The 72,089-nt window shown below is 36.6% G+C and overlaps 1 protein-coding gene across 1 annotated transcript; it reads left to right on the top strand.

The window, feature by feature from the left end:
- The first annotated feature begins 30,353 nt into the window (after positions 1-30,353).
- LOC100344688 (actin-related protein T1-like) lies at positions 30,354-31,493 on the top strand. The gene has a single exon (XM_002720278.5). The coding sequence runs from the start codon at positions 30,354-30,356 to the stop codon at positions 31,491-31,493; it is 1,140 nt and encodes a 379-aa protein (XP_002720324.1).
- The last annotated feature ends 40,596 nt before the right edge of the window (positions 31,494-72,089 follow it).

Genomic DNA, 72,089 nt, shown 5'->3' with positions numbered 1-72,089 from the left:
AATAAAAAGTTCAATAAGGCAAAAGTAAAAAGACCATAATTCACCAGGAATAAAGGTAAGGGTTATAAGTAACAATTAAATGAAAAATTGTCATTTTAACTACTTATACAGTAAACTTCAAAATAATCGCAGATCATTAAAACTATAGTTCTATATAAGTCTTAATAATTTCTTTGACAAAAATATAAAACATAGTAAACAAAATATTTGTAGCAATACTGATACATGCAGTCTTTTATTTCTTTTTCATTCATTCTTTCTTTCTAAATTTTAGATCCTATATATATATAAAGTAAAATATGTGGTATTTGTCTTTCTGTGTCTGACTGATTTCAATCAACACGATATCATCCAGTCGCATGCATTTTGATACAAATGATAGAATTTCATTTGTTTTTGTAGCTGAATGTATTCCAATGTGTATATATCATATTTTCTATATCCATTCATCTGATGATAAGTACCTTTTTTATTCCATGTCTCGAGTATTGTGAACAGTGTCGCTATAAACATGGTGGTTTAGGTATCTCTTTGATATTATGTGTTCATGTCTTTGGGTATATACCCAATCATGGGATTGCTTCATCATATGGAAATTCTATTTCTACTTTAAAAGAGATCTCCATGCTGTTTTCAAAGTGGCCGTACTTAACTTGCATTGCTAAGAACGATTTATAATAGTTTCCCTTTCTCCACATCCCTTCCAGCATTGGTTACTTTCTGTTTTTTGGATACCAGTCATTCTGATAGGGATGAGTTGGTATCTCATTGTGGTTTTGAGTTGTATTTTCTTGATGGCTAGTGATGTTGAGCATTTTTTCATATAGTTGTTGTCCTTTTGTATTTCTTGTTTTGAGAACAATTTATTGAGGTTCTTTGCTCATTTTGTAACTGGATGGGATATTAATTGTTGACTTTTTGAGTTGATATAGTGTGAATATTAATCCTTTTTCAGATAAGTAGATTGCAAATATTTTTCCCATTCTGCTGGATGTTTCTTACTGTATTGAATGTTTCCTTTGTTGTACAGAAGCTTCTGAGTTTGATGTAATCCTATCTGTATAGGTTTGCTTTTATTGCTTGTGTTTTGGGAGTCTTATCCAACAAGCCATCACCCATACTAATGTATTGAAGTGTTTCCCCTATATTTTCTTTCATAAACTTTATATTTCCTAAATTGAGATCTTTGATCCATCTTGAGTTGAATTTTGTTCATGCTGAGAAATAGGGACCTAATTTCATTCTTCTACATATGTACATACAAGTTTTTCCAGTACCATTTATTGAAATGATTAGATTTTCTCCAAGGTCTGGGTACTTTCGCCAAATATCAGTAGGCTATATGTATGTGAATTAATTTCTGAGCTCTCTATTCTGTTCCAGTGATCTGTCAATTCTTATGCCTGTACCAGGCTGTCTTAATTGCTTTAGCTTTGTAGTGTGCTTTGAAGTCAGTTATTGTGATGCCTCCAGCCTGACTTCTTTTGCTGAAGATTGCTTTGTCTATTCTGGGACATTTGTGATTCTATATGAATTTTAGAGTACTTTTTTTTTCTAATTCTGCAAAAATATCTTGGTATTTTTATAGGCATTACATTGAATCTATAGGTTGCTTTAGGTAGTGTAAGCATCTTAATGGTAGTAATTCTTAAAGTCTATGAGCAAGGGAATCTTTTTTGTGTGTCCTTGATGATTTCTTTCATCAGTGATTTATAATTTTCATTGTAGACTTCTTTCACTTCTGTGGTTAAGTTTAATCCTAAATATTTATATGGCTATTATGAATGAGATTTCTCATTTGATTTCTATTTTGATGAGTCTCTCATTAGTGTATAGAAAATCTGCGATATTTAGAGTGTTGTGTGGGGAGCAACTCGGACTAGACTGTTACTGGAATTAAGACTTATTCTATGCATCTGCTCTCCCACAATATGGCGCTGGGAGAGGAGGAAACAGCTTCTACACAGCTGCCTCCAGTTCAACCAATAAACAGCAGGACCTGCTCCTGATTGGAGGAGAGCAGCATACTCGGCATGTGGGTAGCAGAGTTGGGATTGGTGGAAGAGGACTATAAAGGAGGAGAGAGACAACATGCACCAGGAACATCTATCTGAAGGAACACCTGTGCAGCCCCCGAGAGAGCCAGCCGGCGGTGTGCCGCTCCCCCGCGGAAGTGGGGAAAGTGGCAGGGGGAACCGCCCTTCCACGGAGGTGGAAGGGTCGGTAGCCAACCCGGGAAGAACCAGCAGCAAACCCAGGGAGGGCTGAGCAGACAAAAGAACAGCGCAGGCAGGGTCTTGTGTCGTTCCTCCGCGAAGAGGGGGAGCGACATAATGGTGCCGTGACTCGGATATGAAGCCTAGGCAGGGTTTAGTGTCGTTCCTCCATGAAGAGGGGGAGCGACATGTTGGTTTTGTAACTTGGAAATTTATGGCATTGGTTTGTCAGTTCTAATGGCTTTTTTGTGAAGTGTTTAAGTTTTTTTTTCATGTCATCTGAAAACACAGATGTTTTGACTTCCTCCTTTCTAATTTGACATCCTTTATTTCTTTCTCCTCCCTAGTTGTTCTTGCTAAAACTTCCAGTACTATAATGAATTAAGGTTCATGAAAATGGACATCCTTGTGTTGCTCCATTTCTGAGAGGAAATGCTTTCAGATTTTCCCTGTTCAGCTTGACAGTGGTTTTAGTTTGTCATATATAGCCTTTATAATTTTTAGATACATTGCTCCAAAACCTAATTTGTGGAGGGCTTCTATCATGTGATATTGGATTTTATCAACTGCTTTCCCTGCATGATTGAGATGACTATATAGTTTTTGTTCTTCAGTCTGGTAATGTGATTTATTATATTTATTAATTTGCACTTTTTGAGGCACCCTTGCACCAGTGGGATAAATCCCACTTGATCAAGATATATAATCTTTTTGATTTGATGCTGAATTCAGTTTGGTAGTATTTTGTTGAAAATTCTTGCATCCAATTCATTAGTGATACAGGTTTTTAGTTTTCTTTTTGTGTTGTGTCTTTTCTCAGTTTTAGTATCAGAGTGGTGATGGACACATGAAAAAATATGGCAGAATTCCATCGTGTACACTATTTTGCAATAGTTTGAGAAGTATTGGAGATAGTTTGTCTTTAAATGTTTTGTGGAAATTAGTAGTAAAGCCACCAGGTCCTAGGCATTTCCTTGATGGGAGACGTTTAATATCTGCTTCAATTCCATGGCTTCAATCTCATTGCTTAGATTTTCTAAAGCTTCTTGGGTTAATCTTGGTAAACTATATCTATCCAGGAGTTTATTCATTTTTTCGAGTTTTGCCAATTTGTTAGCATATAGTTGTTCATAGTAGTTTCTTATGATCCTTTGTATGTCAATGTTATCAATTGTAATGTCTCATTTTTCCTCTCTAATTTTATTTATTTCAGGTTTTTTCTCTTTTTTATGTTAGTCTGGCTAAGGATTTCTCTATTTATTGTTTCAAATAAAAGCCTTTCTATTGTGTTGATCTTTTATATTTTTTGTATCAATTTCATTTATTTCTGCAGTGAACGTTATTACTTCTTGCTTCCTACTAATTTTGCATTAGATTTCTTCTTAATATTCTAAGTATTCAGGATACATTATTTATTTATTTTGGACCTTTATTTTTACTGTAAGCATATAATGCTATAAACTTCCTCTTAATATCCACATATTTTGATATTTTGTATTTTCATTTACTTCAGGGAAGTTTTTTATTTTCTTTTTAATTTCTTGAATGATACATTGGTCATTGAATAGCATGTTGCTCAACATTCATGGGTTAGTAAATATTCCATTGTTAATTTTTCTAAATTTTATTTAAGGAATACAAATTTCATGTATTTCATATATACAGTTTTAAGAACATAGTGATACAGTACCTATGCTCCCCTCTTCCTCCTACTCCATCTCCCATTTCCACTCTTAATTTTTACAAAGATATATTTTTGGTTTACCTTATATTCATAAGATTAATGCTACACCAAGTAAAGAGTTCAAAAAATAGCATGAAGAAAAAAAAAAAACTGTTCCACAACAGTCAAGACAAGGGCTATAAAGGGTAATCAAATCAAAATGTCAATTTCACTCCTATACATTACAGTTTTTGGTACTCAATTAGTTACCACAGATCAGGGAAAACATATGGTATCTGCCTTTTGGGGGCTGGATTACTTCATTAAATATAATGGTTTCCAGTTGCATTCATTTTGTTGCAAAGGGCAGGATTTCATCTTTTATTGCTGAGTAGTATCCCACAGTGTGTGTGTGTGTGTGTGTGTGTGTGTATATATGTATGTATATATATATATGTATATATATGTATGTACATATACCATAATCTTTTATCCAGTCATCAGTTGATGGACATTGGGTAGCTTCCATTTCTTAGCTATTGTAGATTGAGCTACAATTAACATGAGGGTACAGAAAACTCTCCTATGCTGATTTCATTTCCCTTGGATAAGTTCAAGGAGTAGGATTGCTAAGTTATGTGGTATATTGATTTTTAACTTTCAGAGATATCTCAATACTGTTTTCTACAATCGCTGTACCAGTTTAGATTCCCAACAACAGTGATTAGGGTACCCTTTTCACCATATCCTTGCCAACATTTATTGTTTCTTGATTTCTTTATGAGAACCATTCTATATGGGGTGATGTGAAACTTCATTGTGGTTTTGATTTGCATTTCCCTACAGCAAGTGATCTTGAGTATTTTTTCATTTATCTGTAGGCCATTCTGAATTTTCTCTTTTGAAACATATTTGTTCAAGCCCCTTGCCCATTTCTTAACTGGATTGTTTGTTTTGTTGTTATTAAGTTCCTTGAGCATTTTATAGATGCTGGATATTAATCCCTTATCAGTTGTGCAGTTTGCAAATAATTTCTCCCATTCTCTTGGGTGCCTCTTCGCTTTGCTGATTATTTCCTTTACAGTGCAGAAATTTCTCAACTTGATGTATTCCCACCAGTGTAGCTTTGATGTCCTGTGCTTTTGGAGTTATTTATAAGATGTTTTTGCATATGACACTCTCTTTCAGAGTTTCCCCAATATTCTCTTGTAATTTGATGATATTGGGTCATAGGTTTAAGCTCTTAATCCATTTTGAAAGGGTTTTTTGTAAGGGATAAGATAAGGGTCTTGTTTCATACTTCTGCACATAGTGATCCAGTTTTCTGAACAGTGTTTTTTGAAGAAACTGTCCTCACTCCAGGGACTGACTTTAGTTCCGTTGTCAAAGATTAATTGGGTGTAGATGAGTGAATTGATTTCTACAATTTCTATTCTGTTCCATTTGTCTACATATCAGTTTTTTGCCAATACAAGGCTATTTTGATTACAAATGCCTTTAGTATGTCTTGAAATCTGGTATTGTGATGCCTCCAGCTTTATTTGTGTTGTATAAGATTGCTTTAGTTATTCAGTGTCTCCTGTGTTTCCATATGACCTTAGCATATTTCCTTTTTTCTATATATAAGAACAATATTATTGGTATTTTCATTGGGATTGTATTGAATCTGTAGATTGCTTTTTCATAGTATGGACATTTAGCTGATATTATTTCTTCCAATCCATGAACATTGAAGATTTTTCCATTTTTTATGTCTTCTATTTGTTTCTTTAATGTTTTGTAACTTTCTTCATTGAGATCTTGGGCTTTCTTGCTCAATTTATTCCAAGGTATTAAACTATTTTTGTAGCTATTGTCAATAAGATTGATCTTAAAAGTTCTTTCTCAGCCATGGCATTGTCTGCATATACAAAGGCTATTAACTATTGTGTGTTAATTCCTTAATCCTCTACCAAACTCTTTTAGAAGTTCCAATAGTCTCTTAGTGGAGTCTTTTGGTTCCCTTATATATAAAATCATGTCATCTGCAAGTAGAGATAGTTTGATTTCCTCCTTTGTGATTTGAATCCCTTTGATTTCTTTTTCTTGTATAATCCCTCTTGCTAAATCTTCCAGGACTCTATTGAATAACAATGGTTAGAGTGGGCATTCTTGTCTGGTTCCAGATCTTAGTGGGAATGCTTCCAAGTTTTCCCTAGTCAATAAGATTCTGGCTAAGGGTTTGTCCTAAACTCCCTTAATTGTGTTGAGGAATGTTCCATCTATACTGAGTTTGCTTAAGGTTTTCCTCATGAAAGGATATTTTTTATCAGTGCTTTTGCTGTGTATATTGAAATAATCATACGGTTTTTGTTGTTCAGTTTTTAAAGTGATATATCAGATTTATTGATCTGCATATGTTAAAACAACCCTGCATACCAGGGATAAATCCCACTTGGTTCAGGTGATTGATCTTTCAGATGTGTTGTTAGATTTGATTAGCTAGTATTTTCCTGAGTATTTTTGCATATATTTTCATCTGGGATGCTGGTCTGTAGTTCTCTTTCCCTGGTGTATCTTTTTCTGCTTTAGGATGATTCTGGCTTCATAAGAATTTTGTAGGATTCCCTTCCATTCAATTTTTTAAATAATTAGAGAAGAACTGGAATGAGACGGATATAATTCAGCAGGGAAGCCATGCAGTCCTGGACTTTTCTTTGTTGATAGGAACTTTATTATTATTCAATCTCCCTTTTGTTTATTGGTCTGTTTAGGATTTTTATGTTTTCATGACTGAATTTTGGTAGATGTTATGTGTGCAGTTATCTATCCATTTATTAAATTTTCTGATTTTTGGGGATATGGCTCTTTGCAGCAATTGCTGATGAGTCCTTTACTTGATATCTTGTTTCATTTGCTTTCTCACCTCTGTTTCTATTGATTGGGTCTTATCCCTCTTTCCTTTCTCACACCTGATTCTATTGATTAGGTCAATGGTGTATCAAATTTGTTTTTAAAAACACCAGCTCTACATTTTAGCAATCTTTTGTATTTTTGTTTCAATTTTGTTTATTTATTTTTAAAAAAGATTTATTTTTTTAAAGGGAGAGTTACAAGGACAGAGAGAGGGAGAGACAGAGAGAAAGAGATCTTCCATTCACTGATTCACTCTCCCAAAATGGCCACAATGGCTAAAGCTGGGCAGGTCTGGATCCAGGAGCCAAGAGTTTCTTCTTGGTCTCCCACATGGGTACAGGATCCCAAAAACTTGGGCAATCTTCCACTGCTTTCCCAGACACATTAGCAGGGATCTGGATTGGAAGTGGTGCAGCCGAGACTTGAACTGTCTCTCATATGGGATGTCCAGGTTACAGGCAGCAGCTTTACTTACTATGGAACAGTACCAGCTCCTCTATTTCATTTACTTCTTATCGAATTTTAGTAATTTCTTTCCTGCTACCAATTTTGGGTTTGGTTTGTTGTCCTTCTATGTCCTTGAGATGGATTGATATCTCATTTATTTGGTACCATTACAATTTCTTGATGTAAGCACCAATGGCTATAAACTTCCCTCTTAACACTGCTTTTGTTGATCCCTTAAGTTTTGATATATTATATTATCATCTTCATTCATTTCCAGAAAAGTTTTGATTTCTCTTATTTCTTCTATGATGTACTGTTCATTTGGGTGCATGTTGTTCAGTCTCCATGTGTTTGCATATGATCTAGAGATCTTGAGTTGTTAATTTCTAGCTTCATTCTGTTGTGGTCAAAAAAGATACATGGTATGATTCTGATTTTTTTTTTATTTCGGTGAGCTTTCCTTCATGGCCTGGATGGTGGTCTGTCCAACAAAAGATTCTATGCACTGGTGAAAAGAATGTGTATTCTGTAACTGTAACTGTGGAATGAAAAGTTCTGTAAATATCAATTAGATCCATTTGGTCCACATTGTAGATTAGCTCTGTTGTGTCTTTGTTGATTTTCTGCCTAGCTGATCTATACATTGATGAAAGTGGGGTGGTCAAGTCCCCCATTGCTATTGTATTAGAGTATATGTCTCTCTTTAGATTCATTAATATTTGTTTTAAATCTCCAGGTACCCTTTGATTGGGTGCATATACATTTATTTTAGTCATATCTCTCTTTTGAGTTAATCCCTTAAGCTTTATTAATGCCCTTCTTTGTCTCTTTTAACAGCATTTGTGTTAAAGTCTACTTTGTATGACATTAGGATGGTTACACTTGCTTGTGTTTTTTTTTTTTTCAATTAGAATGGAATATCTTTTTTCCATTATTTCACTTTAAATCTATATGTATCTTTGTTGGTGAGATGTGTTTCTTTTAGAAAGCAAATAAAAGAAAAGGTCTTGTTTTTAATCCATTCAGGCATACTATATCTTTTTATTGGAAATTTTGCATTTACATTAACATTTAAGGTTACTATTATTTTTTTACTTTTATTTATTTTTATTTTTAAAAATTTTTTGACAGGCAGAGTTAGACAGTGAAAGAGAGAGACAGAGAGAAAGGTCTTCCTTCCGTTGGTTCACTCCCCAAATGGCCGCTATGGCCGGCATGCTGCGCAGATCCAAAGCCAGGAGCCAGGTGCTTCCTCCTGGTCTCCCATGCGGGTGCAGGGCCCAAGCACTTGGGCCATCCTCCACTGCCCTCCCGGGCCACAGCAGAGAGCTGGACTGGAAGAGGAGCAACCGGGACAGAATCCAGCGCCCCGACAGGGACTAGAACCTTGGGTGCCGGTGCCGCAGGTGGAGGATTAGCCTAGTGAGCCGCAGCGCCGGCCAGGTTACTATTGTTAAGTAACAACTTTGGCCTTGCCATTTTTTCATAAATATTCCAGTATTTGCTTTGGATTTCCTTTTTACTCTTACTGGGAGATTTTCTGCCTTTACACTCTTTCAAAATGATGATTATTTTTCTGTGCTCCTGTGTGTAGCACATCCTTAAGCATCTTTTGTAAGGCTGGAAGACTGGTGACAAATTCCTTGAATTTTTGTTTGTTATAGAAGGTCCTTATTCACCTTCATTCATAAATAAAAGCTTTGTAGGTTACATTATCCTGGGTTGACCATTTTTTTCTCTTAAGAGATGGAGTATACCTTGTTATTCAATCATAGCCTTTAGGGTTTCTAATGAGAAATCAGCTGTAAGTCAAACTGGAGATCCTTGGAAAGTAATCTGGCATTTCTCTCCTACATGTTTTAGAATGGTGGTTTTTTTATGTTTTACTGTTGAAAGTTTGACTATATGTATCACATTGAAAATCTTTTCTGGGTCATGTCATAAGGAGTTCTATGTATCTCATGCACTTGGACATCTCTTTCTTTCTTCAAATTAGAGAAGTTTTCTGTATTTATTTCACTGAACAGGTCTTCTAATCCATTCTTTCTTCCCACAGCTTCAGCAACTCCTATGACCCATATGTTGGGTTATTTGATAGTATCCCATAACTCTCCATCAACACTTTTTAAAATTTTTCTACTTCTTTTTTGGTCTCACTGAAAAATTCCCAAAGATTTGTGTTATATCTTGTATATTCTTTCTTGTGCCTCACCAAGTGTGTTTTAAGACTTTCCACTGCATTTTTTATTTGACATATTGAATTCTTCATTTCTAATATTTCATTTTGAATTTCTCTGCAAAATTTCAATTTTATGGGAGAATTTTTCATTGATGTCATATATGGATTTCTTTAACTAATGAATTTGGTTTGCACAGCTTCTGGGTAATCCTATGATTAATATTTTGAATTCTGTTTCAAGCATTTCATCAATCACCTCATCCTTACATTCTAATATTTAAGTGTTTGTTCCTTTGTGGGTATCATGTTGTCTTCCTTATTCTTGGGTCTTGAATTTCTGCATTTAATTTTAGACATCTGTGGAGATACTTGTTGATTTTTTCCCTCTGATGACTTTTATCATTGGACTATGCCTCTGTGGTTTAGTGGAGTGTCTGCTCTTTCAGTGAATATGCAGAACTATATGCTGGGTGTCCAGGGAGCTCTGGTCAGTTCTCCAGGGTGGGGCAAGTATCCATGGTGAGACCCAAGTTAGGCATGGTAGATCTCTGCTTTAGCAGAAAGGAGAATATGCTCACCTCTGTTGGTTTTTTCACACCCTTACCTCCTTTCTTTTAAGGTAATCAGTGCCCAGGTATTAGCCCACAGTAGATTTAAAATTCATCCACACTGCCTTAAGAACAGCCCAAAGACTTGTTCGGTCCTCAGTATGAGCACAGATCCTGTTGCAGTGACCCACCCCAGCTGTCAGGGAGCTCGGAATGTGTGGAGCCACTCAGCTTGATTGCCGAGAGAACCAGCAACACACTGCATCCTCTTGTGGAGTCACAGGGTTCCCACAGTCTCAGCACACAGGCTCCCAGTCATGGAATACAGAGGATCTGTCCCACCCTACTAACCTGTCCTGACCACAATGAATCATCTGCCTCTGGGTGCTCCACCTAAGTGGTTTGAGCTCTGGAGCCTGTGATATGTTGAGAGGACGGGGGCACCTGACAGTCTTATGAGGGTGCCCAGCCCCCTGTCACTTCTCCAAGCCAGACAAAATTAATGAGAACCATGATTTTTGCCTCTGCTAGGATTTCTGGATCACACACATGCACAAAAGCTACCAACCAAGTGTTTCCTTCTACCTGCCAGTTGCTGGGTGCATGCATACAAGCAGCTGCCTGTGGTACTGCTGACGAGATGACGTCTTAGCCCACCCAGTTGCTGGGCAAGTGCCTAAGAAACTCTGTAGCTGCTTACGCCCAAAAATGGCTCCTGCCCCCTCTCAGCTGGTTGCCAAGTACCATTGCTGAGGGGACCAGGTGAGAGAAGCATGTCTCCTTTTTACACTGGGTCAGTGATTACCCTGTCTCCCTTAGGACTTCAGGCCAGACTCACAGCATGCTGTCCCTCCAGCTATATCATCGGTGGCACAGGCTGCTGCAGTCTGATCTCACCTCAACATCCAAAGTTGTTGCTTTCTCCGGCTCTCAAACTGTTGTGTTTGTGTGTTGTTTCCGTATTCATGCTGCATGTCCACAGAATCCACACTGATCCACGGAGTTCCTCTAACTTCCATAGAATTTCCACTGTGGTTGTCTAAATTTCCCCTGAGAATATACTTCCTGCACATTTTTTTAAATATTTACCCCTAGCCTAGAGCAGTACACATTTCCCTATTCAGCCATCTTGGAATCCCTTAGGTATTATCTCTATTGTTATTGTTTTTAATTTCTAGTTTTATTCCTTTGTGATTTGAGAAGATATTAATATGATTTAAATCTTTTTAATTTATCAAATTTGCTGAGACTTAGTTTGTGACTCAATATATGATGTATCTTAATGAATGTTCCATATGCTGATGAGAATAATGTGAATGCTGTAGCTGTTAGTTGAAATGTTCTCTAAAATATCTGTTCACTCCATTCACTCAGTTGTATGGTTTAAATCAGATGTATCTTTGTTGATTTTCTCTCTCAATGACTTGTCCATTGATGATAGTGGGGTGTTGGAGTTCCCAACTGTGATTGTATTGGAGTCTATCCCTTTAGTTCTTTTTTTTTAAGATTTATCTTATTTATTTGAAAGTCAGAGTTACAGAGAGACAGAGAGAGAGAGAGAGAGAGAGAGAGAGAGAGAGGTGTTCCATCCACTGGTTCACTCTCCAGATGACTGCAATGGCCAGAACTGCACTGATCCAAAGCCAGGAGCCAGGAGCTTCTTCCAGGTCTCCCACGCAGGTGCAGGGGCCCAAGGACTTGGGTCATCTTCTACTGCTTTCCAAGGCCATAGCAGAGAGCTGGATCGGAAGTGGAGCAGCCAGGACTCGAACCGGCACCCACATGGGATGCCAGCACTGCAGGCAGTGGCTTTACCCACTAGGCCACAGTGCCGGACTCCTCTCTTTATTTCTAATACTATTTGCTGTATATATCTGGGTGGTCTTGTTTTATGTGTGTATATGTTTATGATGTCTTCTTGCTGAATCATTCCTTTTATTGATACATATGTAATGTACATTTTGTCTCTTTTTACAGTTTTAAAATCTCTTTTATCTGATATGAGGACACCTACTCCTCCTTGCTTTTGGTTTCCATTTTCCTGGTATATCATTATCTAGCCTTTCATTTTCAGTCTTTATGTATCATTATTTGTGAAGTAGGTGCCTTGTAGCAGCATATAGTTGGCTATTGTTTTTTTATCCATTTATCCAACATAAATCTTTTAGCTGGATAGTCTATTTACATTCATGATTAGTATTGATAAGAACTAACATCTGTCATTTAGTTGATTGCCTACAGATTATACGTGCTCTGTTAATTAATTTGGTAGTGTAATGTGTTTTCATCATGTTTACTTCTAATGTAGGACCCCCCTCAGAATTTTTTGTATGGATGGTCTGGTGGTGGTGAATTCTCTCAGATTTTTGCTTAACTAAGAAATACCTTATTTCTCTTTTACTTCTAAAGGACAGTTTAACTGAATATATTATTTTTGGTTGGAAGTTTTATTTTTTCCTTTATTTTAACCCTTGAATATAGCATCCCACTCCCTTTTCCTGTACAGTTTCTACTGGTAAGTCGGCTGTTACTCTAATTGGTTTTCCTTTATATGTAACTTGTTACTTTTCTCTTACTGACTTCAGGATTGTCTCATTGCCTGTATCTTTGGACATTTTGACTATTGCATGTTTCAGAGGAGATTTTTGTTGGGTGACTCTGCTTGGGGCCTTTGAGCTTCTTCTATCTGGATGTCCATGTCTCTTTCAAGGTTTGGGATTTTTTTCCAGCTATTATTTTATTTAATAGGTTTTCAATGCCTTTTTTCCTTCTCTTTTCCTTCAGGAATCCCTATAAAATGAGTACTTGTTCACTTAATGGTGTTTCATAGTTCATGTAGGCTTCTTCATTATTTTTAAATTATTTTCTTGTTGTTTGCTTGCTTGTTTGTTTGTTTTGACTGCTTGGGTTTTATCAGAATCCTTGTCCTCCAGATCAGAAATTCTTCCCTGCACTCATTATATTCTGCTGTTGATGGTCTCAATCATATTTTTTATTTCATTGATTGAAAATTTCATCTCCAAAATTTCTGTTTTGTTCTTGTTAATGATTTGGTTGCAGTTATGGAGTTGAGCTCATTATTTTACTGTTGCTATGAAGGCCACCCAGTACCAATTAATGAAAATAGTATTATTTCCTGCACTCTTGTCAAAAGTCATATGACCATAGCTCTATGTACTCATTTCTACATTTTCAATTATATCCCATTGATGTATATCTGTTTTATACCAGTATCACACTGTCATCATTATTTTTTTTTTTTTTTGACAGGCAGAGCGGACAGTGAGAGAGAGAGACAGAAAGGTCTTCCTTTTGCCGTTGGTTCACCCTCCAATGGCCGCTGCAGCCGGCACACTGCGCTGATCCAATAGCAGGAGCCAGGTACTTCTCCTGGTCTCCCATGGGGTGCAGGGCCCAAGTACTTGGGCCATCCTCCACTGCACTCCCTGGCCACAGCAGAGGGCTGGCCTGGAAGAAGGGCAACCGGGACAGAATCCGGCACCCCAACCGGGACTAGAACCCAGTGTGCCGGCACCGCAAAGCGGAGGATTAGCCTAGTGAGCTGTGGCGCCAGCCGTCTCATTATTCTAACATAGTAATTTTCAGAATCAAGGAGCCTCCAAATTTGTTCTTATTCCAGGTAATTTTGACTACTCCAAGTCCCTTGCATTCTAATAAGAATTTATAGATTAGGTTGTTATTTGCTGCAACAAACCAGCTGGGATTTTGATGTCAGTTCTATTGGGTTGTGGGTGTTTGGCCTAGCAATTAAACCCCTTGTGAAGACGTCTGTATCCCACATTGGACTACTTGAGTTTAATACCTGGCTGTGGCTCCTGTCTCCAGCTTCATACCAGTAGAGATTCTGAATTGAAATCCTGGCTCCAGAATTTGACCCCTCTAATGAGGCTGTTGTTGGCATTTGGAGAGTGAAGCAGCAGATGGGAGCTCCCTATCTATATGTCTCTCTGACTCTCAAATAAAAAATTAATTATTTGCTAAAAATATGCTCAATGCTCAATCACTAAATCAATTTGAATTTTATCTTGACAATATTAAATACTCTATGTCATTAATATGGGACAGATTCAAATTTATTAGGTTTTTAAAAATTTCTTTAAATGCGTTATAATTTTCAGTGTATATATTTTCACAAATATTTTGTTAAATTTCTTATTTTAGACTTTATTAATTCATTTGAGAGGTATAGTTGCAGACAGAGGGAGGGAGAGACAGAAAGAAAGTTCTTTCATCTGTTGGTTTGCTACCTAAATGGCTGCAATGGCCAGAGCTGGGCCGATCCAAAGCCAGGAGCCAAGAGCTTTTTTCAGGTCTCCTGTGCAGGGGCCCAAACACTTGGGTCATCTTTCATTGCTTCCTCAGTGCATAGCAAAGAGTTGGATTGGAAGAGGAGCAGCTGGGGCACAAACTCGCACCCATATGGAATGCAGGTGCTACAGACAGAATCTTAACTTACTATACCACAGCACCAGCCCTGTTAAATTTATTCTTAAGTATTTTACCTTTATTGCATTATAAATGAGAATTTAAATTATCCTTTTAAAAGATTTATTTACTATTTGAAAGTCAGAGTTACAGAAAAAGGGAGAGATAGTGAAAGAGAGATCTTCTATCGCTGGTACATTCTCCAGATGGCCACAGGCCAGGGCTGGACCAGATTGAAGCCAGAAGCCTGGAGTTTCTTCCAGGTCTCCCACATGGATATCAGGAGCCCAAATACTTGGGCCATCTTCCATTGCTTTTCCCAGACCATTAGCAAGGAGCTGAACTGGAAGTAGAACAGCTGGGACTCAAATCGGAGCCCATATCTGATGTCAGCTCCACAGGTCAATTTTACCCACTATGCCACAAATCCAGCCCCAAATTATACTTTCATATTGTTTATTGGTACTATGTAGAAGTACAGGGTTTTTTTTGAAAATTGATCCTTGTTTAGCATATGTGAGTGCACATGTTGTATATTTATTAGGGTTTCCCATATGAAAATAATACTTTCTGAAAATACACATAGTTTTACTGCCTTTCCCATCTGAATACCTCGTAACTTATTTGCTTGTCTAATTGCATTTGGTTGGAACGCCAGTGTAATGTTGAATAGAAATCACAGGAAAACCAATATATATTCATGTTGTTCCTGATATTAGAGTTAAGACATTTTATATTTCACTTTTATTATATTAGCTGTGGATTTTCATAGTTGTCTTTAATAGATTTGAAGATAGCTGCTTCTATTACTAGTTTGTGGAGTATTTCTGTCCTGAAAGAGTGTTGGGCTTTACCCGAAGATTTTATTCTATTTCTATTGAGTTTATAATTGTTCAGAGCCTGAAGGTTAGCCAACAGTAGGAGTACAGGGCCATCACAGATATTTTCTGAGCATATTCACATCCTACAGAGTACCACACATAATGTGTGGCCTTGTAGATTTCCATAAATAATTTTTTTTTCAAAGCCTGTTCTGGAACCTGATCCTCAGATTTTCCTTTTAAATTTTGATTACCTTATCACTTGCTGCAACTATTATCCACCATCTCAGGAAGCTAGGTGTTCAACAATTGCCTTTTGATTTTTCAGTAATGCCTTCAGGAAAAAATCTATTCACTCTGGGCAAGCTAAGAGGTCAAATAAAGACAGTATTGTAATCTGGTCTTCTGGGAAACCACCAGACAAAACTAATAAAGACCTTTAATATTTGAAAATAGGATTTTGAGGGAACTCCAAACCAAATCCAACCTAAGTTTTACCAGGCTTCTGATTTTCTCTATGATTATAGCCTTTTGGTTTACAAGGGAACTGTGGATATAGGAGAGGGGAGAATAAGAACAGAGCGAGCTAAATGTGCCGGAACACACTTTTTTACTGAGATTCTGTCATTCTCTTTAATACCTTTCTCAATGTATATAAACTATTTTATGTTGGAGATGCTGGAAAGCCTAGTATCAGTCTTAGATGATGCTCTTTCTCTACTTGGGTAGATATTAACTTAGATTCTACCAAATCAAATAAAGATTTTTTATGGGACCCATCCTTTGGGGGAAGCATTATAATATTATTTTATCTGAAACTAAAAGCCTGCAATGAAGCATTTTAGAGTTCCCTTTTAATGGTGCAATATCTGAGTATCATAGCTGCATGTTTCTTCCATATTATCGAAAAAATGAAGTAAATTACTATCATGAGTCAATACTGTACTCTGAAAGTTTTATGAAATTACATGGAGATACTGTAGACAGCATGGTGAGTTCCTGATATCACGATACATTATTATATATTAAAATATTACTAGTTTTCATTATGAAAGTGAAAGAAAAATCTACTTTATTTGAACTGTGAGGTTTTATCTATCTGAAAGGATAAGGAGGCAATATTTTATAAACAAGGTATCTAGGTACCAGTAGGACAGTATAAAATTGCAGCATAAAATGTCTTAATATGTTTCTATACATGGATGGGCTTAAAGGAAGGGAATCCTTCAAAAGCTTGTAAAAATAAATGTGTGATCCAGCACAATAGGAAGCTAGATATGTTCATCCAGTGAATTTTTCTATGTTTGGTGGCCTACAGCTTTGATTATATATGCTGAGATAAGAGAAAACTAAGGGACACAAATGCAATGAGAATTCAAGTTGAATCCCATACATAAAACTGAGAACTCTGAAGCAAGAGATTCATACAGTGAATAAAATCGAGAAAAAGTGTCTATTGTGGATTATTAAACATGGCCCACATTTTGAAAACAAATTTTATATGTACATATTACTTATAAAATACAGACCCAAACTTTTAGTTTAATGCTCCAAATCTGCAGTATCAAACAAAAGCAAGTCCTGTCTACTGGAAGTCACTTTAAACACAGACCACAATGAATTTCTACAAATGAGTGATACCTCATTCTATTCAGATAGCCATACAAAATACCTTAGATTGAGTAATGTATAATTCATATATACTTTGTGTTTCTGTGTGGGTGCAAACTGTTGAAATCTTTACTTAATATATACTAAATTGATCTTCTGTATATAAAGATAATTGAAAATGAATCTTGATGTGAATGGGATGGGAGAGGGAGTGGGAGAAGGGAGGATTGCTTGTGGGTGGGAGGTTATGGGGGGAAAAGCTGCTATAATCCAAAAGTTGTATTTTGGAAATTTATATTTATTAAATAAAAGTTTAAAAATAATAGAAAATCATTCCTCATAGTTCTGAATACTGGTAAGTTCAAAATCAAAGCTGCAGGACATTCAATGGAGAAGATTTTCCCTCTGCTTCACAAAACCACTATTGCTGTGTCCTCCCATGGCAGAAGGGTGGAAGGGAAAAAGAAGCTAAGAGATCCCATCAAGTCCTTTTTATAAGGTAATAATCACATTCAAGAGGGCTCACGTAGTCACCTCCTATAGCCTCTAGCACCTGGCAATTACACTGGAGTCTAAGTAATTTGAAGGAATATAAAGATTTAAAACATAGCAAGAGGCTAAAACTTTATTTTATCAGAAAAATTTCACCAAAATCTTAAGAATATAATTTGTATTAGCTAGAGTCAGAAGGCAGAACAAATTCAAGAATTAAGTCTAAAAACACTACATACTTTACAATTTTATGTTACAGTATGTGAAATAACATTATAGTATTTTTAAGTAAAATAAATTAATGTGATATGAAAAAGAAACATGTGACCATTAAACATGATGAAGCAGATTTTGAAATAAATACCCCCATGTTTATTGCAGCTCAATTCACAATAGCTAAGGTATGGAATCAACCCAGATGCCCACCAACCAATGACTGCATAAATAAATTTTTGCACACATACCTTATGGACTTCTACTCAGCCATAAAGAAGAATGAAATCCTGTCATTAGTAACAAAATAGATGCAATTGGAAACTATTATGCTTAGTGAAATAATCCAATTCCAAATAGACAAATGTCATATATTTGCCCTGATTTGTGGTAACTAATAAAGTACCAAAATGTAATATATAGGAGTGAACTTGACATTTTGAGATTTTGATGATTGATCACAACTATTGTCTTGAATGTTGAGTAATAGTACTTTTTCTTACTATTTGTTGACCTTTCTCCAGGAATTGATTTTAGCTCCTTTGTCAAAGATTAATAGGTTGTAGATAAGTGGATTGATTTTTGGAGTTTCTGTTCTGTACCATTGGTCTACATGTCTATTTTTGTGTCTGTACCAGGCTGCTTTGATTATAACTGCCTGTAGTATGTCTTGAAATCTGATATTGTGATGCCTCTGGCTTTGTTTTGTTGTATAAGATTGCTGAAGTTATTTAGCATCTTTTGTATTTGACTCCCTTTGATTTCTTTTTCTTGTCTAATGGCTAGGACTAAAAATTACAGGCTATATTGTATAGGAATGTCAAGTGTGGGCATCCTTGTCTGGTTCTAGATCTCAGTGGGAATGCTTCCAACTTTTGCCCATTCAAGAGGATGCTGGCTGTAGGTTTGTCATAAATTGCCTTCATTGTGTTGATGAATGTTCCTTATATAACTAGTGTGCTTAGAGTTTTCATCATTAAATAATGTTGTACATTATCAAATGCTTTCTCTGTGTCTATTGAAATAATCATATGGATTTGGATCTTCAGTTTGTTAATGTGATGTATCACATTGAATGATTTGCAAATGTTGAACCATCCTTGCATATCAAGGATAAATCCCACTTGGTCTGGGTTAATGATCTTTTTTTAAAGATTTATTTATTTATTTATTTATTTGGAACTCAGAGTTACACGGGGGTGGGGGGGAGGAGAGATATATATTCTATCCGATTGCTTACTCCCCAATTGGCCGCAATGGCTGGAGCTGAGTTGATCTGAAGCCAGGAGCCAGGAGCTTCTTCCGGATCTCCCACGTGGGTGCAGGGGTCCAAGGACTTACATCATCTTCTACTGTTTTCCCAGGTCATAGCAGAGAGCTGGATTGGTAGTGGAGTAGCTAGGTCTCAAATTGGCACCCATATGGGATGCCAGCACTTCAGGCCAGGGCGTTAACACATTGCACCACAGCACAGGCGCCTAATGATCTTTCTAATGTGTCATTGGATTCAATTGGCCAGAATTTTCTTGGGGATTATTGAGTCGATTTTCATGAGGCAAATTGGTCTGTAGTTCTCGTTCTCAATTGCGTCTTTTCCAAGACTAGGAATTAAGGTGATGCTGGCTTCATAGAAAGAATTTGGGAAGGTTCTTTCTCATTCAATTGTTTTGAATAACTTGAGAAGAGGTGGAGTTAGTTCTTCATTAAATGTCTTGTAGAATTCAGCAGTGTAGACATCCAGTCCTGGGAATTTCTATGTTGGGAAGGCCTTTATTACTGATTCAATTTCCATCTTGGCAATGGGTATGTGTAAGTTTTCTATGTTTTCATGGCTCAATTTATGTAGGTTGTATGAGTCCAGGGATCTATCTATTTCTTCTAGGATTCCCTCTTTGTTGGCATACAGCTCTTTATAGTAATTTCTGGTGATTCTTTTATTTTCTGTAGTGTTTATTACACTTCTTTTTTCATCTCTAATTTTATAGAATTGGGTCTTCTCTCTCCTTTTTTTTTGGTTAGTTGGGCCAATGATGTGTCAATTTTGTTTATTTTTTCAGAAAACCAGCTCTCCATTTTGGTAATCTTTTGTATTTTTTTTTTGTGGTTTGAATTTTGTTGATTTCCTCTCTAATTTTAATAAACTAATTTCTCCTACGAGTTTTGCATTTAGTTTGCTGTTGTTTTTCTAGATCCTTGAGATGCATTGATAGCTCATTAATTTTGTGTCTTTCCAATTTCCTGATGTAGACACCAATTGCAATAAACTTTCCAATTAACATTGCTTTCACTGTATCCCATAAGTTTTGATATGTTGTATTGTAATCTTCATTTTTTCAGACTTTTTTTATTTCTCTTTTGATTTCTTCTATGACCCAATGTTCATTCAGGAGCATGTTGTTCAGTCTCCCTGTCTTTGCATATGTTCTAGAGATATCTGAGTTGCTGATTGCCAGCTTCATTGCATTGTGTTCTGAGAAGATGCATGGTATGATTTTGATTATTTGAATTTGCTGAGACTTGTTTTATGGCCTAGCATGTGATCAATCCCAGAGAAGGTATCAGGCACAGGTGAGAAGAATGTGAATTCTGCAATTCTAGGATGAGAAGTTCTATAGCTATCTGTTATATCCATTTGGTCTAGAGTGTCGATTAACTCTGCTGTTTCCTTGCTGATTTTCTGTCTGGTTGATCTGTCCATGCTGAAAGTTGGGTATTGAAATCCACCATTACTATTGTATTGGAGTCTAAGTCTCCCTTTATCCCTTAATAGTTCTTATAAATAACAATGTGCCATGTAATTAGATGCATATACATTTATAATAGTCAATCTTCCTGTTGAATTGATCCCTTAATCATTACATAGTGTTCTTCTTCATCTCTTTTAACAGTTTTTGTGTAAATTCTATTTTTTCAGATATTAGGATGGCTACACCAGCTTTTTTTTATTATCATGGAATAACTTTTTCTATCCTTTCACTTTCAGTCTGCAAGCATCTTTGTTGGTGAGATGCATTTCTTGTAGGCAACAAATAGAAGGGTTTTGTTTTTTAATCAATTCAGCCAGTCTGTGTCTTTCAACTTGAGAGTTATGGCCATTTATATTCAAGGTGACTATTCATAAATAATGACTTTGCCCTGCCATTTTCCATAAACATTCCTATTTTTTAGTTTGGATTTCCTTTGTAGTTTTACTGGTATCTTTCCTTCCATTAGCTTCTTCTGTAGTGATGACCATATTTCTGTGTTTCTATGTGCAGCACATCCTTAAGCATCTTCTGCAGGTCTGGAAAGGTGGTGACAAATTCTTATACTTTCTGTTTGTCATGGAAGGTCTTTATTTCACCTTCAATCATAAATGAGACTTTGAAGGGTCTAGTATTCTGGATTAACAGGGTTTTTTTTCTCTTAAGGCTTGGAATATATATCGCCATTCTCTCCTAGTCTGTAGGGTTTCTGATGAGAAGTCTGCTATGAGTCTAATTGGACATCCTCTGAACGTAATCAGGTATTTCTCTCATGCACATTTTAGAATCTTTTGTTTATGTTTTACTGTGGAGAGTTTGACTACAGTGTATTGTGGTGAAGATCTTTTCTATTCATGCCTGTTAGGAGTTCAATGTGCTTCCTGTACTTAGATGCCCATTTCTTCCTCTAAATTGGGGAAATTTTCTTTTATTATTGCATTAAAAAGGCCTTCTAATCCTTTCTCTCTTTCAACACCTTCAGGGACTCCTAGAACCCATATGTTGGGTCTTTTGATAGTATCCTGTAGATTCCCAACAGTGCTTTTTAGTTTTCTAACTTCTTCTTATGTTTGCTCTGACTGTATAATTTCCTGTGCTTTGTCTTCTAAGTGAGATATTCTTTCTTCTGTTTCACTGATCCTGTTGATAAGACTCTCAACTGTATTTTTTATTTGTTCTATTGAAGTATTCTTTTCCAAGATTTCATTTTGAATTCTCTTTAAGATCTGAATTTTGTGGGGGAAATTTTCCTTCATGTCATGTATGGATTTCATTACTTAGTGAATTTGCTTCTGATTACTATTGAGTAATCAGAAATGCCATTTTTGGCATTTCTTCAATATCATCATCTTAAAACATAGTATTGAGGTGTTGTGTTCTTTGAGGGGCATAATGTTGTCTTCCTTACTCTTGTTTCTTGAATTGGTGCATTTTTTGTTTGGCATTTGTGGAGATACTCCTTGCTTTCTTCTTTGATTTTTTACTGTGGCAGCTTTTATCTTTGGACTATGTCTGATTGTATTAGTGGAATGTCTACTTTCAGGGAATAGCTAGAGGCGTGTGGTGGGAGTGATCAGAGAGTTCTGTTCAGTGTTCCAGTGTGATGGATATGTCTGAGGTGACACACCCAAGTTTGTCATGGTAAATTTTTTTTTAATCAGAGGGAGATTTCTTGTCTTTTGGCGTAGAGTCAGTTATCTCCTTTCCTCAAAGGAGACCAGTGCCTGGGTGCTAGCCTCAGTGAATATATTATTCATCCACTCTGCCACAAGGACCACACAAAGGATCTCTGCTGTCCACGGTATAAGCTCAGATTCCCTAGCAGTATCCCTTGCCAAGTAACAAGGGAGCCCTGTTCGAGCAGAGCTCCTATAGTGGCTTCCCAATGTCCCAGCCATACACTGAATCTTCCCATGCAACCTCAGTGTTTTCACAGTCCTGGAACACAAGCTTCTCACAGTCACAAGCACCCAGCCCCCTTTCTGTTCTCTCCACCAGACCCAGAAATCTCCACTTGGCTTGTTGCTGAGCACAGACACAAGCTGGCACAGCTGTTACATATATCCAAAATAGTGTCTGCTCTCTGTCAGCTTGTTTCAAGGTGACTTTGCAGGATGATCAGGGAGAGATAAAATGTGCTCCCCTTTGTTTTTCTCTTCTAGTTTTTGGGGTACAATATCCCCTATGGGGCTCCAAGCTAGATTCCCCTAGGCTCTTGCAGCTTTTTCACTAGTGGTTTGGGCTGCTGCAGTGTGCTCTCACCTTGGTCTCCAACACTGGTGTGGGGACTCTCAGCTTGGGATCCTAAGTTGGGTGCATCTTTGCCCTCCACATAGGTCCACAGTGTTCCTCCAATTTACATAGAGGTTCCTCTGCTGTTTTCCCACTAACTCTTCATTGAGACTGTATTCTTTCCACTTTTTTAAACTATTTTCTCCTAGGCTTAAGTAGTAAGCTCCCTCCCTACTCCATGATTTTATACACATATGACTAACTTTACGTTAAGAATCCAACAAATAGTATGGGGAAAATAATAGTACCTCAACAATGGAGACAAGAGCTATTCAAAGTAATTGCCTCTCAGAGTATCAATATCACTTCTGTAGATTACTTTATAGGTGCTCTATTATCACAGGTCAGGCAGACCATATAGTATTTACTTTTGGGGACTGGCTTTTCTCACTAAGTATGATGTTTTCCAGTTTCAACCATTTTGTTGCAATGAAAAGAATTCATTTTTAACAGCTGTGTATTATTCCATGATGTATATATCCTATAATTTCTTTGTCCAGTCTTCAGTTGACAGGCATTTGTGCTGATTCCATATCTTAGCTATTGTGAATTGAGCTACAGTAAACATGGGCAGTATAGATAACTCTTTTATTTGCTGATTTCATTCCCCTTGGGTAAATTCCCAGGAGTGGGATAGGTGGATCATATGATAGGGCCATATTCAGATTTCCACAGTGTCTTCCATAGTGGATTTACCAGTTTACACTCCCACCAATAGTGGATTAGGGTACCTTTATCCCCACATCCTCCCCAGTGTTGGTTGACTGTTGATTTCGGTATGAAAGCTATTCTAACTGAGGTGAGGTGAAATTTCATTGTGGTTTTGATTTGCATTTCCCTAATTGCTAATGATCCTGAGCATTTTTTCATGTGTCTGTTGGTCATTTGTATTTCCTCTTTTGAAAAAATGCCTCTTTAAATCTTTTGACCATTTCTTAACTGGGTTGTTTGTTTTGTTGTTGTGGAGTTTCTTGGTTATTAATCCTTTATCAATTGCATGGTTTTCTAATATTTTCTCCCATTCTGTCCCATTCTGTCAGTTGCCTCTTCACTTTGCTGTCTCATTTGTAGTACATAAGCTTCTCAATTTGATGTAATCCCATTTGTTGATTTTGTCTTTGATTGCCTGTGCCTCTGGGTTCTTTTCCAAGAATTCTTTGCCTGTGCCAATGTCTTGAATGGTTTACCCAATATTCTCTAGTAATTTGATGGTATCAGGTCATAGATTTAAGTTTTAATCCATTTTGAATGGATTTTCATGTAAGGTGTAAGGGAGGGGTCCTGCTTCATACTTCTGCATGTGGAAATCCAGTTTTACCAGCACCATTTGTTCAAGACACTGTCCTTGCTCCAGGGATTGGTTTTAGCTTCTTGGTCAAATATAAGTTGTTTGTAGATGCATGAATTTATTTCTGGCATTTCTATTCTGTTCCATTGGTCTATCTGCATGTTTTTGTACTAGTACCAGGCTGTTTTGATTATAACTGCCTTGTAGTATATCTTGAAATCTGGTATTCTGATGCCTCCAATCTTGTTTTTGTTGTATAAGATAACTTTAGCTTTTCGGGGTCTCCTGTATTTCCATATGAATTTCAGCATCATTTTTTTCTAGATCCACAATGAATGTCATTGGTATTTTTATTGGTATCTCACTAAGTCAGTAAAATGCTTTCAGAAGAATGGACATTTTGATGATATTGATTCTTCCAATCCATGAACATGGAAGATTTTCCTTTTTTTTATATCTTCTTTTTCTTTCTGTAATGTGTCGTAATTTCATCATAGAGATCTTTGACATCCTTGGTCAAATTTATTTCAAGGCATTTTATTTTTATAGCTATTGTGAATGGTATTGATATTAGTAGTTCCTTCTCATCCATGGCATTGTCTGTGTATACAAAGGCTGTTGATTTTTGTGTATTGATTTTATATCATTAAATTCATGGGATAAATTTCCTCATTGTCACGTACATTGTCACGTCCTTCATTAGTTCATGGATTTGTTTCTCATTCCTTCTAAGCAATCCTACAATCAGTTTTTTTAATTCAATTTCTGACATTTCTTCCATCTTTTCATCTTCACATTCTAGTATTGAAGTTTTGTGTTCTTTTTGGAGAGTCATGCTGTCTTCCTTATTCTCATTTTTTGAATTTCTGTGTTTATTATTCAGCATTTATAGAGATACTTCTTGGTCTATTTTTGTTTTGTTTTGTTTTTTCTCTGTGATGGCTTTTATCTTTAGACTATGCCTCTGTGGCTTAGTAGAGTTTCCACTTTTTCTGTGAATACTCAGATTTGTGTGGTGAGTGTATCCAGAGTGCTCTTTTCAGTGCTCTGGGGTGATGGGAGTGTGGAAGGTGACACACTCCTGGGCATGATAGATCTCCTCTTTTTTTTTTTTTTATCAGATTGGAGGTTTGTTCTACTCTATTGGCATGGTCTCATGCTCTTCTCCTCTCCTTAAAGGAGTACAGTGCCTTGGCACTAGCCCCAGTGGGCACAATGCTCATTAGGGCTGCCCCAGCAACCAAACAAAGGATCTTTGTAGTCCTTGGTGTGAGCACAGATCTCACAGCAATGACTGTGAATTGGGAATCTCTGAGTGTATAGAACTGCCCACAGTGACTGCCCAAAGTCCCAACCACACCCTGTGCCCTCCCACACAGCTACAGTGTTTTACAAGTCCCAGCACACACACTACTCACAGTCATGAGCACCCAGCCCCTGTCAGTTCTCCCAGCCAGAATCAGGTATGTCCCGTTGGCTGGCTGGTTGTTGGGTGTGAGGACATGAGCTGGCCCAGCTGTTATGTATGTCCAAAATGATGCCCAGCCCAGCCTCTCTCAGCTTGTTACAGGATGCTGGTGCAGGGTGCTTGGGGAGAGAGAAACATATCCCCTAATTTTCTCCTCTAGTCAGGTACACTGTCCCCCACAGGGCTCCAAGCTGGACTCCCGCCAGGCTCTTCCTGCAGCTTTATCACCAGTGGCTTGGGCTGCTTCAGTCTAGTCTCACCTTCAAAGCTGGTGATGAGGCTCTTGGCTGCTGGGGTCCTTAGTTGTGCACATCCACATCCTCCATGTAAGTCCACAGTGTCCTTCTAGTTTGCATGAAGTTTCCTCTGCTATTTTTCTCCCTAACTCCTAAGACTGCACTTACTCCACTTGTTTTAAACTATCTTTCCTTAGACTAGAACAGTAAGCTCCCTCCATATTCCACTATCTTGGATCCCCTTTTATATATCCTTTTGCATCACTGGTCTTATTAATTTGTGTCTTCTCCCTCTTTTTTTATTAGTTGTGCCCATGGTATATTATTATTTTAGTTTTTTTTTTTCAAAAAATAACTGTTCCTTTCACTGATCCTTTGTATTTTTTGTTTAAGCTTTGTTTATTTCTGCTCTAATTTTAATTAATTCTTTCCTCCTACTAACTTCTGGTTTGGTTTGTTGTTTTTCTGGGTGCTTGAGATGTATTCACTCCTCAATTTTGATGCCTTTCTCATGTAGGCACCAATTGCTATAACCTTGCCTCTTAACACTGTTTTTGTTGTATCCCAAAAGTTTTGATATATTTTATTGTCATCTTTATTCACTCATAGAAATTTTTTTTTGCATTTTGATTTCTTCAATCCCACTGTTCATTCAAGAACAAGTTGTTCAGTCTCATTGTGCTTGCATATGATCTAGAGATTCTTGAGTTGTTGATTTCCAGCCTCATTATACTGTGGCCAGAAAAGATGCATGGTGTGATTTCAGTTTTTTTTTTTTTTCAATTTACTGAGACTTGTTTTATGGCCTAGCATATGGTCTATCCTATAGAAAGTTCCATGCACTAATGAGAATGTGTATTTCTGCAACTTTGGGGTGAAAAGCTCTGTAGATATCACTTAAGTACTTTTGGTCCATAGTGTAGATTACCTTTGTTGTTTCTTTTTGATTTTCTTCTAGTTGATTTGCCCATTGATAAAGTGGGATGTTGAAGTTACAATTTACTATTGTGTTAGATATTCTGTCTCCCTTTAAATCCATTAACAATTCAAATAGCTGGGCAACCTGGCATTGGGTGCATATACATTTATTATTGTCACATCTTCCTCTTGAATTGATCCTTCTTTTAAGAATTTTCTGTTGAATTCTATTTTGACGGATAGTATGATGGCTACATGTGCTCATTTCTGCTTTCTGTTAGCATGAAATATCTTTTTCCATCCTTTCACTTTCAGTCAACGTGTATCTTTTTTGGTCGGGTGTGTTCCTACTAGGCAGCAAATAGATGGGTCTTGGTTTTTTAATCCATTCAATCTCTATCATTTAGTTGGAGAATTTAGGCCATTTACATTCAAGGTTATTATTGATAAGTAAGGACTTGCCCCTGCCATTTTCCATAAATAATATTTTGTTTACTTTGGATTTTGTACTTCCAGCTGATTTTGTTTCCCTTCACATTTTTCATGATGATGACTATCTTTCTGAGTTTATTTGTGTAGCACATCCTTAAGCATCATTTGTAAATCTGGATGAGTGATGACAAATTCTTTCAATTTCTGTTTGTTATGGAAGGTCTTTATTTAAACTACATTCATAAAAGAGAGCTTTGCAGGGTACAGTATTCTGAGTTGGCAGTTATTTTCTTCTTTTAGGACTTGGACTTCATTTCTCCATTGTCTCCTTAGCCTGTAGGGTTTCTGATAAGTTAGTTGTGAGTCTAACTGGGGACCCTCCTGAAGTTAATCTGGAATTCCCCTTATGCAATATTTAGAGTCTTTATGTTTTACTGTTGAAAGTTTGACTACAATGTGTTGTGGTGAAGATCTTTGCTGGTCATGTCTACTAGGAGTTCGATGTGCCTAATGTACTTGAGCATGCCTTTCTTCCCCCAGATTGGTGAAGTTTTCTGTAATTCACTGAATAATTCTTCTAATCCATTCTCTCATTTCTGCAACTTCACGACCTGTTAAGACCCATCTGTTAGGCCATTTGATAGTATCTCATAAATGTGCAACACTGTTTTTAATTTTTCTAATTTCTTCTTCCTTTTTTCTGATCTTACTGAGATATTTCCAAAGATTGGTATTCTAGCTTGGATATTTTTCTGATGCCTCTCCAAGATTGTTGTTAAGGCTTTCCACCACATTCCTTATTTAATCTATTCGATTCTTCATTTCTAATATTTCAGTTTGATTTCTCTTCAAAATCAATTTCATGGGGAAGTTTTTCCTCCACATCATGTATGGATTTCTTTAACTCATAAATTTGCTTCTCATTGCTTCTGAGGAATCCTATGATTTTTCTTTTGATTCCTTTTCAGGCATTTTATCAATCTCTTCCTCTTCACATTCTGATATTGAAGTGTTTTGTGTTCCTTTAGAAGAGTTACGTTGTGTTCCTTATTCTTGTTTCTTGAATTCTTGTATTTATTTTTAGGCATTTTTGGAAATACTTAGTTTTCTCCTCTGAGGGCTTTTATCTTTGAACTGTGATTCTGTAGCTTAGTGGAGTGTCTGCTCTTTCAGTGAATAACCTGAGGCGTGTATTGAGTGTAGCCAGGGAGCTGTGGTCACTGCTCCAGGGTGGAGTGAGTATCCAGAGTGACACCCAAGTTGGATGTGGCATATCTCCTCTATTATCAGCAGGGGAGAGGGTATGATCACCTTTGTTGGCATAATCACACCCTTGCCTCTCTTCCAACGTGATCAGTTCTCAGGGTTAGCCCACAGTGGGTGCAACTCTCACCCATGCCACCACTTGAACTGTGCAAAGAATCTCTGCAATCCTATGTGTTTGCATAGATCCTGCTGCCATGACCCACCCCAGGCAATCAAGGAACTCTGAGCCTCTGGTGCAGCACACATTGATCGCCTAGAGACCCATTTACACCCTGCAATTTTTTGTGCAATAACAGAGTTCCCACAGCCTTGGTACACATGGCCCCCACAGTCACGTGTTACAAAGGGTCTATTCAACCCTGATAGCCTGTCCTATCCATGGAGAGAGTAGAAACATTCCCAGAGCCAGCTGCCTGTGGGTGCTACATCCTGGTACTTCTATAGAACAGTGCTTCTACAAACATGGTGGCAGAGGTACCTCTTTGATTTGTTGTGTTCAAGTCTTTTGGGTATGTACCCAGTAGTTGGATTTCTGGATCATATAGCAATTCTATTTCTACCTTTTTAAGAAATCTCCACATGGTTTCCCATGGCGGCCATACTAATTTATATTCCCACCAATAGTTTATAAATGTTCAATTTTCTTCATATCCTTGCCAGAATTTGCTACTTTGTGTTTTAGAGTTTAACCATTCTGACAGGAGTGAGGTGTTATCTCATTGTGGTTTTGATTTGCTTTTCTCTGATGGCTAGTGATATTGAACATTTTTTCATATGTTTGTTGGCCGTTTATATTTCTTCTTTTGAGAATTATTGAAATACTTCGTCCATTTCACAACTGGATTGGTTGTTTTATTATTGTTTAGTTTTTAATGTTGCTGATATATTAGTATATTAATCTTTTCCTGGGTAGGTGGTTTTCAAGTATGTTCTCCCATTCTATTGAATGTCTCTTCATTCTGTCAATTCCATTGCTATGCAAAAGCTTCTGAGTTTGACATAGTCCCTTTTGTTTAGTTTTGTTTTTGTTGCCTGTGCTTTGGGGTCATATCCAAAAAGTTTTACCCTACACAACATCTTGGAGTGTGAAACAATAGTGTTGAGGATAATGTGAAACAGGAACCATCCAACAATGGGAATGTAAATGCAAACAATCCAATCAATTGACTGATGGCATAAAATGTGTTACATCCAAATAGTTGCACTTTGAAGGAATATTTAGAGTGAATGTTGTCACACACAATGAACCACATGTTATATGATGTCATTTATATGAAAAGTGGCAGAAAAGATAGATATATAGAGGCAAATATTTTCTGTGGGAGCTCATGTGTATGGTTTAAAGAGGAGAGTGATAGATGAAGGGTACTGAGTTTCTTTTTGAGGTAGAAAAATATTCTAAACTATTCTACCATTTTCAGATATTAGAGAATATTAGATATATATATATATATATAGATATAGAGCTATATAAAGATATTAGAGAATAGAGATATAAGAACATGGAATTATACATTTTAATGGATGAATCATAAGATACATATAATTTATCTCATATAAAGCTATTGGAAACAAGAAAGCAAATGTAAGGGAAAATTAAAAAAAAAAACACTGATCAGGAGGATTACAGGCGTTTCCTCTCCAACTTGATTCTGTGATGGGGGCTTAGTTCCTTCTGTTAGTAAAAGGAAGGGTAATTTTGACATTCCACATAGAGCAGCTCAGCCCAACACAGAAGGAATTTCTCTGGGACAAGTTCATGGCTTCACTTTATTCTAAATGTTGGCATCTGTATGGAGTTCATGTATTTATTAAAGATGTCTATAGATATGGTTTGCCTTACTCTACTAAATATTTCACAAATTAGGGAGCCCTAGTAATTGAGACCCAGCCCCTCCCCCACTGATGTTTATCCAGGGAAACTGTTGCTATGGTGAGATTGTTACATACTGGGCAGCCAGCCTTGAATTTACCTCCACAGGCCTTGAGCCACGAGAAAGTAGACAAGATTCATAGGTTAATGACAGGGTGTTCTGGTGGATTGGCAAGAGCCTGTCTGCTCCATCTGGGCGACAACCAGAGCACTTTGGAATCCCATCAGAGGTAACTGTTGTCTCTTGAAGAGGTCCAACTGATCTTTCTTCATTTTGGTGAAGTCTAGAAGACCAGGTAAAAGACATGTTTAATCCACATTTGTTAGATGTCCCTGCTGTAGTTTTTGACAATGGTTCAGGCCTCTGTAAAGTGGGATTATCTGGAGATATTGGACCCCGTCATGTTGTCAGCTCAGTCGTAGGACATCCTAAATTTAACTTACCTTCTGCAAGAAGCAATCGAATCAAGTACTTTGTGGGTGATGAAGCTCTAGACAAATATGGTTCCCTATATTTACACTGCCCCATAGAACGTGGGCAGGTTACAGGGTGGGATGATATGGAGAAACTTTGGAACCATCTTTTTGAAGTAGAGCTGAGAGTAAAACCAAATGAGCAGCCTGTAATCATGACTGAGCCCTCCTTGAACCCAAGAGAAACTCGAGAACGAATTGCAGAAACCATGTTTGAGAAATTCGATGTCCCAGCCTTTTACCTGGCCAACCATGCAGCAATAGCTCTCTATGCCTATGCCTGTGTCACCGGCCTTGTGATAGACAGTGGTGAAGGACTTACTTGCACTGTTCCCATCTTTGAGGGTTATGCTCTGCCTCATGCAGTCACCAAGCTCTGTGTGGCAGGAAGAGACATCACCAACCATCTCACCCGACTCCTCCTTGCAAGCAAGTGCATCTTCCCTTGTATATTCAACAAAGCCGTGGTGGATGAGATCAAGGAGAGTATGTGTTACATCACCTTGGGATCAAATAAAGAGCTATGCAAGACGGTGGAGGAATACACACCTCCGAGAGAATACATACTTCCAGATGGTCATGTCATCTCCATTGAGGACAGTATGACCAAGGTGCCAGAGGTTCTTTTTTCACCGGATCAGCTGGGCATCAACAGCCCGGGACTCTCAGAAATGGTTTCCATCAGCATCATGAAGTGTGACACCGACATCCAGAAGAACCTGTTTGCAGATATTGTGCTGTGTGGTGGCACCACTCTCTTCCAGGGACTGGAGGAAAGACTTATGAAGGAACTGGAACCACTAGCTTTTGAAGGGAACCCCATCAAGATCACAGCTTCTCCTGATAGATGTTTCTCTGCATGGATCGGTGCATCTGTTATGACGTCTCTGAGCACATTCAAGCAGATGTGGGTCACTGCTGCAGAATTCAAGGAGTTTGGGCGATCTGTGGTTCAGAGAAAATGCTTTTAATGAGCACTGAACCCATGGAACAGGTTGAAATACCAGATTACAGAAGTACTTGTGTGTGTGGGGGCGGGGATACATCACACCTACGAATTCAGCAAAATGTTCAATTAAACTGTCTTGCCATTTCAGATTTTGATTTGTTTTTTGTAGTACCAGAGTAATTTCTAACTTATGTCATACATATTTAAGTGGTTTAAGGCAATGTTTCTTTTCATGTGCACCTCCTCAGAAAGCCTTCTATTCTGCTTTGAGGGTGTGGTCACTCTTCAGTATTTGCAGTAAAAGGTTCGTGAGCCTCAAAGCTAAAAGCATGATTCAGTAATGTCCATGGAATCTTTATTATAAATTTATGTTAGATGTTTTTAATAGACCTCATGTCCAAGAGATAGAACCACCAGTGAAAGTATAGAAAGGGGAAGAGAATTAAGAGGCAGAAATACTATCTTATTCATAGTCTTACAAACCATCTCACTGGGTTGACTTTTAGTTAGTCCAATAGAATTCTGACTCTGCTGTTATGAGATCAGATAGCTAAAAAGATGGTGGGGGTGGTTTTGCATAAAAATCATCATTTGTTTAAGGTTCTCTAAACTCAGATTCTGATTCCAGTTGCAGCATTAAGAATCAATGCTTCAATAATTGTTGAGTGATTATGGTAGTTTTTTCAGTATTTTTTTTGTTTTATTTTATTTTCAGTGATGATTGTGGCGTCACTTTGTTAGGGGTAAAATACTGAAAACAGTTAATGGTAATTAGGGGCCGGCGCTGTGGTGCAGCAGGTTAAAGCCCTGGCCTGAAGTGCCGGCATCCCATATGGGTGCTGGTTCTAGTCCTGGCTGCTCTTCTTCTGATCCAGCTCTCTGCTATGACCTGGGAAAGCAGTAGAAGATGGCCCAAGTCCTTGGACCCCTGCACCCACGTGGGAGACTGGGAAGAAACTCCTGACTTCTGGCTTCAGATTGGTGCAGCTCTAGCCATTGCAGCCATCTGGGGAGTGAACCAGCGGAGGGAAGACCTCTCTCTCTGTCTCTGCCTCTCTCTGTAACTCTCTCTTCCAAATAAATAAAAATAAATCTTTAAAACAACAGTTAATGATAATTAATACTTGAATAAATTATGCATCAGGAAATATTTTTTATTATTTAATGTTATTATCCTGAACTATTGACAGAAAAGTGGAAAATGCAGGAAAATTTTTGCAACACATATTTCAGTAAAGAAATAATATACTTTCTCATGTAATTATATATCTATGCTCACTTTTATGTACATGTGCAAATGAATATATAATTATATATAATTATAAGCATTTGTGGGAGGAGTACAGAAGAATAAACAACACAGTTTTTATTCAAGTTGTTGAACAAAATGAACATATCTACCCAACATCATGTTCAGGAATGTCACATTGTTAGCTTAAATACAATCATAAAAATTATCAATCCCTATAAATCAAGTCTTTTTATTTTTACATTTATTTGAGAGAGTTGATTGAGCAACACATCTCTGTGTGCAGATAACTTATGAAAACCACAGTGTAACAAGAAGATGGTGAAATGATACCTTCAGAGGATAGCATTGTGGCACAGTGGGTTAAGCCACAACCAGGCTGCTCTGCTTTCAGTCCAGCTCTCCACAAATGCACCTGGGAAAGCTGCTGCAGGTAGCTCAAGTCCTTGGGTCCCTGCCACCCAGCTGGGAGACCCAGATGGAGTTCCTGGCTCCTGGCTTCAGCCCGGCCCAGTCCTGGCTGTCTTACTCATTTGGGGAATGAAACAGCATATGAAATATTGATCTCTCTCCCTCTCTCTTTCTCAACCCCTCCCTTCCTTTCTTTCTCTATCATTCTGCCTTTAAATAAATAAATATGCCTTAAAAACAAAACAAAATGAAATATTAAAAAAATGATACCTTCAGAGGGATCTAGGAAAACATTACCATCAAAGCATTCCAAGAAGGATGTTATAGGCATAGAAGGTTAAGCAGCTGTTTGCAGCAGTGGCATCCCTTGTGGTTTCCTTTTCGTTCCTGGCTGTTCCACTTCTGATCCAGCTCCCTGCTGAGGCACCTGGGAGGGCAGTGGGGGATTGCTTGGGCCCCCGTGCTCACGTGGGAGACCCAGAGTAGGCTCCTGGCTCCTAGCTTCGGCCTGGCCCAGCCCCTGCCATTGTGGCCATTTGGGGAGTGAGCCAGCAGACAGAAGAGCTCTCTCTCTCTCTCTCTCTCTCTCTCGATCTCTCTCTCTCTCTCCTTCTATTTCTGTGTCTCTGCCTTTCAAATAAATAGATAAATCATAAAAAAGAAAGGTGTTACATAAACAACTGCTATTTCTGATAACTGAATGTCGTTTTCTTACAATAGACCATCACTAGAGAAAATTTTATGCTATTAAGGCATGTTTAAATAACCTCAGAATAAATATATATGATGTAAAAGGAAATAATTAATATTAGAATATGTTCTAAATGAGGATCAAGGTTAAATATTGACTGAAAAATAAAGTAGACAAAGAGAAATAAGAATTATGTAATACTAAAGAATATAAATCATGGATTCTGGTTGGAATTTAAAATCTTTGAATAGTTTTGCACTAGTCAGAGAAATCTTAAATTTAGAACCTTAATGTTGAAATTGAATAAATTGTGATCTACAAACCTTTTAAAAATGTTTGTGTAATCTCTCCATTTAGAAATATTAATAGACTTGACATAATAAACTAATATGTCAAAGGAGTAATGGAAACTGAAATTAAAAGTGAATGATGCAATACTAGATATTAAAAGATGAGCTACAGCTAATGTTGGAATTAGTGAGCTGATGTTGGAATATAGTCTTAAATACTCATATAAGTAAAAAAGGCTAAAACAACTGAGTTAAGTATTCAATTGTTGCAATTAGGAAAAGGAAACAGAATAAATCCATAAAAATCAGTAGGAAGTTAAACTTAAATATCAGAAACTAATGAGATGTGATGCTGGCATTGTTGTGCAAGCAGACTAAGCCACCACCAGAGATGTCAACATACTGAATGAGCACCTGTTTGAGTCCAGCTATTCCACTCCCTATCCAGCTCCCTGCTAAAGCACCAGAAGATGGCCTGAGCGCTTGTGCTTCTGCCAGTCATGCAGGAGCTTCAGATGGAGTTCTAGGCTCCTGGCTTTGGCCTAGCCGAGCCCCAGCTGTTGTGGAAATTTGAGGAGTGAACCAACAAAGCAGGATCTCTCTCTCTCTCTCTCTCTGAAACTCTTTCTTTAAAATAAATAAATAAAGCTTAAAAAAAACCTAATGAAATGTAAAAGAAGAATGAATAAGGAGGATAAATAAAGACAAAAATTTGTTTTAAAAGACAAAATAAATATATAAATATATATAAAACAATTCAATCACTGACCAAAATTTATGATGAACAAAAACATAAATTTATGAAGACTAAAAGATAGTAGATGCAGAAGGAGAAGAAATTAAGCAATAGCTATATTACAAATAAATTTACACTCAATCCTAGCAGTATACATTTAACTCAAGTTTATGTTATAGATAGCTATACCTACTATAAAAATACAAAATTGTTTGAAGGCTTAACATGAATTAATTAATAGGAGTAGATGTTTTTATCAGTCTTTCAAAAATTCTATTTTATCATCACAACCATGCAGCCTTAGCAAGTTTCAGCAATATTAGCAATATTCAGACATCCTGAAGTCAAAACTGGCCTACAAAGCGATCTTATGTGTATCCCAAACAGGCCTGCCTTAGTATTCCACAATACTAAGTATTTTGACAGGTAGTAGTCTGGGAAGTGTAACCTTGGCACAAATATGATTATCCGTTCATGATGTAGCAGCTGAGTTCCTTGGTCACTTATGCCACCTGTAGTTTGAAATATGTTAAGCACCTTCTTTTCATCTCCACACCAACCAAGGTAATCAGTCAAATGGAATAGTACATCTGGTATGGAAAAATGAAAATGATTAGTGCTACATATAAAGGCTAAAAGGATACTGGGATAATAGTACACATTTAATTCAGTACTGCAACCCCTAAAGAAGCTGGACTGCTTCTATATGACAGTGGACTACTGTAAGCTCAAATTCCCCAAATGCACCTGCTATCCTAGATGTGATATTTTGCTATAGCAAATTAACATTGTCTCAAGCAATGGTTTGTAGTAACCAATCTGTTAAATGTGTTTTGTTTCATTTTATTCTTACCAAATAGGTACCTTAGAAGTTCTAATTCACTGGGATGGAAGAGGGTATAAATTTAAGTGAATTTATTCACCTTCTGTGATTAGTATAAAAGAAAGAGTCCTCTATATATCCTAGATAATAGAGCATTGGTTCAGTATATTAATGTCATTACTAATTGGACTATATGAAGAAGAGTTGGTATATATGTTGGAGGCCTGGGTATAGTAAATGATTTCAAAAGTATGACAGATAAACCCTAAAATAAATCAGAGTCTTATGTCATCTCTGGAATTATGGTAGACCCAGATATCTGTAACACGCTGGACACCCTCTCCAAATTAAAGGACACATTATAAACTCTTGTAACTCTCACCACTAAGAAAGATGCATAACAGGAAATAGGCCTTTTAAGGATCTAACAACTGTACATTTCAAACGTGGAGATGCATTTCCAGCCATTGTATTGCATAACACAGAAAGGTGATCAGCTTTCAAGTAGGTCTCTGCAGTACAACAATGCAATCTGAAGCACAGTAGTATACAGTATAAGCCATTTGAATGTGCTACATTTCCTCACAGGGACAAAGTGCCTCATCACGAGATTTCAAGTGGTTAGAGAGTATTTGGTTGCAATACAATATTAGTCTTTATTATATATTTTATACATTTTCCATGTATATGTCATTCTTTTATAAATTTAAAAATACAAACACAAACAGGGAAAATTTTTCAACAAGGTAATAATCTCCAGAGTAATTTTTACCTCAGTAAGAAAAATACAAATCACTGAACACAAGATAAGACAAAAGACAAAAGTAAGTACTTTACAGGTGAGAAAAATATTAATTTAAAATATCAAACTTTATTAATGTTCAAGGAAACTGTCATTAAATCAAGGATTAGATACAATTTCACATACACCAAATTGGCAAAATATTTAAATATGAGTCATGCAAGACTAAGTGCTACCAAATGTATGTTACAAAGGATTGTTCTCTTATGTTGCTAACAAGAGTTATTCATTCATTCAGTTTTGAAGAGAATTGAACATTACCTAAGCTAAAAATTTAATATTCTATGATGAAATGATCCCTCACATGGATATTTTCACTAGAGAATATCGTACCTCTTTGTACCCCAAAACAAATGCAAGAACTTTCATCTTAGCAATGTATTAATAGCCAAAATGGAAAAAAAATCATATTTTTATTAATATATATGTAAATATATGATATAAATACCAGATAGCTGTGAAATAAATCAAGCTACTTGCATCCATATGAATATCTTCAATACAAAGTCATAAACAAATATCTAGTCACAGGACAACAAATACACTGTAATTCCATTTGTAAATTTTTTAGAATAGGGCAAACTCAACAAAGTATTTTATTTATTTATTTATTTTTTATTTTTTGACAGGCAGAGTGGACAGTGAGAGAGAGAGAGAAAGGTCTTCCTTTGCCGTTGGTTCACCCTCCAATGGCCGCTGCAGCCGGCTCATCGCGCTGATCCGAAGGCAGGAGCCAGGTGCTTCTCCTGGTCTCCCATGGGGTGCAGGGCCCGAGTACTGGGGCCATCCTCCACTGCACTCCCTGGCCACAGCAGAGAGCTGGCCTGGAAGAGGGGCAAGCAGGACAGAATCCGGCGCCCCAACCAGGACTAGAACCCGTTGTGCCGGCGCCACAAGGCGGAGAATTAGCCTAGTGAGCCGCGGCGCCGGCCCAATAAAGTATTGTTTAATGTTAGATACATATGGGATAAAATTAGTAAGGAAAAGCTGAGAATATTGACATAATTTTATAGCTAGTGATTGTATGTAGGTTAGTGGAGTCAAGTGATATTTGAAAGTTGGATCTTAATAGTATCTGGATTTGGGTTCCTAAAAGCAGAATCCACACTAAGTACTCTTTCTCAAGTAATTTATTGGTAGGAGAAGGGGAGATAGGAAAGTAGGATAGTAGAGAGGAAAAATACTAAAAAGGAGCTCAGGTCTCAATTGGAAACTAAATTAAGTATAATGTGAAAAGGAAACTCTGAAGCAGAAATTTTGCCACATACAAGTATTTGACCCCACCTTGACACAAACGGCCATGTGCTTCCATGCCTATCAGTCATTGGCCAAATTCAACTTCTTATGGCGGTGTGAGGTACAGCCTCATGGACTGAAAAGCTCTTTAGATTGGGAAAAAAGGGAGCAAGTGTTAACTTTTTTCAACCAGTCTGCACAGAAGATGAAGAAAGGGTACACCACTCAATAAACAGATACTGGTGGGTGCCAATGGCATTCACTGATGTCCACCTTTGTACCACCCAGAATCACTTATTTAATTATTTCATCCAGAGATGTGTCATAATTTCTGAGAAAATTTCCAAAAAGAGAGTTATTGGGACAAACTGTACCACTCACTCAGAACCTCAAGGCTTTTGTCCAAGGGCCATAATTGATGCTTATGAACTTGCTCCTCCACCACTCATTTGGGATTGCCTTTCTCTTTTTTCTAGCATTTCTGCTGATCTGGGTTAATTGCTTGGTGATTTGACTGATAGATACTTTCAGTATTTATCACATCATGGTTGCTGTTTCTTGCCCATTTATAGAAACTTTACGTGGGAGTAGCGAAAGATAGATTACCCAGGTGTTGCAAAATGATTTTCTGCACCATTTTTATAGCAGCAATCTTACCTACTCATAATGATCAAGGATATTGACCTTTTCAAATATAGTACTCTTTCCTAGGTTTGCTGATTGCCTAGTACTGGATCTCAAAATAATCTGGTGGCAGCCATAGATTTAAATTTGATGGAATTCTTACTGTGTACTCTGGTATAGATGTCTTCATTATGTTCACCAAAATCTCTTATAAACCAGAATATAGGGATTAAACAAAGCACGAATTTCCCAAGTGAGTCATGGGAACATTTACTAGTAGGACCATTCCTACTGTTCCCTGGTCCTTGGATCAAAATGGTCTAACTATTGGGAATACAGCATCATATAATGGCTATTTGGGTTAAGATATATTTTGTGTCACAAATGATAATACCCTATCCTAACCAGGTGTTATCTTCAAACTGATAATTCATCTGTACCATTTAAATTTTTTTCTGATGCACCATTGAAATGGTAGCTTCTATATAGTGTGGTATCTGATATAATTAAAGGACCTCAAGGTTATGTGCTCATTATCATGCTTCTTTTACTGTAAAATGAGCTTCTCATTCCATGGAGATTTATATTATATTATATTATATTATATTATATTATTATATATTAGCTGAGCCACTCTTGGCAAGAAAAGCAAAAATATTTCCAGAGTACATGTTAATCTCAATAAAGGTAAATTGCTACATTTTCTAGAACAGAACCCTATTCTCCTATAATCAATTGATTATCAAGTATGTGATTGGTCTCCTTAAAAGGTAATACAATACTGGTAGCTCAACACTGGTTTCTGTAATTGTCAGACTCTGACTCTGAGTTCCTGGGAAAGACTACTTAGAGGAAGGTGCTTGAGAAAGTCTTAAGCCAAAATCCAGGACTCCTAATCAAGCTATACTTTGATGTTGTGTTTTGTAAGCTTAAGTTATTGACATTTTTCCATATGCAAGCCTCCAAAATATGAGTGTCTTCATCAATATAGATTTCAGGCAGTAGGCTAAGAATAGATTCTTGGTATAGAGGTGCTCAGTTTCATCTGTACTTAAAAAATTCCCTAATAAAAAAACACTAAGAGGCCATCCTCATGTAATATTAATATATTATATATATATGTAAATATATATATTCAAGAGCAGAAGTTCACAAACTATCAACACAATATGGCTGCCTGTTTTGGAAATGAAGTTTTATTGGAATATATCCATGCCCATTTTGTGTTGTCTATTGCTGCTTTTGCACTGAAACAGCAGGATCGAGCAGTTGTGAGACTGTAAGCTACACAGACCTAAAATATTTACTACGTGACCTTCAAGCAAGATTTTACTGACCATGATCTAGAGCTACACACTTGGTTGGCACTCAGGGTACTTTTAAGATATTACCATAAACTAATTTTATTGAATGCTTTGTCATAGTCTAACAAGTGTCACCAAATTTCCAGCTTGTGGTGTCTGTGCCCTCTCTATTCCAAAATACTACTAAATGTTTATATTTGGGGGCTTGTTTAAGAAGCTCTCATTTCTACATACCATACTAGTTATGTTTCAAGTTTGGGTGTTCTAACTTAAAGATTTTTAAAGGATGAAATAAATATATCAAAATTTATATTACTTAAAATTATTGTTGTTATTTAGGTTTATTACATAGATCAATCATGTACAGAACCCAGTCTGCTTTTATCTGGTTCTTCCAAAAATATAAAATTCAACTTGTATCTCATAGCACACAACAACTCATCAGCCCTCTATCATCATATTCAAGATAGTGGTAAATGAGAAAAGGGGAACTTGACAAAATGTGGCATGTTTTTTTGAAAGGTGTGTGGAATTTCACAACCCTCTTGTTCATATCCCATTTTTCAGGTTGGGTTACATAATCATATTAACCTTCAAAATCATGTGCCAGCTAATATTAGACTATTTTAAAGTAAGGAAGGGGGGGCAGTTGGCTATATATTTCACAAATGAAGTGGTTGCCAAAACGAATGTTAGCCAAAAAATATCGTGGTAAGAATCTTTGACTAGGAGCTGGCACTGTGGTGAAGCAGGTTAAAGCCCTTCCCTGCAGCGCCAGCATCCCACATGGGTGCGATTTGATTCCGCTGCTCCACTTCTTTTTTTTTTTTTAACTTTTATTTAATAAATATAGATTTCCAAAGTACAGCTTATGGATTACATTGGCTTCCACCCGCCCATGACTTCCCTCCCACCCGCAACCCTCCCCTTTCCCACTCTCTCTCCCCTTCCATTCATATCAAGATTCATTTTCAATTTTCTATATATACAGAAGATCAGTTTAGTATACATTAAGTAAAGATTTCAACAGTTTGCACCCACATAGAAATACCATATGTTCTCCCTGATTGGTGACAACTGACTGAACACCAAAAAGGAAACCTGTTGAAGTGAAATCGACACTAAGAGAAACGGTGACTTGATCAGCATAGCCCTGACTGTTAATGAACAACTTAATCCATTATCCCTCTTAGAATTTTTTTTGTCTGTTCTACTTAATATGACTGGTTTAATTCTGTAATTAATACACAGTTATTCTTAAGTGTTGAAATTTAACTGAAATGTGATCCCTGTTAAATATAAGAGTGGGAATAAGAGAGGGAAGAGATGTATAATTTGGGACATGCTCAAGCTGACTTGCCCCAAATGGTAGAATTAGAAACATACCAGGGGACTCCAATTCAATCCCATCAAGGTGGCATGTACCAATGCCATCTCACTAGTCCAAGTGATCAATTTCAGTTCACAATTGATCATAATGAAAGGACTAAGAGTCAAAGGGATCACATAAACAAGTCTAGTACCTGCTAATACTAACCGATAGAATAAATAAAGGGGAGAGTGATCCAACATGGGAAGCGAGATACTCAGCAGACTCATAGAATGGCGGATGTCCTAAACAGCACTCTGGCCTCAGAATCAGCCCTAAAGGCATTCAGATCTGGCTGAAAAGCCCATGAGAGTATTTCAGGCATGGAAAGCCAAGACACTCTGGCAAAAACAAACAAACAAACAAACAAACAAAAAAAAAAAAAAAACAAACCCTAAATGAAAGATCTCTGTGAGTGAGATCCCAGTGAAAAGAACAGGTCTTCAAAGAAGGAGGTACCTTTCTCTGAAGGGAGGAGAGAACTTCCACTTTGACTATGACCTTGTCTAAACAAGATAAGAGTCAGAGAACTCAAGGGGCTTCCATAGCCTTGGAAACTCATGACTGGTGCATAGGGAGATTACTGATGCCATAAACAGGACTGTCAATTTGTAAAGTCAACAACAGGAGTCACTGTGCACTTACTCCTCATGTAGGATCTCTGTTCTTAATGTGCTGTACATTGAGACTTAATGCTATAACTAGTACTCAAACAGTATATTTCACTTTGTGTTTCTATGGGGGTGCAAACTGTTGAAATCTTTACTTAATGTATACTAAATTGATCTTCTGTAAAAAAAAAGTAGAAAATATCAATTCTCAACTTGACTCTCACTGGGATTAAACATGACAATAGGTCTGATCTGATTTCATCATCATTTAAAAAATCATCTATTATTTTTCACTTTATGTTTCTGTGTGGGAGCAAACTGTTGAAATCTTTACTTAATGTATGCTAAACTGATCTTCTGTATATAAAGAGAATCGAAAATGAATCCTCATGTGAATGGAAGGGGAGAGGGAGTGGGAAAGGGGAGGGTTGTGGGTGGGAGGGATGTTATGGGGGGGGGAGCCAATGTAATCCATAAGCTGTACTTTGGAAATTTATATTCATTAAATAAAAGTTAAAAAAAAGATACACAAAGTGAAAAATACTGTTTGAGTACTCGTGATAGCATTAAATCTCAATGTATAGCACATTAAGGACAGAGATCCCACATGAGGAGTAAGTGCACAGTGACTCCTGCTCCACTTCTAATCCAGCTCCCTGATATTCTGCCTGAGAAAGCAGTAGTAGATGATTCAAGTCCTTGGGCCTTTGCACCCACGTGCAAGTCTGGAAGAAGCTCCTGGCTCCTGACTTTGGCCTGGCCCAGCCCCAGTCCTTGTGACCATTTGGGAGAGTGAACCAGTGAATGGAATACCTCTCTCCCTCTCTCTCTCTCTGTCACTGTCTCTCTCTCTCCCCCTCTCCATCTCTCTCCCTCTCTCTGTAACTCTACCCTTTAAATAAAATAAATATTAAAAAAACTTGGACTAGTTATTTAGCCTAGTTTATTACTATTTAATCATTTTACTCTTTAGGATTAATGTCATACTAGAATTTTCTCCTGTACTATTTTTTACGTTTGTGTAGTTTCTTTTTGCTTTATTTTGCAATTTTTACTTTTTTAGTTTTCATTGTAAATTAGTTTGTGTTTTTAAATGAACATAAAATTATAAGTTTAAATTACATAGCATAATTCCTGTCATATAATGAATGTTAAACAAATGTTAGCCACATATGTTTGATTCTATAGAATAAAAATGGCAGAACAAAAAGTGAGTTAAACATGCAAAGTTATAGAAAATCCAAGGAACAATATAAAATGTGGCATTGCTAAGTGGCTTATTCAAGAATATGCTGTGTAATACACCATGATTCGAGATTGAGAAAGGAAATATTTCATTCCATGGTTAGAGGCTTGGAAAAGTAAAATTTATTGACTTTTCCACTCTTATGTACTTCAGAACTATTTCACCATATGCCTTTATTACTTATAAAATAAAATTGAATTATATGTGATTTAAATACACTGAAATGATAAAGGCACATATAGTAAATCTATTCAGTGAATTTTGAGAAATCTGTACATCCATGTAGTCACTAACAGAATCAACATAAGTAATATTTTCATCACTCCTCCTCAAATTTGTCCATGATTGTTGTAGTTATTTTCCTATATCTCTAGTTCTAGGCAAATACTGATGCTTATCTATCACTAAAGAATAGATCTGCCCATTTTATTGATTGATTTATTTGAGAGGCAGAGAGAGACAGCGATAGAGAGACAAAAAAAGCAGCTAGAGAGCTCCAATCCACTGGTTCACTCCCCAAATGCCCACAGTGGCTGAGGCTGGGGCAGGTCAAAGCCACAAGTCATGAAGTCAGTCTGAGCTTTCCATAATAGTCTTCAAATGTCTTGAGCCAACACCTGCTGCTTCCCATGGTCTGCATTAGCACGAAGCTGGAATTGGGACCCAGAGTTGATAATCAAACCAGGTTCTTCAATATAAGATGCAGGTGTCTTAACTGGAGTCTTAGTTACTAAACCAAATGCCCACCCTTGTCTATTTTAGAATTTCCAAAAAGATGAATAATTATTATATTAATTTAGCCATTTTCTGATTAATATTTGCTTAACGCATCTTTTCCATACTTTCATTCGTAACTGTTACCAAACACATGTAGATACATGTGTTTATTCATTCAATCTAGCCATCTCTACTTTTTGTTTGACATTTTATACCAATTGTATTTAATAATTAATATTGTTGTGTTTAAATATACATCTTATTTGTTTCTATTTGTCCAATCTTTTATTTGTATTTCTTTTGTCTTTCTCATTTTAAGTATTTTTCCTGTAGTACAGCACTTTATTTTTATTAACAGACCATTGACTCTTTTGTTTTGCCTTCAATAATTGCACTAGAATTGACTATATATAGTTTCAAATTTCACATTGTACATTTAAGTGAAATTATAATACTTCAATTATAATGAAGAAAATATGATATATATATGTGCTGTGGAATACTACTCAGAGGTAAAAAAAATGAAATCCTGTCTTTTGCATCGAAATGGATGCAACTGGAAACCATTATACTTAGTGAAATAAGCCAGTCCCAAAAAGACAAATACGTATGTTTTCCCTGATCTATGGTAACCTAGAGAGTACAAAAAAATGTATAGGAGCAAAATTGATATTTTGAGATTTGATTATTGTTTATAGCCCTGTCTCTACTGTTGAGGAACAGTGTTTTTTTCTTAATGTTTGTTCAATTCTTTACTTAGTCGAGCGTTAAGCTTATGATTATAAAATAAACTGAAAGTATGTCACTGTAAAATTAAAAGAATGAATATGAAAGGAAGGAGGAGGGAAGGTGGGAAAGTGGGCAGGAGGAAGGTTAGGGTGGGAAGTATAACTATGCTTCTAGATCTGTATAGATGAAATACATGAAATTGTTAACCTTATATACATTGTATTTTTTAAGATTTATTTATTTATTTGAAATTCAGAGTTACACAGAGAGGAGAGGCAGAGAGAGAGCGAGGTCTTCCATCTGACAGTTCGCTCCCCAATTGGTCCAAGCTTATATATATATTTTTTAAAAAAATTGAAAAAAAGAACCTTACTGAAGCATAATTCTATTTATTTTTCCTGTTTTTTTCAGTATTTCAATTTATTTTTAACTTTTTATTTCATAATTGTCTCACATTTACAAAGCTAAAATTGAGGAGTTGTACAAGATTCCCCATATACTCCACACCCAAGTTCCCTTATTATTAACAATATTAGCATACTTGTCAGATCTTTAGAGCACACCCAACTTCCCCTATTTTTGAAATACATTCTCCCTCTATCCTTCCCACTGTTATCAGCTTCAAGAAATCAACATTCCACTGGGATTATTCTGCCTGCCCCAAATTTTGAAAAGTACCTCAAGGTAGAAAACGAAGGTGATTTTTTGATAACTTATATAATTCCCTTTCCCTCATTGATGATAATCTAAAATTGCCTATTTACAGTGTCTGAAATTTTTTTCTATGTTTTCTCTAGTTTCCTGAATTTCATAGTATGCATTTTTGTGGTATAAGTTAGTCTGATATGGTACAACTCTGTATGCCCCTGTATTATTTTAAATAAACATTTATAAAATCATACAACAAAATAACAAATAAAATATTTTGACATAACCCAGGCTAAAGAATATCAAAAATTCTGCATAAAGTATTGAGATTTTATATACATACATGTATCTATATACATGTCCACATATTTCATACATAAATTTGTTGAATTGATAAAAATTCTCATAGATAACAAATTAAATGGGAACAGTAACATGGACAGAAAGAAGTAAGAGTACAACACAGAGATTTCCCTAAAGACATCTGGAAATCTTCATGCATGAGAGAACTTCTAAAATATCATAGAAAATGAAATTAAAAGATAATTTTAGTGGAAAAATTTCAGAAATCCATGCATAGTATTTTTTGTGGTATGTATTTTCCATATTTAATGACTTTTTGATGACTCCTCTTGGATATTACTTGTTTTGGTGAACTCTCTAATACCAGAGGGTGATGTCCACTACTCACAGATATGGGAAAGAAAACTTGCAACCTTTGTATTGTAAGCCACAGACCCTTAAATGATATACCCACCATGAAAATATTAAAAGAGGAACAAAGCAGTCCTACAGAGCACAAAGAAAGTCATCTGATTCAACCATATATAAATGGAGAGGTAAAAAGGCCTCTTTTGAAACCACAAGCAATTTTTTATGTCTTCTATACTCAGCACATATCATCTTCATTGTCCAAGGAGCTCAAGACAGAAATTTCATGTATTTATGATTTAACATCTGGCAGAAGCAATTACGAATCATCATTCTCTCTGAATAAATTCATGCTCATTTCAAAGCTCAAATATTTCCTCAGATAAAATTCCAAAGTGTTTGGTATTACCTACCTCTTACATACATATACATAAATCATAAAAATGTTTATGCTGGTAAACAAGGCATTATGAAGGAGAGAACCTAAAAAAATCTGTGTGAGATCCACAAAGATTACTAATGTTGGAATTTTTAGATCCAGACTTTTTATGATGAAACTGAGAAAGTCAGATGGAAGACATCATAGAAATATGCATATAATATATCATTACAATTAAAGAGAAGATTAAAGATAACCAACATTTTATAATTGATGACAGAGTAATTAAAGTATAATGTAGGATTTGTTAAACACACTAATCAATTACTGGAGATTGTAAACCTCATGGTGAAAGTTAGAAAATACATGTAAATGAATAATAATGTAGATATAGCATATTAGACCTTATGTATTGTAGCTACAATTGGTCACATTCAAATGTGCAGCCTTCAGAGATTATTGTAAAATGAAAAGCAATGACAAGAATGTTCTGCATGAGAGATGACACACAGCTGTTGTTACAGAAGAATCTCCACTGAAGTTTCACCTTGAACACCATGTGCATAGCAGGAACACAGCATTTGAGCCACCACCACTGCCTACCAGGTTCTGCAGAGCAGGACGCTAGAGTCAGGAACCAGATCTTGTTGTCAAACCCAGCTATGCTAATGTGGGACATCATTATTTTAATCGTTATCCTAAATGCCAGGCTAAATGCCCATTACAATCAATGGAATTTTTTAAAATTCTGTTTTTTTTAAATTCATAGGCAAAATTTTGTACAATTACTGAGAATATCACAATGTTTTGATATACATATACCTGGTGAAATAGCTAATCAGACTAAGTAACATATGCATTACCTGAGATAATTTTCATTTTTGTGGTGGAAACACTAATCTACTCTCTCTGCAATATTGCTGGAATTTTTAATTAGCACATATTTATTTTATAAAAGCTTTAGCTACAATACCACTAAACATTAAAATAATAGTTCATTAGAGATAGACAAATCGCTTAAAATTACATTTCAAAAAATAACGATACCAATGGATATAAAAACTATTTGTTAACTAAAGGTAGTAATTAAAATAATGATTTTAATTATTTTTCCTGTCAGATTCATAAAGATAAATAGTGGTTGATATTTTAATGGCAAAGTTGGAAGAAAATGGATACAAACATCAATTACAATACAAATCATTTTTTCTATGCACCAAAGCTTTAAAAATTTACCTTGCCAAAAAATTGAAATTGTGTGGATGTTTCTAAAAAAAACGATACAAGTTTGCAAATGAAGTGCATGAAGATTTTCTTTCCTAGATTTCATAATTTAAAGTAACTGGTTAATTAAAAGTAAATGTCAATTAATAAGCAATTAGATAATACATTAGAACATCAAAATTACTTCCTGGTGCTACATGTACTTACCAAATAACTGAACTGGAGCCCTGGAAAAGGGACCATGCAGTGCATGATCTATTTTTGAAAATTAAAAGAAAAGAGGTATCCATTTTCATAGATGAATGTCTGATAGAGTATACATGAAGACTTGCATAGTGGCTTACACTGTTATGACATGAATGGTGACTATCCATATATTGCTTTTAGTATCAGATAAATAAGTATCATTTTATTTTATAAGAAACACAACCTTAATGTTTAATTATCACATTTACTTCATGGTAGTTTTCCTTGTTAATTAATGGATTAACCCTTTGATTTTGTAAGTTATTTTCACTTCTACAAACAGAAATGGAAATAGTCAAGAACAGAGTGTCATAAACCTATTACTTCTGTAACTGTGTTTTCAGGTATAAATGGCTAAATTGTCTATAGTAATTTCCCTGCTGATTCCACTGGCAATTTCGTTTCTTTTCTTAAAATTCATGATGATTACTTTGTACTCAAATTCATTCAGATTTGTAGCCACCAATATTTAAGGTATCTATTTACTTCAAATATATCTATTAGAAAAACTATGCTTTAATCTGAAAATTTAAAATACTGTAAATATTGAATTTATACAATTTCTTATGGAAAACCTGTGGGTTGTATTGTTTTAAGCTGTTTTACTTTATCATTCTTTGAATCCTTTTTCTGGCTTAAAGAAGAACATTGCCAGTTACCAACTAAATTTTAGATAGCAATCAGCTGTATTGTACTTACCATCTGCTATTGTTATTGTAAATGTTTTACAAACATTACATACCCTAAACTTATAAATCATAACCATTGTAAGTACCTACTATCATTTCCCTCATTCTATTGAGGTAGAGGAGCTAAATTACTTGCACAAACTTAGACAACCAGAAAGGAGTGGGGACGGTATTCAAAAAGTCTGCATTTAATGTCAAAGAAGTTAAAGAAGTGAAATACTGTAGCTAATCATCTCAGGAAAAAATAGGAAGCAGAGTTGCAAAGTGGTTGAAAGTCATGAGCCAGTATGTGACTTAGTTGAGTGACTCTGGCTCATTGTCACTCATTAAGTTGTAGTCAAGTTGTTGACTTGGACGACAGTGTCTGAAGGCTTAATTTGGGTGTGGAGGGTCCCTTTATAGGTTTACTCATTTTGCTATTAGAAAAAGATTCCAGTCATTCTTTAATATTACAGTCATTCCTCTATTCAAATTAGGCAGGTAGTATTAATAAAAAAAATTATACAAGCAAATTAATTCTGGTAAAATTTCTGAATTCTGAGGAAAAGGAAATAATCATCCAGATTCCAAGCAAAAATTGTGAGCTAATTATGAATAGAATATTATCAGAGAAGTGTACAACTTCTCATCTACTACACTGTCATCTAGATATGGTAGAAGAGTATGAGTATCTATATAATGTTTATTTAACAATCATTTATTGAATGTGTACTCTAAATCACCACTCTAGATGCTAGAGATGTAATAATAAGGAATATCAATAAAGTCACTATTATTACAAAGATTGGATTTAACAGAAGAGAACAAATGATACAATACAAATAGATAAATTTAATATAAATTCTTGTATATAGGTTTGCTTTGTACAAAAATATTTGTCAGATTGTAAAAAGGTAGCCAATGGTAGGATTTCATTCTACTCATAATTTAACTACTTAACTGCACTTTTTCACAGCAGAATACTAGTTAATTCTATGGCCTAGTCATATTAAGTATTGCCATCTGAAAATTAGAACACTAGGTGAATATGAATCACGAGACCCCCTATCTCTTACTATCACCTCTGATAAGCCTCCATGGTATGTATATCATTTAGGAAACCTATGAAGCAAAATGTCTTCTAAAAGAGAAAAATACCCTGTAGTTTGTGACAAATGTGGAATTTCCAATGAAACACAACCGTACCTTGAGTGGATTTTATCTTTGAAAATACCACTCATTCACATAGATCTTTCATTCAGGTTCTTACTGCTTTAGTCATAAAATTTAATGGAAATCATCAATCAGCAGACATTAGATGAAAATCTCTGACATAATAAAAAATGGACAAAGTTATAAGAGAATCCCTCAGTGGAAAAAGGGATAGAATAAAAACAGATAAAAACTTCAAAAATAAATAATTAGTATTCTGGTAGAGTTAAGAGAAGATAATGTATTGATAAAAGAATAGTATTATTTAGTCTCTATACAGGATAGTCAAAGAAAAAATGTGATTGCAAGAGGAATCAGTAAAAGATTTATTTCCAGTGTTGTAGCACAGTGGGTTAAGCCACTGCCTGGGAAGCTGGCATCTCACAGGAACACTGATTCCTGTCCCAGCTGCTGCTTTTTCCATCTAGTTCCCTACTAATGTGCCTGGGAAGGCAGTGGATAATGGCCCAAGTTTTTGGGCCCCTGAACCCTTGGTGGGAGATCTGGATGTAGCTCCTGGCTCCTGGCTTCAGGCTATACCAGCTCTGGCTGTTGTGGCCATTCTGTGAACAAACAGCTGCAAGATTTCTCTCTCTCTCTCTCTCTCTCTCTCTCTCTCTCTCTCTCTCTGCATGTGTGTGTGTATGTGTGTGTGTGTGTCTCCCACCCTGTCTGTAAATCTGACTTTCAAATAAATAAAACTAAAAAAAAAGGACATCAGTCTTTCCTTGCCTTCACAATTGAACTGAGAAATAAACTTTTCAGGAGTCTTGAGCCTATCAACTTCCAGTCTGAAACTGACATTAAGTCTCCTGGTTCTCAGGACTTTGGACCTGAATGGACTGAAACTATACCATTACAACAACAACAAAAAAGAAGCACATGGCCTAGTGCCTCTTTGAATTTCAGAGACAGCATATTCTTCATTTTGGTATGCTACTCCAACTCATTTATCCAGTGACCTGAAAATCTGGTAGTTTTCAGTGGGACCCAGAACAGAAGAAGGCTTGAAACAGACCCAAGCTGGTCAACAATCTGCTCTTCCCTTTGGGCCATCTGATCCATCAGATCCAATCATGTGCAAAGTGGCAGAACACTAGATGTGAATTATGACATAAACTCCTAGGATACTGAAGAAAAGCTTTGCCATCCATTTCAGATAACCCCACACCTTTGAAAAGTAGTTGTTATCCAGTTACTGGGCCATAGTGTACACTGAATGTTTGCCCATGGACAATAGAGTAATGCCAACTTAGTTGCCTGTCATGAACTGGCCCAACAAGTCATAAAGTTAAGTGTGCACTGCAGCGCTCTATCATCAAATAGAAGTATAAGCAAAGGATCTTCAAAACGGTCATGGAAAATACATATTGTAAAAGAAAACTCTTCAATGAATTTTTTTGCTTCAAATAAGCTTATCCTTTAATTATATTTTCCATGAACTTTTTGAAGTGCTTTCATACCAAGATGAAGCCCAAGGAGACCGTAAAAGCACAAGAACAGTTGCATGGAGTAGCCCAAATGTCTGGTTTCCTGCTCTGATTACAGTACAATCTGTTTCCAAGCTTCCACCTATATCTCTTTGGGAGTTCTCTACCATCAGTTGAAGAAGACGACTAACATCTGGTTTATAAATGGTCTGCATAATATGTATGAACCACCAAAATATGGATAGCTGAAGCACTACAGCCCCTGTGTGGAATATCTCTTATGGGCAGTGGTGAATGGAAATCCCCCCAGTATGCAGAATTTAGAGAATTCTACTTAGTTTTTCCACTTTGGTTGGAAAGAGAAATGGTCAAATGTATGATTTTGTTCTGATTCAAAAACTGTGGCCAATGTTTTGTCTGGATGATCAGGAACTTGAACAGAATTAGAAAAATGATGACAAGAAAATTTGTGTGATAAGTATATGGATAGATATCTTGCAATGAGCAAGAGACATATTTGTGTCTCATGTGTCTCACTGAAAACAGGATCTCCATGATTAAGTAGATACATGACACTTTCTGTGGATAATAGTCACTCACTTTTTCCCAATTCATCCGTCATCACCTGGTGGGCTCATGAGCAAAGTAACCTTGTGACAGTGAGGTTATATATGAGATTGACAACATGGACTTCTACTCACACCAATGAGTACCTGATTTGCTAGGAGCAGTGATAAATACTGAGACCCTGATATGGCAACATTTTACAGGGTAATCTTACAGCTACCTGCTTAGCAAATTCACTGAATTGGACCACCTCTTTCATTACAGAAGGAACAGCATTCTGTCCTAACTGGACTAGACATTAACTCTGGATACAGATTCACCTCTTCTATACAAAATACTTGTGCCATAACTACCATCCATGTTCTTTTTTTATTTATTTGAAAGATAGAGTTAGACAGTGAGAGAGAGACACAGAGAGAAAGGTCTTCCTTCCGTTGGCTCACTCCCCAAATGGCCGCCACGGCCAGCGCTGTGCCAATCCAAAGCCAGGAGCCAGGTGCTTCCTCCTAGTCTCCCATGTAGGTGCAGGGGCCCAAGAATTTGGGCCATCCTCCACTGCCCTCCTGGGCCACAGCAGAGAGCTGGACTGGAAGAGGAGCAGCCGGGACTAGAAACCAGCACCCATATGGGATGCCAGCGCCACAGGTGGAGAATTAACCAAGTGAGCCATGGCGCTGGCCCCCGTCCATGTTCTTAAAGAATGCCTTCCTCATTCACCATCGTGGTATTCTACACAATATTGCTTCTGATAAGAGAAAAAAAATAATGAGCAGTGATGAGACTATGCTCATTTAATTAATTAATCTTAACACATTACCTATTATCCCAAGCAGCTGACTTGATAGAATGACAGAATGGCCATGTGGAGACTGAGTTACAGTGCCAGCTGAGCTGATCTGAAGCCAGGAGCCAGGAGCTTCTTCCAGGTCTCTAACGTAGGTTCGGGGGACCAAGGACTTGGGCCATATTCTACTGCTTTCCCAGGCCATAGCAGAGAGCTGGAATGGAAGTGGAGCAGCTGGGACTTGAACTGGCACCCATATGGGATGCCAGCACTGCAGGCGGCAGCTTAACCTACTATGCCACAGTTCTGGCCCCTGAAAAAATTCTTTATTAAACTACAATATCGCCCCTGAATTTTCTTTTATTGTTTTCTTATGAGTTGTCACTTTCTTTTCAAGTTATATGTGAGATTATATTTTGGCTTAGAATAGACCATAGTTCTTGCAACTATAGATTTTGATTTAATTGTAAATGATATTTTAAAATTTTAAATTCTCATTTCTAATTCTTCACTGATAATACATTCAGATGAACCTATTTTATATATTAATACTGTAATCTTATACCTTGCAAAACTTAGTTGCTAGTTCTAAGATTTTTGTTATATAGCTGATTTCATCGGAATTTCTACATATACAGCTGTGTCATCTGAAAATACAGTTTCGTTCTTCCTTTCTAGTCTCTTGCTTTTTTGCACTAGTTAGGATCTCCAACGTCATGCCAAATAGGAGTAGTAACGGCAAACACCATGATCTTCTTCTTTGATTTAGGTATAACATCCAGTGTTTTGCCATTAAATATCATGCTAACTGTATTTTTTGAAGATGCATCATCAGTTTAAGTAGATCTTTTCCTATTACTAGATTGCTGAGAGTTTATATCATGCATGCATGTTAATACTTTCAATGCTTTTCTGCATCATTTCAAATAACATAGGCGGATTTACTTTTATTGAATTTATTGAATTTTTAAAATTAGTCTGCAATCTGGGAATAAGCCCAACTTTGTTATGATATATTATTCTTTTTGTGTTTTGGTGAATTCAAATTGGGATGATGCTTATGATTGACCCACAGTTTATCTTTCTGTTCCTGTTATAATGATCTTATGGAGTGACTTGGGAAGTGTCACCTCTCCTATATTGTGGTTGACTTTATATAAAATATGTAATTTATCTTCTTAAAGTACAGAACATGTATTTTATAAGTCAAGTTATCTATAAGTTGTTTCTTTTTTTGAGAAAAATTTACTGCAAATTCTAAATTTTAAATACATGTGTGACTATTTTATCTATTCTTAGTGAGCATTGGCATTTTTTATCTTTGTAGGAATAATCCATTTCATCTCTGTTGACAAATTTGTTGGTATAACATTTCTTTCATTTTTAATGTCTTTAATAACCATGTTGATGTTTACTTTTTCTTTCCTGACCTTTCCTAATTTGACTCTATTCTTCCCAGGCAACTCTGTATAGTGCTTTATTGATTTTAATGATTGTCTCAAAGAATGTGTTGTAGCTTTCATTGATTTACCTAATGCTGTTTCCCATGCTGTTGATTCCTGATTTGTTTCTTACCATTTCCTTCTGTAAACCTTCGGTTTCAGTTGTTTTTCTTTTGCTAGTTTCTTGCAGATGGAAACTTAGATAACTAATTTATACCATTTATTTGAACACATCATTTGATACTAGTTTTCTTCTACAAACTTTTGCTCCATCTCACATATTTTCAGATGTTCACTTTTGATTTTTAATCAATTTCCTCTGTGATTGCATCTGTCCATGGATTATTCAAAGGTGTTTAAATTTGTAAATACCTGCATTTTCACAGTACATTGTTGTTAATTTGTCTGCTATATATTTGCTGATTTTCTGCCTAATATGTATTTCAATTAGTGAGAGGGATATTATGACCTCCAAATATTTCTTAAAATGTTTTCCACTTTTCTATTCTTATTAATGATCATTTTATGGGCCAGTGCCACAGCTCACTAGGCTAATCCTCTGCCTGTGGCACTGGCACTCCGGGTTCTAGTCCCACTTGGGGTGCTGGATTCTGTCCCGGTTGCCCCTCTTCCAGTCCAGTTCTCTGCTGTGTCCAGGGAAGGCAGTGAAGGATGGCCCAAGTGCTTGGGCCCTGCACCCGCATGGGAGACCAGGAGGAAGCACTTGGTTCTTGGCTTCGGATCAGCACAGTGTGCCAGCCGTAGTGGCCATTTGGGGAGTGAAACAACGGAAGGAAGACCTTTCTTTCTCTCTGTCTCTCTTTCTCACTGTCTAACTCTGCCTGTCAAAAAAAAAAAAAAAGGAAAAATGATCATTTTATGAGCACTGACTACAAGGCACACAGACTTTTTTTAGATTGATTTATTTATTTGGAAGTCAGAGTTATACAGAGAGAGGAGAGGCAGAGAGAGAGAATGAGAGAGAGAGAGAGAGAGAAAGGTCTTCCTTCCGATGGTTCACTCCCCAGTTGGCCGCAATTGAAGGAGCTGAGCTGATTTGAAGCCAGGAGCCAGGATCTTCTTCCAGGTCTCCCACGTGGGTGCAGGGGCCCAAGGACTTGGGCCATCTTCTACTGCTTTCCCAGGCCATAGCAGAGAGCTGGAATGGAAGTGGAGCAGCCAGGTCTCAAACCGGTACCCATATGGGATGCCGGCACCTCGGGCCAGGACATCAACCCACCGAACCACAGCACCTGCCCCAAGGCACATAGACTTTTAACATTTTATATATTCTTGAGGAATTTACCACTTTATCTTTATGAAATTGTTTTCTCTATCTCCTGTAAAACTACCTGTTCTGAAATCTATTTGACTCCTTTTTTTAAAGAAAGATTTAATTTGTTTGAAAGGCACAATGACAGAGAGAGACAGAGCAAGACGAGAGTGTGGGGAGAGAGAGATAGAGAGCTCTCCCACCTATTTGTTCATCTGCCCAAATGCCAGCGATAGCTAGGTCTGGGCCAAGCTAAAGCTAGGAGCCAGTAACTCCATTGGGATCTTCCACATGGGTGGCACAGACTCAAGAAATTTCGCTGCTTCCCAGGTATATTGTCAGGGAGCTGGATTGGAAATGGAATACCTGGGACTCAAATTGGCATACTGATCTTGGATGGGAGTGTTTCTAACAATAGCTTAACCTGCTGTGCCGCAATACTGACCCATAAGTCACCTACTTTAAATATATAACTATTCCAACTTTCTTTTCAGTCGTGTTAGCATAGTGTGTTTTTCTTTTTGCATTGTACCTATCTGTATCTTTCTATTTAAAATGTATTTATTATAACTAACATATAAGTGAATTTCAATTTTATGTCCAAGCTGGCATTAACTACATTTTAATTGGTCATACTTAAATTTAGTTATCAGTATTACTTAATTTCAATAAATCATTTTGCTGAATGTTCTCTACATACTACTAATATTTTATTCTGCCTTTTTTGGGTTTAATTAATTTGATATTATTTTTATCTATTATTAACTTTACATATAACTACTTCATCTTAAAATGCCTTTTCTGGGGTCTAAAATTGCACTCCTTGGGTATTAAGTCATAGTTAAACAGCAGTAAGAAGTGCTGGTGTTCTATTGCTCACTAGGGTGATTATGGATAATTATAATGTACTGTATATTTTTATTTTTAAAAAGGTAGAGGAAAGAATTTTGAATGTTTTCATCACAAACAAATGATAAATGTTTGAGAAGTTAAGTGTATTTAACCTGATTTGAGCACTGGGCTTTACACACACACACAGACACTCAAACGTATATCAAAACATCATATTCCCCAATAAATGTATCCATTTTTGTGTCTCCTAAAAATAAAATAGCAGTGCAAATTTAGCCTAGTGATTTAGGTACTTGCACCCATAAAAGAGTGCCTGAGTTCAATTCTCAGTTCCAGTTCTGATAGCAGTTTCCTATACATGCACTCAGTGAGGTAGAGGTGATGGCTGAATTACTCGGATTCCTGCCATCCATATGGGATATCTGGATTGACTGGTCATTACAGGCATGTAGGGAGTGGACCTACATGAAGATGCAAACTCACTTCATCTCTCTCTCTCTCTCTCTCAAATTTAAAAGTTAAGAAAATCGAATAAACAAAAATAGGAGATCATGCAGATCTGGCTGAAAAGCCCATGAGAGTATTACAGGCATGGAAAGCCAAAACACTCTGACAAAAAAAAAAAAAAAAAAAAAAAAAAAAAAAAAAAAACAAACTAAATGAAAGACCTTTGCAAGTGAGATCCCAGTGGAAAGAACAGGTCATCAAAGAAGGAGGTACCTTTCTCTGAAGGGAGGAGAGAACTTCCACTTTGACTATGACCTTGTCTAAATATGATCAGAGTCGGTGAACTCAAAAGGCTTCCATAGCCTTGGCGACTCATGACAAGTGCCTAGGGTGATTACTGATGGCATAAACAAGAGTGTCAATTTGTTATGTCAACAGGAGTCACTGTGCATTTACTCCTCATGTAGGATCTCTGTCCTTAATGTGCTGTACATTGTGATTTAATGCTATAACTAGTACTCAAACAGTATTTTTCACTTTGTGTTACTATGTGGGTACAAACTGTTGAAATCTTTACTTAATGCATGCTAAACTGATCTTCTGTATATGAAGAGAATTGAAAATGAATCTTAATGTGAATGGAAGGGGGGAGGAATAGGGAAAGGGGAGGGTTGAGGGTGGGAGGGAAGTTATGCAGGGGAAAGCCATTGTAATCCATAAGCTGTACTTTGGAAATTTATATTCATTAAATAAAAGTTAAAAAAAAGTTAATGGAAAATGTGTATCATAAAAAAATTACATAGATTTCAAAATATTTTTGTACAAAAATCCCTAGTTATTTTAATTCCATTTATCAGAAATTTGGAATGTACCCTCATATGCTTTTAAATTATCAACAATCTATCTTGAATTACTATTAAGTCATTTCATGTTTAATGTATAAATGCATTACTTCTGTATATTTCCATTTCCTTCTTCCATCTGTGATTTTTTCTATAACTGCTATTGTGCAATGTATACATACTTAACTCCAAACTGTAATATATCTACTTAAAATAGCATGCTATCTTTTAGATAAACTTAAAAGACAAAAAGAATATTTTTGTGTTTCTTCATATATTGCAATTTCCGATATCCTTTGTTTCTTTTTGTCGATTGAAATTTCTGGTTATTTTATTTCTACCTGAGAAAATGCCATTAGCATGTCCTGTACTTTGGGGCTGCTAGTCTGAAATTCTCTCAAGTGAGGTGTGAATAAGTTAGCCTTCATTTTGGAAACATATTTTCTTTTTTAAAATATTTATATGAAAGGCAGAGCTACAGAGAGAGAAAGAGAGAGAGAGGGAGAGAGAGAGCTTCCATTGTTGCTTTACTCTCCAAATGACTGCTATAGCCATGGCTAGGCCAGACTGAAGCCAGTAGCCAGGAGCTTCATCCAGGTCTCCTAAGTGGGTACAGGACCCCAAGCACTTGGGCCATCCTCTGCGGCCCTCCAAGGTACATTAACAGGAAGCTGGGCCAGAAGTGGAGCAGCACCTATATTGGATGTTGGAATTACTGGCAACAGCTTTACCTGCCACACCACAACACTGGCTCTGAAACATATTACATGTATGGAATTGTGTGCTTATAAATAGTTTATTCCATCACTTTAAATTCATTAAACAATTTTTTAAATTTTATTTGTTATACAAGTTTCATGTATTTCATATATACAGATTTAAGAAAATAGTGATACTAATGTCCTCCCACCCACACTCCAACCCTCTTTCTAATCCCTCACTCATTCCTACCCTTAATTTTTACAGAGATCAGTTTACTAAATGATCATAAGGTTAACACTATTCTCTGTAAAAGAATTCAACAAATAGTATTCAGAAAAAAAAAAGTTCCTCAACAGAAGAAACAAGTGCTTTCAACAATCATTGAATCTCAAAATGTCCATTTCACTCAAATACATTACATTTTAGATACTCTATTAATTACCCCTGATCAGGGAAAACATATGATCTCTCTTTTTGGGCTGCCTTATTTCACTACGTATAATGGTTTCCAGTTGAATCGAACTTTGTTGCAAAAAGACAGAATTTCAATTTTTACAGGTGAGTAGTACTTCATAGTATATATAAATCACAATTTCCTTATCCAGTATTCAATTGATGGGCATCTGGGTTGATTCCATACCTTAGCTATTGTGAATTGAGCTTCAATGATCATGGGGCTACAGATAATTCTTTTATATGCTGATTACTTTTGATTTGGGTAAATTCCCAGGAGTGGGATGGCTGGATCATATGGTAGGTCTATATCAGATTTCTGAGGTATCTCCATACTGTCTTCCACAGTGGCTGCACCAGTTTATATTCCTACCAACAATGGATTAGAGTACCTTTTCCCCCATATCCTCATCAGCATTTGTTATTTATTGATTTCTCTATGAAAGCCAATCTAACGGGGTGAGATGAAACCTCATTGTGGTTTTTATTTGCGTTTCCCTGATGGCTAGTGATCATAAATATTTCTTCAGGTGTCTTTTGGCCACTTGAATTTCCTCTCTTGAAAAATGCTTGTTCAAGTTCTTTGTGCATTTCTTAACTGTATTGTTTGTTTTGTTGTTATTGAATTACTTTAGCTATTTATAGATTCTGTATATTAACCCTTTATCAGTTGTGTAGCTTGCAAATATTTTCTCCCATTCTGTCTGTTGTCTCTTCACTTTGCTGCATATTTATTTTGCAGTGCAGAAACTCCTCAGCTTGATGTAATCCCATTTGTCCATTTTGGCTTTGATTGCCTGTGCCTCTGGGGTCTTTTCCAAGAAGTCTTTGCCTATGCCAGTGTCTAACAAGGTTTCCCCAATGTTCTCAAGTAATTTGATGGTATCAGGGTATAGATTTATATCTTTGATCCAATTTGAGTAGATTTTTATGTAAGGTATGATATACAGGTCTAGTTTCATCCTTTGCATGTGGAAATCCAGTTTTTCCAACACCATTTGTTGAATAGACTGTCCTTGCTCCTGGGATCAATTTTAGCACCTTTGTCAAAAATAAGTTGGTTGTAGATACATGGATTGATTTTGGGAATTTCTATGCTATTCTATTGGTCTTCACATCTATTTTTGTGCTAGTACCAGACTGTTTTGATTATAACTGCCCTGTAGTATGTCTTGAAATCTGGTATTGTGATGCTTCTGGCTTTGTTTTTGTTCTATAAGATTACTTAAGCTATTTGGGGTCTCTTGTGTTTCCATATGAATTTTAACATCATTTTTTTAGATCTGCAAAGAATGTTGGTATTTTGATTGGAATCACATTGAATCTGTAAGTCGCTTTTTGTAGTATGGACATTTTGATAATATTGATTCTTCCTATCCATGAACATGGAAGATCTTTCCATTTTTACTATCTTCTATTTCTTTCTTTAATATTTTGTAATTCTCATCACAGAAAATTTTGACATCCTTGGTTTAATTTAATTTTTGTAGCTATTGTGAATGGGATTGATCTTAAGAGTTCTTTTTTTTTTTTACAGGCAGAGTGGACAGAGAGAGACAGAGACAGAGAGAGACAGAGAGAAAGATCTTCCTTTGCCGTTTGTTCACCCTCCAATGGCCGCCGCGGCCGGTGCATTGCACTGATCCGAAGGCAGGAGCCAGGTACTTCTCCTGGTCTCCCATGGGGTGCAGGGCCCAAGGACTTGGGCCATCCTCCACTGCACTCCCAGACCACAGCAGAGAGTTGGCCTGGAAGAGGGGCAACCAGGACAGAATCTGGTGCCCCGACCGGGACTAGAACCTGGTGTGCCAGCGCCACAAGTTGGAGGATTAGCCTAGTGAGCGGCGGCACCGGCCCAACAGTTCTTTCTTAGCCATGGCCTTGTCTGTGTATACAAAGGCTATTGTTTTTTTTTGTGTTAATGTTATATCCTGGTACTTTACCAAACTCTTCTATGAGTATAAATAGTCTCTCAGTGGAGTCTTTCAGATCTCCTGTATATAGACTCATGTAATTCATGCTGGATTGTCTTTTAGGCTTACAAGAAGTCAAATAACATTTTTGTATTTATTCTTCTATATGTAATGTGACTTTGTCCTCAGGCTGCTTTTGAGATTTTCTTTTTATTGAGGATCATCAACAATTTGACTATTGTTTGTTTTAGTGTGGTTTTCTTTGCTTCTTATACTTGCATTTTGTTTAGTTCTTGCCTCTGTCCATTTTAGTTTTGATTAAATTTAAAATGTTTTGGCTCATTCTTTCCAAGTCTTTTTTTATATCATCTGCTAATGATTCCTTTGACAGGACTCCTGTTACAAATAGGTTATGTTCTGTGAAATTACTTCACAGTTCATTGATTATGTATTTATTTATAACCATGTACCACTGAGATGATATATATATATATACACACACACATATATATGGTACATATATATATATATATATATATATATATATATAGCAGTCCCATAAGGTTATATTATCTAGTAACATCCTAGCTGTCTTTTTTTATTTAAGTACATACTATGATGTTCACACAGTCATCAAATCACGGAATGACACATCCTCAGAACTTGTCCCCATTATTAAATGATATGTTATTATATTTATTTGTGTCTTTTTTCTCTCCAAGTTTCATTTTGTATAGCTTAAACTGCCTTGTCTTCAAGTTCAAAAAATATTTAGCTATACAATGTCTGAACTGTTATTAATCCAATCCTAGTATTCTTTTTCTTCTCAGGTATTATGGTTTTTTTTAATTCCTAGAGGATGACTGTAAATATTCTTATACAATATTGAATTCTGAATTTTATTGCACCATATTAATATAGCTATACCCCACTGGATGGAATGAAGTTGCTTATAATCATTTTTATACTTTTGTGGCTTCCTTTTACCATTTTTCAGGGAAATCCAGGAAAGTACTTAGTCTAGGGTTAATATAACCACACTAATGATGCAATACCATTTTGAGGATTCTACTTGATAGCGTATAAATTAGAAGAACTGTCCACCATAAATAACACAAATTTTTGTCCCTTTTAGAGGTCTGCTCATTTTTCTCCTGCTCTTTTTCAGTGATTCTTTCCCTGACTTAGTATAGTTTACTCACATGCATTTACTGATGAGTACTAAGATCTCAGAGAAACCTTCTTCAGATTTTCCAAGCTTTACATATAAACATCTCTTTACTCTCAGGCACTGTGACCCAAAATGTGAACCAGTTTGGCCTTCCTGGACTCAGAATTGTCTTTTCAATACAGTAAAGATTGGTGAGCCCTTTTGTGTTTTCCCTACTTACACTGTGGTATTGAAACTTTCCTCAAGTAATAAGCTATGTTAATGGGTAGCATTTATCTTGCTTCATTCCATTCATTTAGAAATCAATTATCATGAGCTTCCCGTTCTTCAATATCTGAAAATAATTGTGCCCATATTTTGCCTTTGTTTTTAGCTGTTTAATGCAGGAGAGAGAAATCTGGTCTCTGTTGTTCTCAGTTCATTAATATGTAATACTTCATCTTTTGTCTCCTCAGTTGCTTTTTTTTTTTTTTTTTGGATAAGTAGAGTTATAGACAGTGAGAAAGAGAGACAGAGAGAAAGGTCTTCCTTCTGTTGGTTCACTCCCCAAATGGCCACCATGACCGGAGTTACGCCAATCCGAAGCCAGGAGCCAGGAGCTTCTTCCTGGTCTCTCACGTGGGTGCAGGGCCCAAGCACTTGGGCCATCCTCCACTGCCCTCCTGGGCCACAGCAGAGAGCTGGACTGGAAGAGGAGCAACCGGAAGTAGAACCCGGCATCCATATGGGATGCTGGCATCACAGGCAGAGGATTAACCAAGTGAGCCACAGCGCCGGCCCCTCCTCAGTTGCTTCTTAATATTCACTTCTTCATTATATTTTTACTGACAGCTGCATGCTTTATAATATGCATCTTTAACTCATTAACATACTACAATTGTGGCAGACATGTGATACGGTGGTTGAGTCACTGCCTGGGACACTTGAATCCCTTATCAATAAGTGCTTGGTTCAAGTCCTTGTTACCCTTCTTCTGAGACAGCTTGCTGTTGATGTGCACCCTTGGAGTCAGCAGATGATGGGTCAAGTACTTGGATTCCTGCCACCCACCTGAGAAACTCATATGAAGTTCCAGGCTTCTGGCTTTACCCTGACCCAGCCCCAGTATTTGTGGCCATTTGGGGCATGAATCAATAGATGGAAGATCTCTGGTCATCTATCTCTGTTTCTTTCTCTGTCTGCCTTCCTTTCAAATATAATGAAAATAAATGAAAATTTTAAAACATACAGAGGTACTTTAAAAAAAGTTTGTAGAAAATGTATTTAAAATATAACTTTATTTTGGTGTAAAAATTTTTGAAATTCCTGAATAGATTTTCCATGCTATACTTTTTTTATGGACTTTCAGAAAAATTAAAAATAGTATTTGGTGGGCCGGCGCCGTGGCTCAATAGGCTAATCCTCCACCTTGCGGCGCCGGCACACCGGGTTCTAGTCCCGGTTGGGGCACCGGATTCTGTCCCAGTTGCCCCTCTTCCAGGCCAGCTCTCTGCTATGGCCAGGGAGTGCAGTGGAGGATGGCCCAGGTGCTTGGGCCCTGCACCCCATGGGAGACCAGGAAAAGCACCTGGATCCTGGCTCCTGCCATCGGATCAGCGCGGTGCGCCGGCTGCAGCGGCGGCCATTTGGAGGGTGAACCAACGGCAAAGGAAGACCTTTCTCTCTGTCTCTCTCTCTCACTGTCCACTCTGCCTGTCAAAAATTAAAAAAAAAAAAAAAAAAAAATAGTATTTGGTGAATTTTTTTCAGCAAAATATGTTTTAATTGTATTTTCCATAAATTTTTGAAATACCCTTGCATATTGTTCAATTTTATGTTCAAAATAAGAACTTTAGTATTCTTATTCTATATTTTATCCTTAGGAAATATTTGCCATTTTGTATAATATTTATATCCAAATACTATTTTTATTTACCTATATAAATAGCATTCTCAGTTCTCTTCGTTAATTGTTCTAGATATAAGTTGACATATGGATCATTCATTTTCTGTCAAACAAAAGATTTCCTTTTTCGATAATTTAACTTTTGAAAAACTTTTTTAAATTGAGGCCAACTAAGTATGAATCCTCTGTTTTAACTTGAATATGTTTTTTTTCTCCATAATTTTTGAAAGATAATTTTACTAGATAATGTATTCTCTAACGACATATCCCCCATTCTGCCAACATTTTAAACATTTATTTCACTTTCTATTGGCTTTTGTTGTTTCTTAAGAAAAGTTAATATTGCTTATTATTACCTCCCTGAATGCACTATTGTTTTATCTGCCTTTAAGATTTCCTCTTAGGAGCCCACGCTGTGGCACAGCAGGTTATTCCTCTGCCTGCCTGCAGCGCCAGCATCCCATATGGGCACTGCTGGTTGGAGTCCCTGCTCCTCTGCTTACAATCCAGCTCTCTGCTGTGGCCTGGGAAAGCAGTGGAGGATGGCCCAAGTGCTTGGGCCCCTGCACCCACATGGGAGACTGGGAAGAAGCACCTGCCTCCTGGCTTCAGATTGGCTCAGCTCCGGCCATTGTGGCCATTTGGGGAGTGAACCAATGGAAGGAAGACAAACTTGTCTACTTCTAGCATCCACTTTTTGGGACTTTTAATACAATTTCTCAGTTAAATAAAGTAGTGTATCTTGGTGTGGGGGAAATTTTAGTCCAGATCTAGTGCAGGGACGTTCCAAGATTTTCTGTAGACATCTGGGCAAATAAGGGAAGCAAGAAAATTGTCAGGATCTTGAGTCCACTTTAAGAGGTCGCAGGTTCACAGGATTGCACCTGAAGAAGCTATGCTGCACAATATTGGTACAATGGCTCAAACGATTGATGCCCATAAAACAAGTTATATAAAAATAGCTGCTAAAGTTACTGCTGAGAGATTTTTCTGAAAACTGGCAAAGGGAAAATATCTCACACTTCTCCCTATAGCTGTGCATACTGTATTTCACTAAGTAATCCCTGTATAGGCATACAAAATTGTTCTACTTTGTATGTGGAAGTCATATAAAACATTTTCTATTATAGGTAAAGAAAAGATGCAAAATAAAGTAAGACAATCAATCAACAACATTTTATAGGAGACTTTCTTGTGACAACAATTCCTTATTCAAGATGCAAGGATGTTTCTGTATTAGATAATGAATTAGGAGGATGTTTTCAAATTGGGAAGGAACAAAATCCCCATGGTATATAGTACCTCATTTAGTCATGGTCTTCCAGCTAAGGTGTTTTCAGCAGAGCTGCTGAAAATGTGAAAGGTATTTTGATTTCCATGATTCAAAACTGAGATACACTTGAGAAACACTCAAATGGAATTCGTAATTGGGACAATAGATGTGAAAATTAAGCATCTGTACCTCAGATAAAGATTTGGGACTCTGTTATCTCATCTCCTTGCTAGGAAATAGTTATCCTTTTACCTCAGTAAGATCCATTATCACATCTATAGTCTTGGGAATCTGGGCCAAGAGAGTAAGGCCACTGTGGTGGGGCCTTGGGCACATTGGGCACATAGCTTCACTGTGTTCTTCTTAAATTTGTTTTTCTCTAGCCTTTGACTCCCACCAAACCCCACCCACCCCTGCTCTTGCCCTGAGTCCTTTAAAATTTCTGTAGATGATTACAGCCACTCACATTTATATTTTGTATTTAGCAGCTATCCTTAGTGAATCAAAATCCAAACTAACAACTCATGGTGAAAATACTTTTCTGCCTTGTTAGCTTTTGGATGCCTTCAAATGAATGCATATATTTATATAAGAGGAACATTTTTTCCATTGTCTACTCCAAACTTAATGGAAGGGAGAACTTCATATTGATGTCATTAGGGGAAATGTGACAGGTGTCTTCTAATCTAACTGGAGCTCTGCCTTATTCAGATGGAAAAAAATGCATTGTAGCAATTTGTAAATGTTGGCTTTGAGTTGTTTCAGCTTTTATTTCTTTCTAACTTTCAATGGTTGTAGTTTTATGACTTCTCAAACTGAGATTCTCAATTTTGCATAATGTGACATTGACAGACTGCTTCCTGCAATGTTGATGAATGTGTATGTGTTTTCTCATTAATTTCTAATACCCATTACAATTAGCATCTAAAGAAACTCTTGCAAATAATATCTGCTATACTTTTAAAATAACACTCATAAAAGACAGGAAATAAACATTTTATTGCTTTGATTTGTTACTGTATCAGCTTTTGCTATAGTTCCATGCTACCAAAAATGCTATTTGCACAATTAAATTTAAAAGCCACATAAGGCCTTGTTTCTTATTTTTTAAAGAAACATCAACTGACTATATAGTCAGATAATTTTAAAAATAAACAATAAATATCACTTCTCACTTGATGTACTTCTCAAATTAATGGTAAGGGATTAAACAACAGTCAAAAGCCTTTTTTTTTCCTTCCCTGGAAGCAAAATCTAATGAATTTCCATTATTCTAAAGATTTCAGACCTAGTGGCAATCAAAATACATATTTCTTGGATTGAAGAGTCATTGCAGTCTTTAAAACATCTGCTTATGAATATATTTGTGAAAATAGTGACCATTTACAACATTTTATGCATAAGTGTGGAGTTTAAAATAAAGAATTTTGAAACAAAAATATGGAAACTTCTAGTAGTTTTGAGGAAAAGATCATAAACGTGAAGGGGTAATATTGTAAGGAAAAGGGGAGCAGAACAGAAAGGAGACAGGATATGAACTAAGAGTCAAAATGAATTTATTCAAGAGGAAAAATAAATTTGAAGAGGTAGCCAACTGCTGGTGTTCACACAGACTAAACACATGGCAGAGGGCACAGTCGTCCAGTGGGCTTGGCCTTATATATCTTGTGGTAGGCGAAGGGGTCAAAAAGGGGAGTGGAGGGCAACAGTCAGAGATGTGTTTCTTCATACAGGTTTTCAGATTTTTCATGGACTTTCAAACTTGAAAAAGAGTGCAGAGGGTAAGGTGGAGAAAAATACAAGGCTTGGGGCTGAGTTGGTCTCTTGAAAGAAGACAGGATAAGGGATAAAAGAAAATTTTATCTACTTTCAGGCAAGGAGCTAAAATGGCTAAGGCTCATGTCCTGGTTCCATCAGATGCAAGTCTCATAAATTTAACTTCTTTCATTTTAGTATGTATGCTTTCTCAAATCATTGTGTAAAACATATAAACCACATTATTCCTCTTGTGAGAAGTCAGATGGGTTAATAGGTAGTCAGGGTGGTCCCAATAGAATTTGGGGTGTAAAATATTTGCTACCCTCTGCAAAATGTTATCTTTAGCAAGAACAAATAGGCAGCCCTGCTTCCTTCAGAATCTCCAAATTTACCATGAGAATAGCAAGGGAGCTCTTCTGGAGCACACAGCTTGTAGTGAAAACAAGCTACCTATCCCACCCTTCTGGATGGTCTTTTGTTTTATTCTGAGCAGGACAGACAGGATGGAGAACTGTTAATCAGATCTTCTGATGGGTTTTATCCCTGTCTGATAACTGAATGCCAATCTGATCCTCAAGTTTTTTTCCTTCAAAATTTTACTTTAGGCCGATGCCGTTTCTCAATAGGCTAATCCTCCGCCATCGGCGCCGGCACACCGGGTTCTAGTCCTGGTCAGGGCGCCGGATTCTGTCCCGGTTGCCCCTCTTCCAGGCCAGCTCTCTGCTGTGGCCCGGGAGTGCAGTGAAGGATGGCCCAGATCCTTGGGCCCTGCACCCACATGGGAGACTGGGAGAGGTGCCTGGTTCCTGGCTTTGGATCAACACAGTGTGCCAGCCGCAGCACACCAGCTGCAGCGGCCACTACGGGGTGAACCAACAGAAAAAGGAAGACCTTTCTCTCTGTCTCTCTCTCTCACTGTCCACTCTGCCTGACAAAATAAATAAATAAATAAAAATAAAAATAAAAATTTTACTTTAAAACCCCTGCTACCACCAACCCCTTTAGGTTTTTTTCCTCTCTTGGAAGCCCCCCTCCATGCAGCGCTGGTTGGAGGTCTTTGACTCTAATAAATCTTTTTAAATCTCTCTGCTTGTCTGCTTGGAAATTCTTCTTCCATGTGAGACAAAGAACCGAGATAATAATTTCTCTACCATCATTTTCCGGTAACACTCGAAAATGTTATTGGTGCTAAAAGTTGGAATGAAGGAGTTTTCCCTATAATGAAAATTGTAATAGTGATTCTCGCCATTCTATCTGTGACCTCAGAATTTGTAGCAGCAGTATGCCTTGTGACTTACTTTATTTTATAGATCAAAGTAGAGTTGCTGATTTTCAGCTTAGTCAGTTCTATTCTTGTGAATAAAATGGATGTAATGACATCCAATGTCCCTATAGGCCAAAACTGAAATTCAGTTTATGACTTTTGCCTAAATATTATGTATGTTTTGCCAATTATTAGTTAATTGTATATACTTATGGATTACATTGATTGTAGGATACATATATTCAATATCCAATAGTCAAATCAGGTTGGTTAGCATTTTCACCTCTGTAAACAACTTTTACAAAGATTTTGATTAAGATTTAATAATTGTACACAATTATAGGGCACCAATGTGTTATTTCAATACATACATACAACATTTACTGATTAAATCAGGATAATTTTTATCATTGCTTTATATTCATAGCTTTTGATCTCTTTTATATTTGCCCATTAAACATAAAATTGGCTATTGCAAACTATACTTACCCCACTGTGCCATAGAACACTGGAATTTTTCCTTCTATCTATTTTGGTACCTATTATCCAACTTCCCTCTATCACTTCCCCTGCAACCATTCCTAGTATTAGTAATCATTATTTTATGTTTAGTATGATATTTTATATATTTGACATCATAAGGAGTACATGCAGCAATGAAAATGGAATTCTGGGATGTAATGATAATGTGGAGAGAAATTTCTGGTGGATAACAATCTTTCTACTGTAAAATATATTTCCTTTAGTATTAGACATTCTAATGCTGGTGAAATTACTAGAATTTATGAAAGATATATTTTTAAAAAACTATATAATATTTATGTCTCAATTACCTTGATTTTGAGATGTTTTGAATTATAGACTGCAATGTGATTGGCGAGATATTAATCTATAAAAATAGGCATCCTTGAATTAAAAGCATAAGATATTGTCAAAGCTTAATTTATAATTTAGAACTATTTTGATCCATCAAAATTTAGCCATTTCTTGAGCAGATTTATTATTTTGATGATTTATTTCATTACGGTATGATTTATTTCATTACAGTATGTTGGTTGGCACTGTTAATGAGTATCTAATGGAAGAATAACAATGTATTATGCTATTAAATCATGGCTTCTTTAATGAATCACAAAATATAAAATGTTTCACAAAATGATTATTTTAAATGAGATTGAATAAGATTAATATAAGAGTCACTTCTCTGAAAACAAGAGTTGGAGCTATTGCATTTCCTAGACAACTAATATTATTTCTCTGATATTGTGATAATTTCCATGTTATTCTATCTGGAAAATTAAACTGAAAGGGTAAAATATAAAAAAGGTATTAAATTTTTTTGTAATTATAAATTTTTACTAGCTTTTATATATCAATATTTCTATTTTCCTTCTTTCCTAGAGTTGTTTCCATACACATTTCAATCAGATAAATATTGAATAACAATACTCTAATAATTAATATGTATTACCCCATTGCTTTATTTTTTTGCATATACAGCATTTTAATTTTATAGAATAATAGAGAAGAATATTATGAATATCTGGAATCTACTTCAATCATTGTCAAATATTTATATTATAGCAAGTTTGCTTTAGTTATTTTAATTCAGTAAACCTAGTATTTGCAGTACAAAATACAAATCCCATAGTGAAAATTTCCTTATCCCATTTTTAGGAGATGTTTTTGGGTTTTAGTTTTGTTAGTTCATAGGAGTTGTTTATATATTATGATTATTAATCCACTATAATCATGTTTTTATAATCTATAATTCTTTTTTTAAATTTAATTTATTTTATTTAATTAGTTTTTAATATCTTGGAGCGTTTCCCCTATGTTTTCTTCCAGCAGCTTCATAGTCTCAAGTCTTAAATTTAGGTCTTTAATCCATCTTGAGTTGATTTTATTGTACGGTGAGAGGTATGGATCTAATTTCATTTTTGCATAAATAAATTCAGTTTTGCTAGCAGCAGTTTTTGAAGAGACTATCCTTACTTCACCGTATGGTTTTGAGCACTTTTGTCAAAAATCAGTTGGCTGGGGGCCAGCATTTTGGTGTATCAAGTAAAGTCACCACCTGAAATGCCAGAATCACATATAGACCCCAGTTCACATCCTGGATGCTCCACTTCCAATCTAACTCCCTTCTAGTGTCCTGGAAAAAGCAGCAGAAGATGGGCCAAGTGCTTGGTTCCCTGCTAAATACATGGGAGACCTGGAGGAAGCTCCTGGCTCCTGGCTTCTGCCTGGCTCAGTCATGGCCCTGTGGCCACCTGCCACATGAACCAACGGATGGAAGATCTCTCTCTGTCTCTCTCTCTCTCTCCTTCCTTCCCTCCCTCCCTCCCCACAGCTTTTCAAATAAATCAATCAATCTTTTAAAAAGCAGTTGGATATATGTTTATGGATTAATTTCTGGACTTTCTATTCTGTTCCATTAATCTATATATCAGTTTTGATGCTAGTACCATGCTGTTTTGATTACTATAGCTTTGTACTATGCTTTGAAGTCAGGTATTGTGATGCTTCCAGCTTGATTATTCCAGGTTCCCTTTGGCTATTCTGGGTCTTTTGTGATTCCATATGAGTTTTAGAGTTGCTTTTTCTAATTCTATAAAAAATGCCATTGGTATTTTGATGGGGATTGCATTGAATCTGTAGATTGCTTTAGGTAGTATAGACATTTTAATGATACTGATTCTTCCAATGCTGAGCGAGGAATAATTTTCCATTTTTTTTTTGGTCTTTGATGATTTATTTCATCAACTTTTGATAATTTTCATTGTAAAGATCTTTCATTTCTTTGGTTAAGTTTTTATTTTTTTATTTTTATTTTTTATTTTTGACAGGCAGAGTGGACAGTGAGAGAGAGAGAGAGAGAGAGAGAGACAAAGGTCTTCCTTTTACCGTTGGTTCACCCCCCAGTGGCCGCTACAGCTGGTGCGCTGCACCTGGCGCACCACGCTGATCCAAAGCCAGGAACCAGGTGCTTCCCCCTGGTCTCCCATGCGGGTGCAGGGCCCAAGCACTTGGGCCATCCTCCACTGCACTCCCGGGCCACAGCAGAGAGCTGGCCTGGAAGAGGGGCAACCGGGACAGAATCTGGCACCCTGACAGGGACTAGAACATGGTGTGCCGGTGCCGCAAGGTGGAGGATTAGCCTATTGAGTCGCGGTGCCTGCCTGGTTGAGTTTCTTTTCTAAACATTTGGATTTGTGTGTGTGTGAGCTATTGTGAATAGGATTTCCTTTTTTGTGAGATCATCATTAGCATGCAAGAAACTACTGCTTTTTGAATGTTTATTTTGTAACTTGCAACTTTACTGAGTTGGTTTATCAATTCTAACAGATTTTTGGTGGAGTGTTTAGGTTTTTCCATGTACAGCATAATGTCTAATCCATAATTCTTAATTAATTTACCTAATAAACATATTACTTCGTACAGACTTGAAACCTAAAATTTTGAGAACTTCTTTTTGAGAAACTAGAGAAATACCAGGAGCTATGCCATTGTATGTGATATATAATGCAATGTTTCTATTGCTTGGCTGGTGATTTATGATAAAGCAAAGGATAATTATTCTACCTTAGCTTGGAGTTGTCATTGCCAGTCCTCAAATATGTACCAGCCTGTCTTCTCTAGTTCTTGTTTGTCCTCTTTCATTTTTTTCATCCTGCCCACTTCCTGAATCCTTGACTCTGTAGAACTCTGGCTTTCATTTTATTTAGCTGTAGGAGTCAATGGGTCACTGTATTTTTTTTCCGTTATTACAAAGTTTATAACACTTCATTCTAACTATGGATAGCAAAAGATGCTATGGCAGGGAATCCAGGTATTTAAATAGGAATAGCATCAGGAGTCAGCATCACTTCATTGCAAAGGACAGCTCATTTTTGCCAGATTTCTCAATTCCACCTTCAACCAAATGGCCCTTCCCCATGACCTTTGCTTTTAGCTCCTTGAGTTTCTTCTGTTACTTTTTTGTTTTCAATTGAAAGCCTAGTCTTCCTCATCCCTCTCCTTGGCTTGCTTCATGGACTGTTTCAAGGGGCTTCTTCTTGCCACATTCCTGGCTGGAGATGGCACTGGCTGCCTCTTACCTACACCTTGCCTGGGACAACACTTTTAAACTATTGAAAGAAAAAGTCAAATTCCAAACCAGAATTTTCTACACAGTGAAAGTATCTTTCAAAATGAAATGGGAAGTCAACATTTAGCCCAGAAGCTAGGAGTACTTGCGTTCAGTTCCCAGCTCTGGCTCTACATCACAGCTTCCCACCAATGCAGACCTTGGGAGGCATTGGTGATGCCTCAAATAATTAGTTTCCAGCCATTCATTTGGGAGACCTGAATTGTCTTCCCAGCACCTGACTCTGGTTCTAGCCTAATTCTGGCTTGTGCAGGCATTTGGGGAGCGAAGCATTTGATGGGGACTCCCCGTTTCTGTCTGTCTCTGTGTCCCTGCCTCTCAAAAAATACAGTAAAATTAAAAAAATGAATATGAAATAAAGGCCCTTTCAGATATAAAAAAGCATAAATAATTATTTTTTATAAAAGATTCATTTTCGTCAGAGGTAGTGTGAGGGAAGGGAGGAGAGAAGAAGGAAAAGGAGAGAGAGAGAGATCTTTAATCTGCTAGTTCACTCCCCAAATGCCTGCAAGGCCAGGACTGAGCCAGGCTGAAGCTTGAAACCTA

Source organism: Oryctolagus cuniculus, chromosome X (genome assembly GCF_051225735.1).
Source record: "Oryctolagus cuniculus isolate XC-2025 breed Fujian yellow rabbit chromosome X, ASM5122573v1, whole genome shotgun sequence".
Lineage (NCBI taxonomy): Eukaryota > Metazoa > Chordata > Mammalia > Lagomorpha > Leporidae > Oryctolagus > Oryctolagus cuniculus.
Note: the sequence above shows the minus strand (reverse complement) of the source record. Positions and strands in the feature narration are given on the sequence as shown.

What these genes read in the sequence shown, in the direction of transcription:
- LOC100344688 (XM_002720278.5), top strand. Translation starts at nt 30,354, where the DNA reads ATGTTTAATCCACATTTGTTAGATGTCCCTGCTGTAGTTTTTGACAAT.